Below are 65,059 nucleotides of genomic sequence, written 5' to 3'. Positions count from 1 at the left end.
GCTTTTCTTTCCGATCAAGGATCTGAATCGGTCGCTCAAAATAGCTCAGGGTCTCGTCTAACTCGGCTTCGTCAGGCTGAAGGATATGAGAAATATCTGGTTGGTACTTTCGCAGCATAGAGACGTGAAAAACGTCGTGAATACCAGATAAAGACGGAGGAAGTGCAAGTCTGTAGGCAAGATCGCCTATCTTCTCGAGAATCTCGTACGGACCGATGAATCTCGGAGATAACTTTCCTCTCTTACCGAACCTGACGGTGCCTCTGAACGGAGAAATCTTAAGGAATACACGGTCTCCCTGCTCAAAACTCAGAGGTCGACGTCTGACATTCGCATACTTCGCCTGTCTATCTTGAGCTGACTTCATTCTGGTCTGAATGATCTTAACCTGCTCTGTCATATCTCTAAGCATCTCCGGTCCCAAATCTGGTGACTCGGACAATTCATCCCAAAACAACGGAGATCGGCACTTTCTACCATACAAAGCCTCAAAAGGCGCCATACCGATACTCGCTTGGAAGCTGTTGTTGTAAGAAAACTCGACAAGAGGCAAAGAATCCTGCCAACTAGTGCCAAAGTCTAGCACTACCGCTCGCAGCATATCCTCCAACGTCTGGATAGTCCGCTCTGACTGTCCATCTGTCTGAGGATGATAAGCTGTACTCAGATGCAATCGAGTACCAAGTGCCCCCTGAAGACTGTGCCAGAAGTGAGAAGTGAATCTAGGATCTTTGTCTGAAACGATCGACTTCGGCACACCATGCAATCTCACAACATTGCTAACATATAACTCAGCCATCTGATCATGACGATACGTCATCCTGTACGAAATAAAACACGCAGACTTCGTCAATCGATCGATCACTACCCAAATAGCATCGCATCCTCGAACGGATCGTGGTAGCTTCGTGACAAAATCCATAGAAATGTGATCCCATTTCCATTCAGGAACAGATAGGCTGTGCAAAAGACCACCTGGTCGCTTCCGCTCTGCTTTCACTTGCTGACAATTCAAACACCGGGATACAAATCTCGCAACATCGTCCTTCATTCTCTTCCACCAGAACTGACTCTTCAGATCGTTGTACATCTTACGACCTCCAGGATGAACGCTAAACCGACTGCAATGAGCCTCTCGGAGAATACGCTGTTTCAACTCCGAAATATCAGGCACAACAATACGGTTATTCACAAACAAAACGTCATCTCTAACCTGGAATTCTGACTGATGCCCAGTTCTGACTTTCTCTACTGAAACCTGAATGCTCGGCTCAGACTTCTGTGCTTCTCTGATTGCAACAAACAACTCTGGCTCGGCTTGAATAGCAAACACTCTGATAGTCTCCATATCTGTTTCAAACTCTAAACCAGAAGTGCAACAATCATCGACCAACTGAGAAATACCGATAGTTGAAAGAGATAAAGAACAAAGCTTTCGGCTCAAGGCATCTGCAACTGCATTCGACTTCCCTGGATAATACTTGATCTCACAGTCGAAATCCTTCAACAGATCTAACCATCTTCTCTGTCTCATATTCAACTCTGCCTGTGAAAACAAATACTTAAGACTCTTATGATCAGAAAAGATCTCGAAAGACTCACCATAAAGATAGTGATGCCAGATCTTCAAAGCAAAAACAATTGCTGCAAGTTCAAGATCATGAACTGGATAACGAGTCTCGTGCGGTTTCAGCTGCATCGATGCATACGCTATCACATGCTTATGCTGCATAAGAACACAACCCAAACCTCGGTTAGAAGCATCACAATACACTGTGAAACCTCTAGTACCCTTCGGAATAGAAAGAATTGGAGCACTGGTCAGTCTCCTCTTTAGATCAACAAAGCTAGCCTCACAATCTGGAGTCCAGACAAAAGGCGCATTCTTTTGAGTCAGCTGGGTAATAGGCTTGGCAATAGACAAGAAACCCTCGATGAAACGACGGTAATAACCAGCTAAACCCATGAAGCTTCGGATCTCAGGTACTGATGTCGGTCTAGGCCAATTCATAACCGCTTCGATTTTGCTGGGATCGACAGAAATCCCATCTTCGGAAATAATATGACCGAGAAAGACAACTCGATCTAACCAGAATTCGCATTTCGATAGCTTGGCAAACAACTGCTCAACTCGTAAAATCTGCAAGACGATTCTCAAGTGCTCTGCATGGTCAGTACGGTTCTTCGAGTAGATAAGAATATCATCGATGAAAATAATGACGAACTCATCTAAATAACGCTGAAAGATACGGTTCATCAAACCCATAAAAACAGCTGGAGCGTTAGTCAAACCGAACGACATGACTATAAACTCAAAGTGACCATACCTCGTTCTGAATGCGGTCTTAGGAACATCTTCCTCTCGCACTCTCAGCTGATGGTAGCCTGACCTCAGATCAATCTTAGAGTAGACAGAAGAACCCTGCAGTTGATCAAACAAGTCATCTATTCGGGGTAAAGGATACCTGTTCTTAACTGTAGCCTGATTCAATTGGCGGTAGTCGATACAGAGCCGCATAGAACCATCCTTCTTCCGAACGAATAGAACAGGAGCACCCCAAGGCGATACACTAGGTCTGATGTATCCCTTGGCAATCAAATCCTCAAGCTGCTCCTTCAACTCTCTCAATTCAACAAGTGCCATACGATAAGGAGCTTTTGAAATAGGTTGAGTACCTGGCACTAAGTCAATGCTGAATTCAACCTCTCGAATGGGTGGCAATCCAGGAACATCTTCCGGAAACACATCAGCAAAATCTCTAACTACTGGTAAGTCAACCAAAGCTGGGCTAGATTTCAGTACATCAACCGCATAAACCAAAAATCCTTCTGCACCTCTCTGTAACAAATGAGTCATAGATAACACTGAAATCAAAGGAATTCTAGATCGAGAACCCTTACCAAAGAATTTCCACTCGTCTGCCATTTCAGGTCTGAACCTGACAACCTTCAGAAAACAATCAACTGTCGCCCTGTACTTGGTTAAAGCATCTATCCCGACAATACAATCAAAATCTGACAGCCCAAGTACAATACAGTCGAGTTCTAACAAATTCCCCTCAAAACAAAGTTCACAGTTCCTGACTAGTCGGACAGAAACAATTCCTCCACCCAAAGGTGAAGTAACAGCTACTACTGTAGGCAACAATTCAGTTGGCAAAGCATGCAATAACACATATTTCTCAGAGATAAAGGAATGGGAAGCACCTGTATCTATCAAGACATGAGCAGAATGACCGAAAATCGAACAGTTACCTGCTATGACATCGTCAGGTGCTGCCTGAGCCTGATCCTCTGTCAATGCAAAGACTTGTGCTTGCTGTCTCGGAGGCTGATTTGCACTAGAGCTACCTCCCTGTCTGTTCTGCTGTTGCTGGGGTTGGAAAGAGTGCACTGCAGACGACTGCCTCTCCGGCTGAGCTGCAGGTCTAGACGAACTCCCACTCTGAGCTCTATCTCTATTACGTTGAGGGCACACTTTAGAGAAGTGTCCCGGTTGCTGACATGTGTTACAATTGCCGAAGACTCCCACACACTGATCCGGTGAGTGTCTTCCTCCACACTTGCTGCAGTACAAGGATGATGACCCAGAACTCGGTCCTGAACCGAATTGCTTCGAACCACTGGAACTGGACGAACTGTTCCCCTGTCTCTTGAACTGTTTACCTCTTGCCTTGTACTGATCCTTTCTGTTTCCCCCACTGTTTCCACCTTCATACCTCTGCTGCTGGTTCTGATGTTGAGGTGGCTGATTCTGGTACTGAGATGGTTGGTTCTGATACTGCCTCTGTTGCTGAGGTGCCCCCTGATTACCTCTTTGCCTCCACAAGCCTGCTTCTGCTCCCTTTGCGTAATTCATGGCATCCGCAAAGTTGCTAGGCCTGTTGGTGTTAACCAACGTGAAGACATCGGGGTTCAACCCGTTGATGAACTGATCTGCCTTAGCTTCTTCATCTCCAGCAATTAGCGGTGCAAAACGCAACAGACTATCGAACTTAGCCACGTACTCTTCAATGTTCAGATTTCCTTGCTTCAGATTTGCAAACTCTGCTCCCTTATCCTTACGATACGAGATAGGGAAAAACCGCTTATAAAACTCAGATTTAAAAAGAGTCCAAGTAACCTCTGTACCTCTACTCTCAAATGCTTTCTTTGTCATGATCCACCAGCTCTTAGCACCACCACGCAGCTGATGAATTACTAACCTGATTCGGCGGTCATCTGTGTAGTCAATGGAATCAAACAACTGATCCATATCATCCAACCAACTCTCACAGTCAACTGGATTTTCTGAACCCATCAACAATGGCGGATTGAACGACTGAAACCTCTTCAGCAAGGTTTCCATAGGAGTTGCTGAAGCATCCAACTGATCAACCTCAGTGCTAGCTTGTTCAGTCGCAGGGATAACTGGTGGTGTGTTTCTGTTTATCACTCGACGAGGACCCATCTGATAATCAAAGGTTAGCACACGAGATATCTCAATCGCTACCATCAGTGCCCTTACAACCGCTTGGAATACCGAATACCAGTCGAGAACAGAAACAGTTATATCTCAAGTAGATCATGCTTTATTAATTTAAATCACACAACCATGTAATTCAAATAATGCTCCAACAATAAAGCATGCTCGCATGGAATTAAGTACACCATTAAATAATTCAAACACATGCGAGGAGTCATTACACACAGACTCGATCTACCCCGCTCACTCTAGTTCGACCAAGAATCTTAATGCTTTGATACCACTTAATGTGAGACCTCGATTCTAAACCACTAATCTCGGATTAAACAACAAGTAAGCGAACAAGAATCCAAGAATAAAACAATTCAAAAGTTTTTTTTTTTTTTTTTTTAAAAGACCCGCGCCCGCGCGAGGTACCAAGCTCGCGCGCGCGCGGTCAAACGATTCCGAGACCAACCAAAGGCTCGTGCCCGCGCGAGGCACCAAGCTCGCGCGCGCGCGGGCAAACCCTTCAGAGGCCCAACGGAGGCCTCGCGCGCGCGCGAGGAACGCCTCGCCCGCGCGCGGAAGGCCTGGGCAGAAATGCTCAGGCTTCAGAAAAAGAAAAGGGAATTCCGCGCTTGGTCCGACATGCCTTCAAATATAATTACAATAACAGGGTGTAGGGAAACATGCCATAACAAGTCATGCTTTCAGAAGGCCTAAAAACAACCAGAAGTCTAAATCGATACAACAACAACATACTTCGATTTTAGATTACAATCCGAATACAAACTAATTCGAATAACAAAACATATATCAAGTTCGAGTTCTAACATGCTTCATTCTTAAACTAGATAAACATGCTAATTCGACTTCTAAACCGAGTCTCACTTCTACTACTTGCCCTCGAAGCTAACCATGCCTCTTCTGACTTGTTCCTGCCCCACCTGTTGCCAAGTACACATACAAAACAAAGCAACAACCGGATAACCGGTGAGAATGATAATCTCAGTAAAAGCAACATATCAAGTAATGGATATACAACATGCTATCAAACCACATATTCAAGTCGAAGTTAATGATATGCATGTCTTTAAAACCAGGATATCGATTCTGATAAACACGGGAGTATTGCTCTGCTTTTGGGATCCCGAGGATGAGATCACGTAACGACTCACCGACTCTCCCAATCGAGGTGGTGCCACGTATCCCACTCCTCTAGACTTTGAGCAACCATAACGAGTATGCTAGCACTAGGCGAAATACTACGACATAGGCCACTCAATCATAGTTCCCAAACGTCTAACAAAAAGGGCGGTTCTGCCCGCTGAAATCAAAGTAGGCTCAAGATGAATGCATAACAGAAACATAAACATAAGCCACAAAACAAAACCCAATCAATCAACAATTACGAGTTCCACGTGCTAGAACAAGTATCAATGCAATATGTGATTTAAAAAGGGAAACTCGAGAACCAACAGTCCCGAGTATGCTATCCCGCTACGATGACTGCTTTTACCTCTCAATGCAGTAGCTCCAACTCTGGATAAGCTACAAAAGAGATTGTATCAACAACTAGACAACCTCAACAACAAACAACGGTTCAAGGAAATCTCTTTACCGTTCTTCGTCCAACTCTCGACGAACAATGCTGCTAACACAGGGCTCGAAACACTCCAACGAATCTGTTCAGATACAAGAGATTGATCAACAACAAAGACCAACTTACAAGCCACGTTTAACAACTCAAAAACGGTTCGAAACCCTCAAAACTCAAACCAACGGCATAACGGCTATAAACTGAACAAACCAGCAACGCAGACAGCAGTTCAATACTGATATCTACTCAATTCAATGCTAAAACCACAACAACAAGACAAACCCAACAAATCTCAAAACCCACATTTTCGAATAATACTTCCAAAAATCATAACAATTCCGAACGTCGCTCTAATTCAAAACCGACAGATAATAAACTATCAGAACTCTGTAGAGAACAACATACTCGAATCTAGAACGATTCTAACAACATCCAAAAACTAGAATGTATCGGATCGGAGAAGAACTTACGATAGAACGAAGCTCTCGCAGCAGTGATCGCTAATCTGCCTTCAGAATTAATTTCTAACGGACGGATCGAGCTCGGACTGGATTTTGAAAGCTCAAAAGCTCCAAGAGGCGTCTTCAATGGAGGCTCACGGTTGGGAGGAGGAAGGAGGTGACTTGTGAAATAAAAAATCAAGTGTAGATAATATATTAAATCCCCTATTTGCATTTTAGTTCCTGAAATTTCCAAAATTTGCAAAAAGAACCCTGATCAAAATCAAACCGGCTCGAGAACTCTGTAATCTCTGATTAACTCAAATAAACTCATTTAAGATAAAAACGGGGCGTTACAGCATGCATCATATAGACCTGTATATTCAATACTTTACGTACTGAGCGTTAGCGCTCACGTCCTTGCTTTTATCTCGGACACCCCATTCGACGAGGCAGGTTTGCAGGTGGATCAGGAGCAAGAATTGTAGTTGGTCGGTGACCAGGGCTTGATAACAGGAGTCTTCAGAAGAGTTTTAGATTAAGATTTTAATTGGTATTTATTCGATTTGGTTGTATTTAAGATTTAATTATCTTGGGGCTATATATCTTTAAGATTTTCCGCTGTCATTTCTCTTATTATGTTTATTTAAGTTAAATACATGCTTAAACTTCTGATTAGTAGGTGATCACGACGCGGGTCACTACAATCTTTAAATCATGTTTCCAGTTAGGGAATATGTTTAATGCTTAAGCAAAATTTTGTTATATTCCATCTCGGGAATATGTTTAGTACTTTGAAAAATTTTGTCATATTTCAGCCTCGGAAATATGACCCATACTTGTTAATTCCAGCTTGGGAACACGATTTATAGAAAACTCACAGTTATACTCCTATTCGAGATATGATCTGTGCGGAGAAAATTTTTCCTACTCGGTTCGGGATCCAACCAGATCACTTGGTATAAACTTGATACTTCTTTTAGACCATAAAGGGAGGTACTATTGATACCTCCATAAATAATTGGGTATGGTCCGACCCGAATCCGACAACCCATAATCAGGGAACATGGGTAAAAAATCATCAACTATTGTTATGAGACAGGATTTAAGACAATACAAAGCTCATTCGATAATGCGCTATGTACCAATTCAAGTTAGATAGACCTATTCAAGACAAAGGGAAGAGCCCTTGACTCAAGCCCTAGCTGCTGAACTCACTGGGCCGAACCCTATCTAGACATGGTAAAAGACCGAACCCGGAGGAAAATTTCGACATCATCACAGTTGTAACAAAATCCAACTTCATCACAATTCACAAATACAAGACTAGTTTGTCTTTTTCACATATATCAAAAAAATTGTTGGGGAAGGAAATTTACAATCAAATTTCTTGTTTTCTAGTTATTTTATTAGAATTAGAAATTTGTTAAAATTAGTTTAATTTGTATAAAATAGATGGAATATTAAAATGGCAATTACGTTGAATGATATGATACCGTGAGCGAAAGGTACCTACCCGTCTTCTCTAATCCGCCTCGGCCTCAGATTTCTCCGCAGAGTCTCTTTTCCAAAATCATCCAAGAATTGGGATTCGATAAATAAAGGAGAAATGGGAAGCGGTTCGGAGACGAAATTGGTGCAACAATTGATTCTATACGCCGCGAGCGCCGCGCTTAGCTGTTTGGTGTTGGTCGTGGGACTCAAACATCTCGACCCCAATTACGAAGCCTCCAAGAAAGCTCTGGAGCAGAAGAAGGAACTCGCGAAGCGTTTGGGCCGACCTCTTCTGCCTACAAATCCATATGAGGTTACAATGGGTTTTTTTTTCTTTCGAGATTTGGGGAAAGTTTTTTTTTTAAATTGCTTTAGAATTGTGTACTCTCTGTTGAAGATTTTCTGCTGTTTTTCTTTGCGTACCATGTATTAGATTTAGGAAGAATATAGTACAACGACGACCATATAATTTGGTGGTAATAATTTCGGTTTGTCTGAAGCGTAATTGATGTGGAAACTTGATTATGTATCTGAAAGTGTAGTTATTGTCTCGGTTGGAGCTTTTGAGTTTGTGAAAAGTGTTGTTGTTATCTTGCTTGGTGCCTGAGCAGATTTTTTCCAAGAGCTAGATAAAGAGGATAGCAAGTAGGTTATGTAAATAAATGGTAAAGTTATGTTGTTTGGAATTTGCATTGCATTTGGGCTTGTGATTCAATATTCTGTACTGGCATGTCCTTGTACCGTTACGATATTTCATGTTATTCGATGGTTCTTCATTTAGCATCCTGATACCTTTGGCACCATTTATTTTCTCATTTTTAAGTTTAGTTTTGAATTCAACCGCAAGGTTTCTACAGTTTAGGTGGCATGTGTTTGTTTGAAGTTGGATTCTGAAGGTCATAATTAGAAAACTTACAGATGACAAGGTCCTACCTTCTCAAATTATAGAAATTTTTGGTGGAATATGTTTGTTTGAAGTTGGGATTCCAAAGTTCATTTTTGTAGAACTTTTACATTACGAGATCCTATCTTTCCAAATTGTGTTTCAAAATCTCCATATAAATGTGAGTTTGATGACATTTTTTTTAATCATTTGGAGCAGAGATACTGAAATTCTTTATTAAATATATAGACTAGAGAACTTTCCCATGACAAAAATATCATCTTGCGAAATTACAAGTTTCAAAATCACTTTATATGGATGTGATTCAGATAAATCTATTGCCTCGATAAATTCTATGCAAGCAGCAGACATTAACAATTGTTGAAGATATTTAACGCATCTAGTGTTACAGATGTCACAAGGAGAAAATATTGTGATTGAGAATCCTTTGATGTGGGTTTACTTTCTTGATACGACTTTTAACATGGATAAGTTGAGTAGGTGATGATTTAAGTGTGGATTTCCATGCGGATTTGAAGTGCTGACTTTATAAATGTTATGAGAATTCCCCCATCTGGTCTTGGCTTCAACTTACCTTCCTACTGTTGATGATGCATTGTTGTAGTCTTGGAGAAAATATTCCATGATTTATTTTTATTTGAAATAGCCATTATGAACTGATTTTCTAATTACAACTATCATTTTGTGTAGACTTTCTTTGCTAGGCAGAACTATAATTTTCATCCTAGTTATTATTTTGCCTATTGTGCAAATTTGATTAATATTGCCTGAACCTTATAATAGATTTATGGTCAGATGATTCAGACTACCTTGATTTCCATCTGTTGAGATTAGTTACAGGCTATGTATGTCTTAAGTATACATGCTTTTTGCTTATTGATTATTGTTTTCTTGTTTCAATGAAATACAGGATGTTGTGGCCTGTGATGTGGTCAACCCTGACCATATTGATGTGAAATTTGGCTCGATTGGGGGATTGGATGCCATTAAGCAGTCATTATATGAACTAGTTATTCTTCCTCTGCGAAGACCTGAGCTGTTTTCTCGTGGGAAACTTCTTTGCCCACAGAAAGGTGTTTTGCTGTATGGACCGCCAGGCACTGGGAAGACAATGCTTGCCAAAGCGATTGCAAAAGAGTCTGGAGCTGCTTTTATCAATGTGAGAATATCAAATCTAATGAGCAAATGGTTTGGTGATGCACAGAAACTAGGTGTGTACATAGGAAATAACATCTATTAAGGTTCTTTTTCTCATCTGCTTATATTCCCTGCATCAGTATGTTTTATTGTGTGACATATTCTGATTAGCGTGTAATACCTTGAAGTCGTGCCTATAAGCAGCTAACGTATCAAACATAATATAATGCAATTTAATGCTTGGTTGCTCTTTGCGACTTCGAGGCAATTGTGAAAGATGAGTTTTCATGTTCCAGTTCAGCTATATATTTGTCATGGTAATGAATGATGGATAGTGTATCTTCTGTAGGACTCAGGACCATTTGAATCATTTTGAAATTTTTACCCCATTTATTTGAACGGATGAAAGAAATAATTGGTGGCATGGCATGGGGTTTGTGGGTCAGAGGATGTTTTTGTTATCCATTTCGAGGATTTTTTTACTTTATAAAATTGAGTCGTGTTTCTTTATTTATCATAACAGAAGTTTTTTTATTTATTTTATTTCAAGTCTTGCAAAATTTTCGACACTGAAATTACAAATTATGTTTCATGATAATTGGAATTTGGATTTGAACTGGTTTTTATCTGCAGTGTCTGCAGTATTCACCTTGGCATACAAGCTCCAGCCAGCTATTATTTTCATTGATGAAGTGGATAGTTTCTTGGGCCAGCGCAAAACTACTGATCATGAAGCGCTAACAAACATGAAGACCGAGTTTATGGCTTTGTGGGATGGTTTCACCACTGATCGTAAGTTCTTCCATAATTTCATAAAAATATGGAGTCTCCCACTTTATTCTTTGAGTTTTTTCTAGTCAGAACGATGTTACGAGCTAGATAAGGTGATACCAATGTGTTAATATTAGTTGTTTAAGGAGTTGAATGGTTCTCAGTTGACATGACATGTTTTTGTTAATTCAGGGAATGCACAGGTGATGGTACTAGCTGCTACCAATCGTCCATCGGAACTCGATGAAGCAATTCTTAGAAGACTTCCTCAAGCATTTGAAATTGGGATTCCTGATCGTCGGGAAAGAGCTGCAATATTGAAGGTTATATTGAAGAATGAGAAAATAGAAGATGGCATTGATTATGATCGCATAGCCTCTCTCTGTGATGGATACACGGGTTCAGATCTTCTTGAGCTCTGTAAAAAAGCCGCCTATTTGCCTATCCGAGAACTACTTGATGATGAGAAGAGTGGAAAACCATCTTCGGTCAGTTATTTATTCTATTGCTTTCTTTCTTGCTTACTTATTTCCCTTCAGCATCACTCTGAGCTCTTCTTTTCAAGTTCCACTGGAAGATGCAAGTTTAGGGTTTTTTCCAAGGTTTCCCTTATAATTTTGATGCAGATAGAACTAGTAACTTAATAACTGCTTTGTCAATTTCTTCTTTATGCATAGCTAGCCCATAGTGTGGCATGTTCGACTTGATAAATTAAAATGCTACGTAACATTTGAGTTCTTGTAAATTAGCCTGTTGCCTGAGATCCATGTTATTTTGAGCTTCATGTCAAACATTTTTCTCTCATCTTGGCGCTGTTATTCTTTTCAGGAGCCAAGGCCATTATCAACAGTAGACTTGGAGAGGGTCATTGCTACAACCACAAAAACAAAAATTGCTGCAAGTGAATATAGCCGATTTAACTCACAATCATCAGGATGGTCACCACTAAGAGAATCAGACGATTATCAGGTCCAAGCCGCCATTAATGAGCTTTCTAAGCTTGTGGTTTCTCAAATTTTGAACCTAGAGACAGATGCTCAAGATCCTTAATTTCCATTTCCTACCCCCCATAACTTTACAGTAGGTTAATAACTTGTACAATCCTGCCTACACAATTAACTTTTGGATATCGTTTTTAAATATGTTCACATGTGAATATTGTCATTCAGTTTCTGAGATTTTTGACACACATGGGCTTCACTTCTCAACAATCTTGATCTTTTTTCGGTTACTCCTTATTCTCGTGTTAATTCTACTGAAATACCTTTTTTCTTTTTTTAAAATTTTTTTTTTTCTTTTTTGGGTTTCCCCCCGATTCTTCTTCTTTTCTTTTTTTTCACTGCCAGGATTAACTGGACTGCAGGGAGGATTTTTAAACTTACAGTTCGAGTTCTTATCCTTGGGTTGCTTCTGAGTGCTGGTAGCCGAGGCTAGTTATGTTAAAATCACGAGGTAATTGTAAGCTCGATCCATATCCAGTCCAGATATGTAAAATTTTAGTTTTGTTTTTCAAATGATGTACCTGTATAGCCATGGCTTGTGGTGCTATGATGACGGTGATCTTAGTTTCTTGTGAAGGCGCCTACATGTTACTTGTTATTCAGTTGCTTTCCCACTGCTCTAGGGACACCCTCATTCATCCTTACTATACTGATATACCATTGATTTACGAACAACAAAAGTTCATTTCAAGGCAAGTTTATATTGTCTCCTTTTTCAGTCTTGTCTCTTGTGGGATTTTTATAGCTTCATTCGCATTTTTTATTCCACCGTTTTTGTTCACCTTATCTGCAGATGAATTACACTGGTAATCATATGTAATTTTGTTTCTTGAAAGCGTGCATCATAATCATGAAGTTAACTAGGATCTCGGTGTATTTACTATTTTGGATGCGAAATTTGTTTATTTGAAAAATATTTGTATTTGCGTGAGATGACTGTAACTTCTTGCATCCCGTTCTTGTACACAGTTTGATTCTTCTTACTTCACCCATATATCTTCATTCTTTAGACTTGCATGTTGGCTGCGCGTCGGATTGGCATCACTCGTGCTAAACTAGTTGAGTCGCTCATTTGAGCTAGGCCACCGTTGATCTACTTTGAGCTTGAAAACAAATAATGCATCATCTATTGTGTTACGAAAGCTAGATAGTTTTTTTTCAAAATTATTGTCAAGAAGAAATTAGTTTTTGTACCATTGTAAAATAGTGGTTTAAAATTCCCACCTCTAACTCATGGTTCCTTTCTATCTTATCGTGTGTACAAATATACCGTTGAGAATCGTTGATAGTGGGATGTGATAGGCAACCAAAACATAAAGCCATGTCCATTATTAATATTTCTTGACTTTTTGATCCATTTCAACGTCACATATTTTGACATTTCCTTGGTCTCTTGTGTCATCTAATTAATGGGCTAATGCAAACAACTTTTTCAAGTGTATATGACTTTAAAGAATGGGATGTTGACATAAAAAATTTTATAATTAGAACAATTTCCAAAAAGTGAAAAACTCCTGTAAGATAAATTGCATTAAAACTTCATATATTCGAGAATCAGTCAAATAAAACCCTTTAAAAATATAGTAAATGTGTTCGATCTTTTTTTTTTATATCACATGAGTTAGATATGCTTTTTTTTTTTTTTTTTTAAGTGGAAGATATCTTAGGTCTATTATTAATAATTTTTTACGAAATTTTATATGTTTACGACTTTTTACATGGGTGCGGTGCATTTTGGTCGAGAAAAGTACGATAATTTGTTGACATTCGTGTTTAACGTTTAATTTGGCGACATTCAAATGTTTGACGAGACACCTTGATTATGTACGACTTCGATCAAAGCTTACGGCCTAACGCTCAATTTTGCGGGCGTTCAAATTTCATCTACTCCGGCCATTGTTCATTATTCTCACATAAGATTTTATTTTTTTGACGTTTGGTCGGTATTTTATGGTGTGTACTGGGTAAACCCCAAAACTAACGTAATAGCATGCAAATTAATCTAGTCGGGTAAATCACACTAGGTTTTATTTAAATCTCGTTTCTAAAATTTAAAAATTAAAATGGCATTTTAAAAAATATGTTACATATATTAAAGTTAGAAGAGGATAGTCTCATAGAAAGGATATAAATGCGTACAATGAAATATACTTTTTCCGTAAAAAGTACATGAATTATTTGTCCTATTGGGCCTATTATCGGATTGTTTGGGTTTACCGTTCGAATCGAGTCGAAATTAAAAATTTATTTGAATCGAAAATTGAATCATAAATTCGGTGTGATTTTCGGTTGTTTTGGCTCGATTAACCAAATAAAACCAAAAACCGTTTTTTTTAAAATAATCATTTTTTCATTTATTTTTATTAATATTAAATAAATAGAAATTTAAAAAACGAAAATTCGGTCAAACTAAAAATTAAACCGAATTTGAATTGAACTGTGAAATTCGGTTCGATTTTATATTTCGGGTGAATTACGGCTTAGTTAACCGCAGTTTCGGTTTGGATTAAGGGAGTGTTTACAATCACTAAAAAAAGTGATTATTAGCTTTTGGCTTAAAAAATCATTTTTGTATGTTTCTTAAACTTAGATTATGTATTAGTTTATGCTTAACTTAATTGAAATTCAAAAGCTAGTCATGTGATGATTATGATTCTCCAAAAGTGATTAAGAAGGTCATTGCTAAAATCATTCTAATCACTTATTTATCAAACACTATCCAACTTTGATTTTTAGATTTTCACATTTGTTTCCAAATACTACCAACTTTTGATTTTTCTTAATTTTTTTATAATCTATAAATTAATCACTTCTACAAAATCATAATCTATTGCAAACACTTCTTAAATGAATCACAATCTATTGCAAACACTTTCTAAATGAATCTCCCTATCTACTATTGGCCTTTGGAATAGCTGAAAAACGAAAAGACAGAAATGATTTTTAAGTTTTAATTGCTTTTGCTTCAAAAAAAAAAAATTTAATTGCTTTTATGGACTTGAAACATTGACTTGAAGCCTAGGTTTGGCAGTCCAATAATGTGAGCTCTCGGACTTTTGTTTGGTTTGAGTGAATGTCCATCTGCATAATTTTTTTTTATTGTTAAAAGGTGTTTTATTTATTTATTAGACACATAAAATTTTAATATATGAAAACACTCTCTGAAAAAGGCCATTGGCTACTGGCCTAAGATAGTATTTGAAAAATTTTTTAGAAATTACTTTTCAATTTTTTCTTAACAAAATATTGAAATTTTGTTAAAAAAAAAACTGAGAAGTACTTCCTAGAAGCTCTTTCAAACAATACCTAAATACGTGAGGAATAGGTCTCTTGTGAGAAGGTTGATTTCATAAATTTTTATCCGTGAGATGTGTGAACTCTATCCATTTTACGATAAAAAATAATATTTTTAGAATGTAAGACCGTCTCACTGGAGCTTTGGTGTTATATTCTCACATGAGTTTTTTGTAATACTTAAATAAGTCAAACCTCAGTTAGCCCTTTTTGGTTGTGTTTAGACGAAAAATTTTGGATTTATGACATAATATAAAAGTCTATGCTATCCCAAGGGCATTGTCCTAGGGGTGACGTGACAATCCGTGATTGGTTAAATTTAGTGGGCCCCACGTATTTTAACCAATCATACTCTGCCACGTCATCCCAAGGGCAATGCCCTTGGGGTAGCATAGGCTTTCCCATAATATCATATCAAGTGTATGAATTTCAAACGACTAAATTGATAATATATTTGAAATTGAGGCAAATTTTTACTCGAGCAACCTCTAATTTTATATTCTAATTTTTGAACAAAATTAAATGGATTTAAGCCGTAAATTTGAAATCAAATCCAGCCAAATTCTTCAATTAAAATGCAACTTAAAAGTTTTCAAGCTTAAATTATAGTTGGGGAAAATTGATTTTTTGATCCGATATGTTTGCCAATTTGCGATTTCGATCATTTATATTTTCATATTTCAGTTTAGTTCGCTATTTTTATTTTTTTGGTAATTTTAGTATTTTTTTTCTGATGTGGCGCTGATGTGGCATCGATGCAGTGTTGATGTGGAGCTGACGTGTACAATTACACATAAGCATTTTCGAAAAAAAGACGAAAATCGCCAAAAATCAAAACATGTAAGACTAAAACTGAAATATGAAAACATGGAGGACCAAAATCGCAAAATGACAAACATACAAGACCAAAATTACAGTTTTCCATATAGTTGATTAAATTTGTATACGGCTATTGTATATTAATTTTGACTGACAAAGATAATAAAAACAATTTAAATAATTTTTACTGTTAAGCCTATATATATATATATATATATATATATATATATATAGTCGACCTTGTGAACTTTCGGACTATCATAAATAATAGCTTAAATCCGATAGTATTAAAGGTCAAGTTGAATGATTCACCGTACGCGCATAATTGGGCAAATTTTGTCTACTTACCTTAAATAAATATAAATATAAAAATTAAAACCTTATTATGGTATCATACAAATTATACGCAGAAAATATCTAACTGGTGACTTACAGTCATATGTAAGTTATGGTCATATTTTGTACAAATTCAAATACGCTACATAATAAATAATAAATATACAAATGCAATAAAATATAGACCAATTGTCTTCGAAAAAAATACATATAGAGAGAACAACTTGGTCCATAATGGCACAAGCTATTAGCTATATATTAGGCCAGTGACCACAGGAAATTCAACCAACATACCATTAAATTACGACCACTTGAAACCTCAAAGGTCAATTCTTCTTGTCTATTTTGACTCTACGAGCATATATTATGCAATAAATAATAATCTAGAAGTTGATGAATATTTTAGTACATTGATAAATATTTTCTTAAATGCATTCATAATTAATCATATAGATATTAATTAATTCACAAAATTTTTATGAGACCGTTATTTTTTTATGAGACAAATCTTCAATCCTACCAAATCCATAAAAAAATTTATTTTTATATCAACGTTGTTACTTTTCAGTTTATATATGAATCAAATCGATCCGATATAATATATATCATCTTATAAGAGATTTACTCTAATTGATTTATCAGTATATGAAAAATCCACGAAATTGAAATAAGCAAAAAATCTCTTGCTTTGGATAGATGATCTCTCCCATGTACATAAAAAAAAATGATTAAAAAAAGAAGAAAGAAAAAAAAAAGTAGTTCCGCAAGATCGTTGATACCACCGATTAGGGACGTAAACGAGCCGAGCCGAGCTTTTGAATGTTCAAGCTCGGTTCATTTATAAACGAGCCGAGCCCGAGCTTATTTAACGAATATATTCATGGCTCACGAGCTTATTCGAGCTTTTATCGAGCCTAAACGAGCTTAATATATTTAAACTATAAATTTAAATATTCATTAAATTAATTAAAAACTAAATTATATATTTGAAAAAAGTATAATATTATTATTAAAATTTGAAATTTTATTCTAATAAATTAATTTTTATAGATTTTTCAATAATTTTCATAAGTAAGTATAAATTTATAAATTAAATATCAATACTATTATTTTTTCGTCTAAGAGATGACTTACGAGCTTGTTAACGAGCCTATTAACGAGCATGTTCACGAGCTAACGAGCCGAATATTGTAAAGCTCGAGCTTGGTTCGTTTGCCTTAACGAGCCTCATTAAACGAGCCCGAACGAGCTTTTAACGAGCCGAGACCCAAACTGTTCGCGAACTATTCGTCTCATTTACATCCCTACCACCGATGTAGAACAAAACAAATTATTATTAGAGTTAGTCTATCATCAAACTCATCCAAGAGAAGTAATTCTCCACATTTCTCAACATCATTAAATTATATGTACCATTTACATCTTATTATTTAATTAAAAATATTTCATTTATTAACTAGTTTGTAATCAATTTGGTGAAATCTTAATTAATTTTAGAGAAGTACATCTTATTTTTATGTATATGTTAAATCCAATCATATGTTTATTTATATTTTAAAATATTTAGATAGTTCTGCTAGTACAAAAAATGAAAGAAAAAAAAAATCATTAATTTGAAAATAATAAGTATTTCAAACACTTATAGCATGCATGAGGATATTAGCCTAATGAAAATTGATATCATGTAATATTAAATGACTGAAATTACACCAAATGAAAAGATATACTCTAGATTTAGGAAATAAAAACATGTAATATTAAATATCAGTTTTATCCATAATCCAATTAACCCTTTGGAGACATCAATAGTTGCAAAAACCGTTCTCCGAGTGCAAGTTTTTCTTCACCGTTGCTTACATGTAAGGGGTTATTTGACCATCATCCCATTATTATAATTATGCATTATCAAATCCGTGTCTGGTCTTGTTGGAAATTGTATTATTAAATGAATTACAATTAAAATGGGCTTGAAAGGGTTTGAATTGATTAACCCAAATTGTTTGTAAAAGCCTTGTCCAAAGTATTACAAAATTCAAAATTTTGGTGAAATAAATTGGAGGGAAATGGGGAAATGGTAGTCCCACATTGGAACAACTCTAATTTGTTGTTCACCTTAATTAGTCCAACATTGGACTATGGGATTGGGCCCTTAGGGCACCGGATGTTTTGTAAAGGGGCAAGACGCTAGTCGATGCAACAAACACACACGCGCGCGGCCGGCTCGGCTCGGCGTGGTGAGGTCTGGTCTTCTGATCTGATTATTCTTTTTGAATAAAATTTATTTAAAATAATATTTTATTATTTTATGGAGTAGGCCCGAGCGGTAAAATATTACCGCGCGGGCGCAGCATCGCACATGCGAGATAGTGAGTTCAAAACGGCTTGCGCCCGAGCGGTAAAAAATTGCCGCGCGGGCGCGGTACCAAAATGGCGAGGCAATGTGTTGGCTTAAAGTTGGGCGCTCGCGCGGTAGAAAATTACCGCCCGAGCGCACCTTCTGCAGAATGAACAGTCACGACTGTTTCTGGCATTTTTCTGTCATGGGTTGCATCCTTACGCCTTCAGACGTGTTGTTTCGTGTATAAGACTATATGTATGGTGGTTATAACACAGAAAACAAACACAGAAACATCTGATAACGTAGATTTCAGATTTCTCAAAATCTCTCCCTTACTTTCTCAAAAGAAAAGTTAAAGCATATTTTCGTTCGTTGAAGTTCGTGATATTTGCAGTGCTGCTATATCACGATCGAAAGTCGTTGTATCTTAGAGACGATTGCCGCTAACGTTTAGCACTTGAAACGGGCAATTTCGTCTTGCGGATAGAGAGTTTCTCTCGCCTCGACTGTGTTGATCATTTTCGTTGCTGTTGATTGCTTCCGACATTGAAGTTTTCAGAATTCAGAATACAACCTACTAACAATCGCAAGACGAAATTCTTTGTATTTCCCGGATTCTGAAGATGTCTACCGTTTCATTCACTCCGCTCGCTTCCGTCCCCGCTCATGGAGAAAAGCCGCCAAAGTTTTCTGGTGCCAACTTCAAACGTTGGCAGCAGAAGATGCTGTTCTATCTGACCACCCTTAATCTGTCTAGATTTCTCAAGGAGGATCCCCCCGTCGTCGTTGAAGGCGATTCTGACACACAAATAAGGACAACAATAGATGCATGGAACCACAGCGATTTTCTCTGCATGAATTATATTCTGAATGGCCTCGACGACACTCTCTATAGTGTCTACTCCTCTGTGAAGACGGCCAAGAAATTATGAGATTCTTTGGAAAAGAAGTACAAAACTGAAGATGCCGACATAAAGAAGTTTGTAGTTGGCAAATTTCTGGACTTCAAGATGGTAGACTCAAAAACTGTAATGAGTCAAATGCAAGAGATACAAATCATCTTGCATGACTTATTGGCCGAAGGAATGGAAATCAATGAACCATTCCAAGTCGCGTCTATCATTGAGAAATTGTCTCCACTGTGGAAAGACTTCAAAAACTACCTTAAGCACAAACGTAAGGAGTTGAAACTTGAAGATCTCATTGTGAGGCTTCGCATCGAGGAGGACAACAGAAATACCGAGGCCAAGTCACATAAAAAGCTGATGGAAACCGAGGCCAAAGCAAATCTGGCGGAGTCTAGTACCAGTCAAAAGAGGAAGCGCCCCCATGATGAAAAGCAAAAGGGAAAAGCGAAGAAATTCCAAGGAAGTTGCTACAACTGTGGCAAACCGAATCATATGGCAAGGGACTGCCAACTTCCAAAGAAAAATAACAAAAATAAAAAACCAAGGCAAGTGAACATGGTTCAAGAAAGGTATGTACCTTTAGCACTTTCTGATATTGATCTTAGTGCTGTTATATGTGAGACCAACATGGTGGATGATCCAAGAGGATGGTGGATCGATACCGGCTCTACGAGTCACGTGTGTGCCGAGAAAGACATGTATTCCACCTATGCCATCGTTGGGGATCAAAAGTTGTTCATGGGAAACTCCGCAACGTCTGAAGTTGTGGGAGTGGGAAATGTGGTGTTGAAGATGACCTCTGGCAAAGAGGTGACGCTCAAAAATGTGCTGCATGTGCCAGACATTCGGAAGAACTTAGTTTCTGGTTCACTCTTGAGCAAGACTGGATTTAGAATGGTATTTGAATCTGATAAATTTGTGTTAACTAAATCTGGTGTATTTGTTGGGAAAGGGTACCAAGATAGTGGTCTCTTTAAGTTAAATGTAATGAATGTTTCCCGCCTTGAGGCGAAGAATAAAGTTATTGGTTCTGCTTAATTGACTGAAAGTTATGATATATGGCATGAACGATTAGGACATGTTAACTTCAACACGTTGCAAAGACTTGCAAATTTAAATGTAATACCTATGTTTAAAAGAAATCCACAAAACAAGTGTGAGATATGTGTTGAAGCGAAAATGGTTAAAGCTCCATTTCATAATGTCACGAGAAGTACTACGCCACTTGAATTAATACATACTGATGTATGTGATTTAAAAATGGTACAAACACGAGGTGGAAATAAGTACTTTATAACATTCATTGATGATTGCACCAGATTTTGTTATGTATATTTATTGAAAAGCAAAGATGAAGCGATCGACGCTTTCAAGAAATATAAAACTGAGATTGAAAATCAACGAAGTTCAAAAATTAAAATGATTCGAAGTGATCGAGGTGGAGAGTATGTGGCTCCTTTTGAAGAATTTTGCTCAACTTCGGGCATCATTCATCAAACGACGGCCCCTTACTCACCTCAATCCAATGGCGTTGCAGAACGCAAAAATCGAACATTAAAGGAAATGATGAACGCGTTGCTAATAAATTCTGGCTTACCTCAAAATATGTGGGGTGAAGCGATTCTCTCAGCAACACACATTCTAAACCGGATTCCAATCAAAGGAAAAGACGAAACACCATATGAACAGTGGAAAGGTCGTAAACCTTCTTACCAATACCTCAAAGTGTGGGGGTGTTTGGCGAAAGTAGAAGTACCTAAGCCAAAAAAAATAAAAATTGGGTCTAAAATGGTTGACTGCATATTTATTGGTTATGCATACAATAGTAGTGCATACCGATTCTTAGTGCATAAGTCAACGAATCCTGATATACATGAAGGCACAATTATGGAGTCAAGGAATGTTGTATTCTTTGAAAATATCTTTCCATGTAAAGACAAGAAAGAAATAAGTTCGAACAAGCGAACTCATGAAAACACAATTGAAACTTCACAAAACAACGTGGAACCACGACGCAGCAAGCGTGCAAGAGTTGAAAAATCGTTTGGTCCTGATTTTCTAACATACATGTTAGATAATGAACCAAGAACTCTTCAAGAGGCTTTATCAAATCCTGAGGCTCCTTTTTGAAAGGAAGCCATACAAAATGAAATAGATTCCATAATGCATAATCATACATGGGAGTTGGTTGATCTCCCTCCGGGATGTAAACCTTTAGGATCCAAGTGGATTCTTAAAAGGAAATACAAAAAAGATGGATCTATAGATAAATATAAAGCTCGACTCGTGGTTCAAGGTTTTAGACAAAAAGAGGGATATGATTTCTTCGATACCTACTCTCCGGTTTCTAGAATAACATCCATTCGTGTTCTCATAGCTATTGCAGCATTGCATGATCTTGAGATTCATCAAATGGATGTTAAAACTGCGTTTTTGAACGGAGAATTGGATGAAGAAATATATATAAAACAACCAGAAAGGTTTGTTGTACCCGGGAAAGAACAAAAGGTGTGTAAACTTGTCAAGTCATTGTATGGACTTAAACAAGCACCTAAACAGTGGCATCAAAAGTTTGACACTGCAATGTTGTCAAATGGTTTCATAATAAATGAATGTGATAAATGTGTCTACATTAAAGGTACTACAAATGCATATGTAATTGTTTGTCTTTATGTAGATGACATGTTAATCATGGGTAGCAACCATGAATTGATTGTGAAAACCAAGAAAATGTTGAGACAACATTTTGATATGAAGGATTTGGGATTGTGTGATATAATTCTAGGGATTAAAGTTTCTAGACTTCCTGCTGGAATTATGTTATCCCAAACTCATTATGTAGAAAAGGTTCTTGAACGATTTAATGCCACAAATCATCCTACGGCTAGAACACCTATGGAATTGGATACACATTTAGCCAAAAATAGAGGAGAACCTGTTTCACAAGTGGAATATGCAAGGGTGATAGGAAGTTTGATGTATTTAACTAACTGTACCCGTCCTGATCTTGCATATACCGTAAATAAGCTAAGTCGATTCACAAGTAATCCAAGTAAGGATCATTGGAAAGCACTAATGAGAGTGCTTGGATATTTGAAATACACTTTGAGTTATGGACTCGTGTATACAAAATATCCTGCGGTCCTAGAAGGATATTGTGATGCAAATTGGATTTCTGACACAAAAGACTCCAAGTCTACGAGTGGATATGTGTTCACTATCGGTGGAGGAGCGGTGTCATGGAGATCCTCTAAACAAACTTGTATAGCTCGGTCGACTATAGAGTCCGAGTTTATTGCTCTAGATAAAGCTGGAGAAGAAGCCGAGTGGCTTCGAAACTTTCTCGAAGATATTCCATGTTGGAATAAACCGGTGTCTTCCATTACGATTCATTGTGACAGTCAATCAGCAATGGGAAGAGCACAAAGTAGTATGTACAATGGTAAATCTCGACATATTCGTCGGAGACATAATACCATAAGACAATTGATCTCGAATGGGGTTATTTCGGTTGACTATGTGAAGTCAAAGGAAAACCTTGCGGATCCGCTTACAAAAAGTATAAATAGAGATCAAATGTACAAACTACTTGGAGGAATGGGTTTAAAATCCACAAAATAAAATATTTATAGCGGTAACCCAACCTTGAGAATTGGAGATCCCAAAACCTTGGTTCAATGGGACAACTAAGTTATAAATATTAGTTTGAGTACTTGGAAAAATTACTTACTCATTCCTGGAACATCCAAGTTGACATAACCTGCAAAATGTGATGAGGTTAAGTTTTTCTTTTAATGATTCCTATACCTATAAGGTGGAGTAATGCAGGATACTCTTGATAGGAGATCACCTATATAAGTGCAAAGTATTGGCTGCTTTGATTGCAACACTTATGAATCTAAGATATGGTCCAGGGCCAAAATGGACACAACGTGAGAACAAAATATGTAAGAGTATTGTTATGTAAGTACTATTGTCTTGGTTTATATAAACGGTTGACTAGTTCAAAACATCGCGTTACTATGTAACTAGTAAATCCGATAGTATTTTACTACGGTAGGTTCAAAGCCACAAGCTACCTATCCTGATGTAACAATAACTCAAAATGATTTTCTAGTGAGAATGTTATTATACGTGAAATTCATTCATGTGGGGGATTGTTGGAAATTGTATTATTGAATGAATTACAATTGAAATGGGCTTGAAAGGGTTTGAATTGATTAACCCAAATTGTTTGTAAAAGCCTTGTCCAAAGTATTACAAAATTCAAAATTTTGGTGAAATAAATTGGAAGGAAATGGGGAAATGGTAGTCCCACATTGGAACAACTCCAATTTGTTGTTCACCTTAATTAGTCCAACATTGGACTATGGGATTGGGCCCTTAGGGCACCGGATGTTTTGTAAAGGGGCAAGACGCTAGTCGATGCAACAAACACACACGCGCGCGGCCGGCTCGGCTCGGCGTGGTGAGGTCTGGTCTTCTGATCTGATTATTCTTTTTGAATAAAATTTATTTAAAATAATATTTTATTATTTTATGGAGTAGGCCCGAGCGGTAAAATATTACCGCGCGGGCGCAGCACCGCACATGCGAGACAGTGAGTTCAAAACGGCTTGCGCCCGAGCGGTAAAAAATTGCCGCGCGGGCGCGGTACCAAAATGGCGAGGCAATGTGTTGGCTTAAAGTTGGGCGCTCGCGCGGTAGAAAATTACCGCCCGAGCGCACCTTCTGCAGAATGAACAGTCACAACTGTTTCTGGCATTTTTCTGTCATGGGTTGCATCCTTACGCCTTCAGACGTGTTGTTTCGTGTATAAGACTATATATATGGTGGTTATAACACAGAAAACAAACACAGAAACATCTGATAACGTAGATTTCAGATTTCAGATTTCTCAAAATCTCTCCCTCACTTTCTCAAAAGAAAAATTAAAGCATATTTTCGTTCGTTGAAGTTCGTGATATTTGCAGTGCTGCTATATCACGATCGAAAGTCGTTGTATCTTAGAGACGATTGCCGCTAACGTTTAGCACTTGGAACAGGCAATTTCGTCTTGCGAATAGAGAGTTTCTTTCGCCTCGACTGTGTTGATCATTTTCATTGCTGTTGATTGCTTCCGACATTGAAGTTTTCAGAATTCAGAATACAACCTACTAACAGGTCTTCTATCACTAAATTATTTATGAAATGATTATGAGAAATTCATGTAAAACAATTATAAATTATTCACAAAAGTCTTTTCTATATTTGATAATTAAATGATGATTATTTCCTGGCATAAATGAATTCGTGTGGATTCATGAATCCAAATGCACTCGACCGTTGGATTTAGCATAAAGACATTTTATTTACGACCGATATGGATTTTCCCGGTATTTGATCACGTAAGATTGCGTCATTTCATGCATCATCATTGATAAAAAGTAAGAACAAAATTTAAGCAACGGTCCCGACCCTTGATAGCAAAACGTCAAGGAAAGTGAACAATTAAATACTAATGATACACTATAAAGTATAAAGTGATATTGGATATCTTATTTTATAAAATTTTCCAATTCCTCCAAATATATAAACTATTTATCAATCAATAACTTGGAATATACAGAAACCATAATCTTAGAATAATATTTGTGAGACCCATGTGGGTGCCATTTGTAGACAAGAATCATCATGATACAATTGCTCATTAATTGCCCATATATATCATATCATCTTAATTTTCTTCACGAGGCAGAAAAATTGAAGCCATGAATTAACTTTTTGTGTAAAAGTACCGTGGGATGTCATGAGTACTCATTTTGTTTCCACTTAACACAACATGGTGACACTTGATTAAGCTTTTCATCTAACCCAGCCAAAAATGGCTTATGTTGTCCCCATAGTTTTTATCGTTTAATGTTCGTGCCCTTGGATCGAGCCAAAACTTCCATTTAAGGGAGTTAAATTAAGTTGACAAATGTTCGATAGTACTTCGTATTATCGACCCATTACAAGATTTTAAATGGATGAACAAAAATATTCTTATTATTTTTTTAAAAAAATTAAGATAAATATCTATCACCATAAATTATTCACACTTATCTACTAATCGACCAAATCCCATATTCATTTACTTGTCAATATCTTAATCTCATTATCTCGTATTACACTCAAGTTTTATTGTAAATGATTTTTTTTTTTAAAAAGTTATCCTTATCTTTCATTTCATTATCTCATCTAAAGAGTCAAGCGATACCTTCACAAGCCAAACGATACCCAAAATTGAACCGAAAAGAATGTTATAGTTCAATTCTGACATATGAGCAGTGACCTAACATTTAATCTAATGACTAAAAGAGAAGTTTTGTTAATTTGTTCACGTGATGCAATGCATTAAAAAACGTGAAAAGATATTAGTGATTTTTTTTTTTTTACCATCATTGGATGATTTGTTTGGGGAGTGAGGTGGTATAAATGGACAAAAGATATAAGGGTAGTTTTTTTTTTGAAACGATCACACGAATTTTTGTTTTTTAATGAATCAATTATGTTTATATTTAAAATTTTAAAAATATAAAAATAAGATATTGATATCACAAAATTGATTCGTAAAATCGTTTAATTTTATTTTTTTTTTGGTAGAAATGGACTGGTTGTATCTAGGGGTACAAACGAACCGAATCGAACCGAATAATGATAAAATTTTAAGGCTCGAATTCGGCTCGATAAGAGTATATTCGAGTTCGAGCTCGATTCGAAGTTCGATAATTTCAAATATTTTGGCTCGAGCTCGGCTCGAAATTAAGTTCGAGTTCGGTTCGAAATATTTGAACCTATTCGTGAACTATTCGGATATTATGGTTCGAAAAGCTCGAAAAGTTCGAAAAAGTTCGAAATGTATATATATTTATTATATAATTATATTATATTAACTAAATATTAAGGTTCGCGAACTATTCGCGAACGATCGAACAGAGTAATTTCGGCTCGAGCTCGGCTCGAAAAAAAGTTCGAACATGTTCGAATTCGGCTCGAATTCGATAAGCTCGAATACGAATCAAATATTTATTGAACGAACTCGTAAAACTCACAAACATATTCGATTCGTTTGCACCCCTAATTATCCTACAAAATTCCTCAACCTAGTCATATAAAAACAGCTGCAAAGCCCCAGTCGCATTTTCACATATATTGACCAATCCAGTTATACCACAGCAACTGCCTGCCGGCTATATTGATTTCTCCAGAATTTTCAAACCTAATTTCTTTCCATTATATATTTATAATCTTGAAACAATTCTCGTCATAATCAAATTTTGGATTCGGATGATTCTCCCCAGTTTCTTGGTTTAACCCAAAATCTGGGCTTTTTTTTTCTTCCATTTTTGTTCATTCAAATTCTGCAATCATGATGTTACTTGCAAATCTTGGAATTTTGTTGATTTCGATGGTTTTACTGGGTGTGGGACTCAGATTCTTGTCCAAAACAAGCTTAATCTATGGCCTGAAGAAAGTATGGAGAATTTTGGAAGATAATTGCTATGCTTACCAGTTCTACAGGGTGCCCAAATTCAACGAAAACATGCAGGAAAATCAGCTGTACAGGAAGGTTTACACGTACCTGAATTCTCTCCCCGCCGTTGAAGATTCCGATTTCGCCAACCTTTTTTCCAGTTCCAAATCCACCGAAATCAGTGTGATTCTCGACGATAATCAAACAATCACCGACAACTTCCTCGGCGCCAGAGTGTACTGGAAAGTGGAGAATTCCGATAAAGGTGGGTCGAAATCGCTCGATTTGAAGATGCGGAGGAACGATAAGCGCCGGATTTTGGTCCCTTACTTCCAGCATATTCATCAAGTGTTCGATGAGATCGAGCAGAAGAGGAAAGAGGTGAGGCTGTTCGTGAACGTGGATACCCAATTTCACCGGAACGGACGGTGGAGATCAACCTCGTTCACGCATCCCGCCACCATGGAGACGATCGTGATGGATTCGGATCTGAAAACCAGAATCAAATCCGATTTGGATAATTTCCTGAAATCCAAGCAGCATTACCATCGATTGGGCAAAGTATGGAAGCGAAGCTACCTCCTCTACGGGCCAGCGGGCACGGGTAAATCCACCTTCGTCGCCGCCATGGCCAAATTCTTGGGCTACGATATCTACGAAATCAATCTGCACAGAATCACCAGCGATTCGGATCTAAAATACCTCTTGCTGCAAACGACGAACAAGTCCCTGCTCGTGGTAGAGGATCTGGACCGTTATTTGGCCGAGAAATCGACGGCCGTGAGCCTTTCTGGGATCCTCAACTTCATGGATGGAATAATTTCTTCCTGTGGGGAAGAAAGGGTCATGATTTTCACGATGAACAGCAAAGAAAACATCGAAGCCAGCTTCCTCCGGCCCGGCAGAATCGACGTTCACATTCACTTCCCACTCTGCGATTTCACTGCTTTCAAATCCTTGGCTAGCAGCCATTTAGGCCTCAAAGATCACAAATTGTTCTCACAAGTGGAGGAAAATTTCCAAATCGGGGCGACATTGAGCCCGGCCGAGATAGGAGAGATCATGGTCTCGAACCGAGGCTCACCCACCCGTGCTTTGAAAACCGTTATCACGGCTTTGCAGGGTAACTTGGCGAGCCGGGTCGGGAGGCGATTGAGCGGGTCGGCCTCGGGTAGGGACTCGGAGGAGTCGTTGGATTCCGGCTTGGTCCCGAAAGACGGTCAAAATGGAATACATCCGATGAAGGAGATCAAGAACTTGTATGGACTATTGAGGGCAAGGAGTAGTAGGAAGGCTTCTATGGAGAAATTGGATATGTATATGAATGAGAGGGAGAACTCGGATTTGAATACAACATAGATATGTAGTCGGGTTTTCGGGTTCATAATTGGATTTTTTTTTTTTTTTTGTTAATCTTGGGATGGGATTTATTCATTGATTGGCATGTACAAGAACAAAACTTGTATTACGAGTTTTATTAGATGTAATTTTAGGTGCATTCGTTGGTTCCATTTAAAACTAATTGATGTCTCATCATTGTAGATTATGTATGTGAGACCATACAAGTAATGGTTGTGATGTTATAAAATATGTGATCATAGTGTTGCTTTGGCTGTAATGTTAACAAATATGTGATCATAGTGTTAACAAAAACGCTATCATAATGTTTTTGACATAAAAAATAATTTTTTTTATAAATTATTTCACAAAATTGACGAATGAAATGATTAAAAGTGAGTGTCATTGTTGCTCTCAAAAGTTCAATCTTATCTTCTTATGCATGGCAGCTCTGATTTGACAAAATACTTATTGTGTTTGTCTTGTGGGTTTTGCTGTAAGTTGGTGGATGGTCTTGTCTTGGTAATTCTATGAAATTTTTCATCAATATATATATATATATATTTTAAAAAAATCATTCATACCACTTTGAATGTAGTGTTTCAGATTTATACACATGTTGGAGTACTAAATCTCGGGAGATTCTATGATCTATCAGGTTTAATCAACACACACGGTGTATCATCGTCCTTCATTTATTGTGTGGCTCACGCTTTTCACCTTATTAGCATAGAATTTCCCATGAATCTCTTCAAATTCCTCAAAAGTACCCTTGTGATAAAAATTTAAAAAAGAAAAAGAAAAACCCCCATAATAATCCAAGTGATATGGTCACTGGGTCTGGGGCATTGAAGTCCCACAACTAACGCAAAAATCCCGTTGAAGTCCCACAACTAAAGCAAAAATCCAAGTACTTTGTCAAATCCCTCTATCCAAATGCACCATAATATTATACCAAAACAATCACGCTAGCTTAAAATACAGATTGGGGTATCAACAATTTGTAAAAAATTCCACAAATTCAACAAATACAAGAATTGATCATTACAGTAGTAAAAAGAGTACTTAAGTTGTGATTTAGGGATGAATTTTACAAAAGTTTATGTATTATACAGATAACCAATACAAATTTGAACAAAAGAATCATACCAAATTCAGCAATTTCTATATCAACCGGCTTCTTTTTAAACCAACTGAAGCAGATTCCAAGTCCCCGATGAAAAAAAGGATCCTGTCCAAGATACTTGAACATGGTTCCTCCTCTTGTCCTCCATAGCCATCATCCAGACCGAACGATTCAAGTTCTCGTGACTCTTTTCGTCTAGAACCCAAATGTCGTTGAATTTCACCTCGATGAACTAAAAGATAATCGTTTCCTTCCCTTATAATTTTCAATCCCCTGAAAAAAAGAAGATATTTTTATTCCCGTGATGCAAATACGATTCAATGCAAACTAAATGAGCCAATCAAACTTATACTCTTTGCTTACAATCCTATTCGGTCGCAACGATCTTGGACAATGAAGACATCTTTCCACGACTTCGAAATCTATGGGCTCATAAAATGTGGCACGATCAATCCCCCATCTTTCCTTAAAGAGGTTATACCATAGTGTGTCGTCAATTGACAAGTCTCTCCATTTCCTACACACTTAGACCACAAACCAAACTTCTACCTTGAATCAGTAATACTGATAGAAAATTAAACTATAGGTATCAAGAATCAAATGATTCTGACAAACTTAGGAGATGATATTTCAAGTTTCATGAGTTTGATCATAAATGATAAAGAGTGAAATAAGGTTAGAACATGTAAGCAACCGTCCACGGCTAAATACGTACATTACAAACAGGAAGAAATCATCAAATTCATCACATAAATTGGTGTTAATCTTCGCACTGATGCACGCACTGATGCATGTGTAAAACTTTTATTACTCAATTAGTTGGATTTCACCATCTCTCCGAGGAGTTAATTTTCGAATTGATATACACGAGTCAGGTTGATGCGTGGAGCAAATCCACAAAATTGGGAAACTGATCTTAATTTATCCTTAAAAGCCATGAATTGCGAGCTCAAAAGTACAGAAACCACCAGTTCATTGGATCTGTTTTTCCACATAAATCAATAGAGTTTTATCCATTTTTGAGTTTTATTAAAAAATCTAAGCTCTGTGAACTGGATCAAATGATTCGGTTACTCCAATTCATGAAAACAAACGCAACCATCAAAATGATCAACTGTAACAAAATAAGCATGAAACAAGAAACACAGATCAGATCTTAACAAGAATTCGAGCAAAAAAAGTTTCCCCAAATCCAGAAGAACAAGGAAAAGTTGACAGTTGAAGAAAGAAGAGAGAATTGTAACACTAACCCAATTGAGCAGTTGCGAGATTTTGATGATCCAACAAACTTAAAATCTTGATACAAATATCTGCGGGCAGCCTCTCCATTTCTTGATCATGTTACGTTGATTTCTGAAAGAATTAGCAGGCAGTTGTAGAGGGATGAAGCAATCTATTTGCGGTGGTTAGTTTCTGGCTCTTGGATCAGGTGCTGTGTTATAATTTTTGTAAATGAAAATATAAACTATGAGCATACTCGCCATCTTAGCCCTTTATTACCAATGTATGCATCGTTGGATAAAATGTTTTTTTTAACAAAAAAAATATATCGAAAATAAATAAACTCTTTTTTTTTATCCCCTTCTTTTCAAATAAAACTAGACAAAATCAACCTCATAATAGTTTGAAAAATAACTTTGGTCAAACAAATATTTTGATGATATTTTTTCAAAAATTTTTTGCAAAATGACCTTCAATCACAAAATAAATATAAAGATCAAACAAAAGAAAACAAATGAGAAGGTTATATTTCCAAATCATGGTCAAATAAAAGTTATTTAGTGAAATTAACATATTCTCTTTAGCTAGATGATGTTTGAAAATCAATAAATTATTAATTTTTCAAGCTATTCGCCGGTTTTTAAAAACACCATTTTATAAAACGATTTATCAAGTTAATTTTACGAGACAAATTTTTTATCTACCTGGCTCATGAAAAAATATTAACTCCGATTGTCTTGAAATTTTCACGGTAAAATCGTCTCGAAAATGTGAATCCAACGATATATCATATGACAAAAAGTTCAACCCCAATGTTCGAAAATAAGATGACCGAAAATTGCATATTTCACCTAATTTCTGGTCATCTTTACAAATATAAATCATCTCACAAAAAATATGTTCTTTAAGAAAAATACTTTTACAAAAATATTATTTTTCATTACATGTGTAGATCATATCGACATATCTAAAGTATCACAATCTACAAAACCTACTTACAAAAGACCTAAAGCAATAATTAATATTGGGTAAAACACGAAATTAATAAAATAATCTACGAAAAAAGGTAAAAAGGTATTAATCATGTAAATTCTTAACAGTCACTTTGAATCACACTCGCTTTTTTTTTTTCCAAAATATTATTTTCAACGCACAAAAAAATTACAGCTCTGTTACTGAATGTATCTTAAATAACTACACTAAATAAAATAAATATAAATATAAATATAAATATAAATATAAATATAAATACTATCTTAAATTTCCGAATTAACCACCAAATTTTTACCCCTCCAGTTCGATGAAAATATACAAACTCATCTTTGTACAAGACCCATGGTCTATACACCAGAAGTAAATAAATAGCGACGTTTCCCCTGACGCAACTTTGTCAAAAAATGTGACATGCACAAAGACTATCTAGATCTAGTCTAAGTTGGAAGTAAAGAAAGTGCAGATTGGACCAAATTCCCTAAGTTGCTTCTCAAACTGGCAATAGTATTCGATAACTGCTCACCTAAGCTCGTTTGCTCCCCCGTCGATTCCCTTTCTTGCAGTTCTTGGAGTTTTCTTCCCAAATATGTTATAAGACAGGCATCCGAAACGTTGATTAAACTGAGGGAAGCATTCATGTTCATGAATCGTGTGATGATCACTCCAGCTAGAAACGACTGATCCGCCTTCACAAGCTCGGATAAAAACCATGGGAAGAGAATTTTCACGAAGAGAGAATCGAGATTTTCTTCATCTTTCTCACCTCCGATGATGCCATCGTGTCTTGTACTTGATGATCGAGCCTCCTGATACTGATGACAAAAGTTGCCAACCATGTAGCATAGGAAAGAGAAGGTGGTACCGTACGAGGTTTTGGTGATTATAGTGGATAAAATTCCTGAAGATAATACGAGAACAAAGAAGAAATGATCCCGAGTGAGGTTATCTGGTATGCCTCCTTTTAGCTTGTCTTCGACGACATCCAAGCACTGCAGCTGTATTGCTTTGTATGGAAGCATTAACGCCAATTTAAGAGCCAGAAAGCAATCCACCTCTCTTGCAGATTCGGTCAGCTTACGAGCATCGTCTTCATCCAGTAATATGACATTTCTTGTTGACTTTTGATCGAGCAATCTCAATAAGTCCTTATGGCTGGACAATGTTATCATTTTCCTGGTAATCGTCAACCAACAAGTATGCAGGAAATGGATCGAAAAAGTGTCGCTTCTCTCTCTCTCTTTCTCTGTCGACTCATCTCGAAAGCTTTCCCAGCCTTCGTCCCAGTCATCATTGCTCCAGTTATTTGCAGCATCAGACATCTCAGCAGAAGCACCCTCGTCAATTCGAGTCGTAAAGTGCCCATCCAACTCAGCCAACACATCCAGCAATGCGTTTACATGCAATGCAGTAGTGGCTGATTCTGACACTCTTACGAAGCAGGAAACAGCAGAGTCCACAGAAAGGATATCTTCTGGAACAATTTCCAGGTTAGGCGAGATCGTTGCAACCAACTGTGAAGATTTAAGGGCCACCAGGGTAATTGAAACGTCTTTCGCGTTTGGTTCGTCAGCAGAATTCTCAGGATATGCAGTTCGATCCTGCATATCATCCCATCCTTCCCATGGCAAAAGATACGCTGGCCATTCGAAAGACCGCAATTCCAGATTTTTCTTTCTACCAGAGATAAATTGCATGAGTACCAAGGCATGCACTCGAAGATGACTTGGCAGCTGCAAGTTGTCGGAGAAAATCGACAATCTATCCCAAACAGCAAGCCTAACGTTCCTAAGGTTACCCAAGTCTCCTTTGAATTTACTCAGAGACGATAGCAAGTAATGTAGACTTCGATTTTCGCTGGACCCAACGGTTAATTCTTGCAAAATGGTTTCCAATATACTCAGATACAGGTTTGGAAGATCTTGAACATTAATAAAACTTTTGGGAGCTGTTTCTGTCAACTCTGATCCAGGTGGGAGTTGTGATACAACTTCGGTGAACAATCGAGCGATAGATTCAAATTCGCAGCCTCCAAAAATCATTGCTCGGCAGAAGTTAAAGATTTCAACAGCAACATTACATATAACACCATAACCCACATAGTTAAGCACACTGGCCCAACCAATATTAGGGGATACCATCTCCTCGACCAGCAAACTCAAGAAAACTTCAAGACACATTGCTGAACATTTAGAGCAAAACCTTTGGCATGAAATATCCGATGGTGCCAACTTCTCCACATCATTCATCAATCTGAGCCAGAAATTTACAAGTTTAATAAGACACTCTTTCCCAGTTGAGTCAAAAGGAAAGTTCCATGATTTTTTATGGGCCGGGAAGATGACAGTGAAAAAGCGCTTCACTATGTCCAAGACACCTGGATGATCAACAAATCTAATATGCTTTCCACAAGCATCATATGTCAGCTCAATTTCATTTATGAAGATGAGCAAATCTTCAGACGTCTGAAAATGAGTTTCCCTCTCTGCTATAGCTTCTAGAGTTGACAAAGAGCTCGATATATAATGCACGTAGACATATTTCCATGATAAAAGACCCTCAGGTGCAGTGTCACCATATATATGAGCAAGGTTCTGAACCATTGTAGCTAATACATCCACGTTATTTTCATCAATTTGAGCACAAACTTCACTATTTAAGCAACCCAAGTTCAGATCTTGCAATCCAGCAATGTTTTTAAAATTTAGGTCCTTGATAAAAGAGACCTTAGTGCATTCCTGCTCAACACTTCTACAAAACTGCGCAAGCCAAAGGGCACTTGGTTGATTTCGCTCAATTGCAGGAGGTAATTCTTTCGACTCTTGAAGCCGCAAATAGCAGTCAGCGAGGAGACTGTAAATAAATGCAAGCCTCTGCTTGTCGCGCCCATCCAATGCAGGGTAGATAGATAACGTAATAACTTTAATGGCCTCTCCAGCAGAAGCAAGTATTTCTTCCCTAAAATGTGAAACTTCCTCCATGATGTTATCAACACTCCAAACCTCAGAAACAAGTATAGTCCCCAGGTAATACAGAAGCATCTGAATCAACAATGACATATAGAACATATTACAACATGTCAAAATATTAAAGTTTTCAACTGCTTATAATGACTACACAGCAAATAAGCATACCTTGTTGTGATCCAAGCCATAGGTATTAGCTAGAATTAAGGCCTCTTTCAATATATGCTTCTTCTCCAGTTTAACCGAGTCAATAAGTGAGAACACAGAACGCTGTATATAATCCATGTCTCCAGAAAAAAATCTGGAAGTTTCCACACCAGGAATTATTTTCTCCAGGACTCTCGATTGATCTGCTAGATGCTTCTGCTGTTCTAATTTGACTCTCCACTCATTCCAAAATGTTGATTGTGCTTCATGCACATTATTCCATTCATCTGTATTTTATTAAAAGAGAGGTTAATCATAATAAATTTCAAACAAAAAGCATGTAGAAGATAATTGAAAAACTAATCACCAACAACATTTGGACCAACAAAATTCTTCTACAATCACCTGAATTGAGTGATTTGTGTTTCTCTTTGAACTTACTCAGCAGCAGCTCTCTCCTCTGAGAAGGATTCTCACATTCTATGCCGTAATTGTGCAACAAGCTATATATCATCCCCATGTTCATTAGGCTGGAAAACTCATAATAGCTTCCCCTAAAACTCAGTTGTTCCTCAATTATTTCAACTCCACGGACAGCATCTATAAGATTTAAGAGAATAGAACACCCTACAACATCATCCACATCAGAAACAGGTGGTTCCATGATTGATTTAGCCAGTGAGGCAATCAAATCATCTCTGGGGATAAAACCATTCCTTGTCAACCACGATAAAATAGTCGCCACTGCTCTTGTCCTTGTGCTAACATTTTGGTATGACGAAGCTGAATCTGAAGCAATTTTTTTCCCAAATTCTGCCTCCTCACTCAGCTCATGCAAAAATGGGAGCCATGATGCAGCAAAAGATACAAGTTTCCCTTTCTCTCTAAAAAAAGACTCCCAATCAAATCCATTTTCTGAGAACATATTTTCAGCCACCATTGAGATAAAATTCTTCACCTTAGCAAACTGTGATTCCTGATCCTCAAAACTGACATCAACCATCTCCGAACTACCTCTATAGGATGAAAACTGTTCCAAAAATTCCGAAGGTTCTCTTCCAGTTAACGTAACCAGAGTTTCGCAGCAATCCCGCATGTCGAGATCTTTCCACTCATGGAGTAGCTCCCCAATCGATTCTTCATCACAATGGCTCAAAGCAAAACCTAATAGCAATTTTTGGGATTTTGAATCCATACTCTCAAGGACTTGACTTCTGGCAATTGCAGCACACAAGTCCCAAACGGAGCCATGACCCTTTTTGGCCAGCACAAGGCATAGATCAAAAGCCAGCTGTACATCTCCAGCAAATGCTGCTTCTCTTGCAATCAATTCTTGAACATTTGAAATATCTTCCTGTGCGCTCAGTCCAAGAAGTTTCGCAATTTCAATAAGGTCATCAACATTTAGATAAGCTCCACTTTTACCTGGGAGTGCCAACTTAATGATTTCCATAGGGTCTTTGATTTGCCTAAATGCCATTGGGAGAAGGTTGACTCCGAGATTCGGAAGTCTAACAGTAACAGCATCAATGACATCAGCCTCTACCCTGACAATTCTGCTGCCAGGAAAAATATTAAGGCACTCCTTGGCCTTCCAGATCTGGATATAACTTCCATAAGATTCAGTCAATTATTTAAGCAGCAGGTGTCGGAATAGACAATAGAGGTAATTTTAACTCTCAAAGCTTGCAACGGCAGAGGCTTAAAGGAAGTGTTGTAAAATGGAATAAATGGTAAAAATTAAAATTCAAAGCTACTAAGTAATGCATGACAGCAGCCAGAAGAGTAGCAAATAGCAGCACTAGCAAGAACACATTGGTTTAAGTTGGATTTTCGTGCTAATTAGCTCTATAGGAAAGCCAGAACGGCAAGACTATTGCAAAAATTTTCATGAAGTTTTACAATAAACAGTTGAAGGTGCTAAAAAAGATGCCACCGCGAAACACTATAAAATGTGCTGCTTTTACGCCTCATGCAAGCATTTCATTCCACATAAGACTAATTAAACTAATTTACACAACAATGTTAAATTGTTTAGCAAATAACCTGCAAGTATATCCATCTCATGGTACTTTCCAGTTAATAGGAAGCAATGTTAAGACTTACCTCGGGACAAGTAAGGCTTGGCGCTGAATAAAAATACTCTCTCGCTGCTTGGATAACTAGATTTTCTCCCTTCTCTGTTCCCAAGGCAACAGAACTGGTGCCTTTCAAATAATTCCTTGCTAGTGAAAATTTTCCAGCTTTAAGCAAAGCCCTGCAGAACTCGATCAACATGTATTCCAAGTCTAGAAAAGGAAATGCCTTTTCTTGAAGGGATTGTAAATCACGCCACATGCTTGCCCAATCATGGTCCATTCGGCCTGGCTGTGAACGAGTAAATTTGGAAAGTGCAAGGCGAATAATTTGTTTTGAACTCTTTTCATCTGCGCATGCATCCAGGAAAAAACTTATGGGCTTTGGAACCTGATCAAAAATTTAAAAAAAATTCTTTAAAAACATGCACTTGGTATATTGACAAGTAAACATGACAAAACTGATTGTTCCCAGGCATGCACATCGACAAAGGTATTCTCTCTATAAAGGTCACCATTGCAGAATTTTTCTGAAAGAGCAGGTCTCAAAAACCAAGTGAGGCATAAAACTGACTTCATAGTCTAAGGTAGTGTTTGGAAGAGTTTTAGGAAGTACTTTTTAGCTTTTCCTACACAAAATGTCAAAATTTTGTGAAGGAGAAGCTGAGAAGTGCTTCCTAGAAGCTCTCCCAAACACTACCTAATTTTCTTGTATTAAGATAAGTGATAAACATGCACCACAATCAAGACAAGACTTGCATATTCTGCTTTTCACTTCAAACTTTCCTCGATGTTGAAGAAAAGGCCATCTAAGACATTACATCCCTTCAATACCATTACATGTCAATATTTTTCTTTGGTGATATTCTTATGAAGCAGAACAATTTATTTCATGTTGGAAAGAAGAGAATCCATTTAAGGCATCACCAAATCAGAGTGCAGACAATATAAGACACGTAGATGAGATTGGTCTTTTTCAGTATCCACACAAATAAAAGAATATCAAAAAGAGAGAGGAAACATAATCAACACCGAAAGACAAAAAACACCCAGGAAAAGTAATCAACATCAAGCAACAGAAACAACTTGATAGTATGCCAAAAGTCTTCCGGCTTCAACATGGCCTTCCGCAAGTTTGAACCTTTGCTTGATTTCTTCACCTGAAAGATCTGTCAATCCAAAACATATTCAGTGATATTCAGCACTTCCAACTTTTAATCAAAACATAGATATTATAGTCACTTTTAAAAAAAAACATAGATATTATCGCACTATATTAAGACAGCCCAAAACTACGGATTCAGAATTTTTTGCAAACAATTGAATAGCTATATTTCACATATATTTTCACAGTTCAAACTAAAATTTTTTACTTTCATCACACCTTAATTTCTCATTATCATTGTAATCAACTAGAGGATTAAACTAAGCCTTTTACTTTCATCTTTTGGTAAACTTCAATTTTAACTATCTTTTTTTTTTATATAAGAAACGATAATATATTATATTATATACGAGAAAGATATAATTACAAAAGGCGAACAAGAAATCCACGAATGATGACAAAAGAAAAACCGAATCCCTAATCATATCAACAGTAAACAAAAGTCCAATCTCTTAATAATCTGATTTTAACTATTTTTAGTTTTACTCGATTTTCTCCATAAAATCATCCGGATTAATTCAGTTAAAGAAATAAAACAAAAACAAAAAACCAGGAAAGTCACAGCTCATCCTGTCAGAAATTGTTTCACTATTTTTAAGTTAAATCAAGTCTCAAGCTATAGTCCAGAATAACTTATTCTAGAAGAGGGTCGAGTAATTGACCACAATACCTGCCTAGGGTCATTTTTAAGTACTTGGTAATTCCCACTGAAGTTTTCAAATGCATACACTGAAGGCACATACATTTGAGATTGACATGCATACAGCCGGTCAAGACTATAAGTAAAATGTTATACTCGATTAACCATTAAAGAGTGTCGTCCTCAGAAATTTACCTCGCATCTGTGGAAGTTTAGACAGAATGGCAGACATGGTGCTCCATTGATTTACATCAGTGCATAAATATATACATTCAAGAGAGCAATCCACCAATTGCGTCTCATTTTTGAAAAATTGATTGTTTACAAAGCCCCTCCATGCTTCTTCAACTATTGTTAAGCACAATTCTAATTTATTTTGTGCTGCAATTTCCTTCAGCCATCTGTCCAAAAATGAATCTACATCCCTATCTAGCACCAGATAACCTTCATTTTCAGAAAATGTGTTCAATGAGAGAACCTTGTGCACAAAGGGAAGGGCCATTTTGTTTAATCTAGAAATTACATTATCTTCTCTGACACCCATTAGCATCAACTTGAATTTTTCATAATCTGGTAATTGTTCCCAAGCGGCAAGGCTCATAGAAAAGTGTCTTTCGTCTTCAATTTCATCAGCGTATATAAGTTGCTGCAAGTAAAAGATATCCCCACGAAACTGCTGCAATTCAGGGATCCCCTTATCAATCGCTGAATCAACCAAGTGCATACAACTGTCTATCTGACCACTGAGCTCGTCAATTTCTCTAGCTCTTTTCTTGTACCAAGAAGAAAGCTCAGCAATGGAAGGCCACTGAAATGCTGTGTATTTCATAAGGATGGGTTCAGTCATGATCTGGATAGTCTCATGCTTACTATGGGAACTGTTGATAAACGATACCATCTTCTCACATTCAACCCAATCCTCATCACGGAGGACAATAGTTGAAGGAGCAGAAATTCCTGGAAGCAGTTGTGCGTATGATTGAATTGGAATTGTTTCAGGTATAGCAGCTAAAACTTCCAATGTGGAGGGAATCAAAGAATATGGATGTCGTTTAAATAAAAGATTCAAGGCACCAATCTTCCCACTTTCTGCAAGTACTAAAGCAACCTTACTAATAGGCAAATCACGGAATCTGCCATACTCCTGCATAGAGAACCTGCAAAGCTAAGTCATTAAGCTGCAAGTCAGTGAAAACCACAATACTACTGTAAACCATAAACGGTGGATGAAAAACAGCAATTGTTTATCTTTATTCTTGTTGTAATCGTCGAAATGAAAACTTCAAAGATGCGAAACCTAGTTCTTTCATTTCATAACCAAGCCGATTGACAAGTAAAAAGGATGAAAAGGACAAGTAGCCCAAGAATTAAATGCTACTCCATGACAAAGAAACACACATTAAGGGAAAATTATCAGAGGGTCTTATGGAGGACTGTGCCAGACTCCCAAAATTCTCAAGATTTATCCATATGTTTCAGTTGACGGCGTCTGAAGAATTAGATCCCATTCACTAATGATATGATGAAATCCTAACAACATGATTTTGAATACATTTGCATACATGAAAACAGATTCTGTAAGCCCTGTTTCAAGCAAAACAAATTCCTGCTTGAGAAAACTAAACCTTAACACAGGTAATGAAGTTTCTCGCACCACAGATGGAAAATTATACAAATGAATTATAAAACAACAGATAAAGGTAATCTGTGACCACTTGTTATCACCTGCCCATGTTTATCCCAAGAAATGTCTCTAGCCTGTCTCTCAACCGTAATAACTTGAGTCTTACAAGACGAAACTCCCAAGTTTGCTTACACTCATTATCTTCTGACTCAGAAAATCTGTAGAAGTCTGTTATGCGGAGTCCAAAGGAAAGTAAAGTCCTCACTGCATCTTCTGTTGGTCCTGCTTTGTCTACACATTGAGAAAGTATGAAAACTTGGTCCTTGATCGTGGACAATATAGTATTTATCTCATGCACTCCTTGGATAGAAGATAACCATTGTGACTTTAGCACTTTATCTTTGTCCAGTCCATGACTATCAGCAAAATCAACAGCAGACTGATACTTATGGTCATTAATCATTTTATCATAGATTTCGGAAACAGATCTTTTTACCAATGACACTAAGCTCCATTCCAGCTTGGAAACATCAAATCGATTAGGCCCCACAAGCGTGACATTCTCAATAAGGCTAGCACCTTTTGCATCAGATGATCTATAGCTCTCTTCTCGCGAGGTAATATCTAAAAGAAAAACAAGCCCAGGGTATTGCTTTGTTCTTTCTAAAATGGGCATTGAATATACAACATCCTCTTTTGATGCAGTTACACAACTGAGAATGCCAACCATGGCAATGGTGCCATTTCTTTTTGCAACCATAACTATATCATCAGACCACCAGGTAAAATCCGCAACATCGGGAAAAAATTCTGCCCCGCTGCTTGATGTTTCATTCATCACATTTAAGTTGTGACTCTCACCAACAAAAAGTTTTGACAGAGAACAGCTTTTTTCGTCAAATTTAAAAGCAAACAAGCATCCTTCTGTGTCCAGGGTAGCAACAAATTTTCTGTGCGGTGAAAATAATATCTTTGGATAAGTTAGTTGACCGTGGCATCCTTCAGGTATGGCATATGATCCTTCAAAATTCGAAAACACTAATGGCTCCATTTGTGAATTTTTTTCCCTTCGCCAAAGAGAAACAATGCAAGATCCTAAAAGAAGATTTGACATAAAGTTAAAATATATATATTTTTTATGTCATTGTTTTTTTTCTCCGGAGAAAGAGTATATTATATGGGAGGGGAATGGTACCTAAGTTCCACAAGGACTTTAACTAAGAATTTCCGAGGGTTAAAAAAATGTTAAACCTAGTTCCAGACAAACATAACTAGTGACTGTCACTTTTTACCAGTCTTCTAAAAAGTGCGATTAAGCGTGAAGAGTGAGGAAAAAGCTTCACTTAGGGCAAAAGTAGTCAACCCTTTGTTTGACCATATTAATTAAGTTAAGCATATAAAAATGGTGAAAAAGCACACAAAATGCGAAAAAGAGTTAAAAACCAATTTTTTACAAAAAAAATTAGGATATTTATTTATTTTATCGCTTTTAACTTTTAAACTTTCTTTTAAATAATAAATATTTAATAACATTGAATTTTTAAACAAAAAACCCTTAAAAGCATCGAAATAAGTGTCTTGAACCCCTCCTTACTTTGTGACTAAGAGACAATACTTAACGTAACAGCGATCAGAAAAAGTTTAACTCCACACAATTTGTGATTTTTAAAACTTATGGTTTTGAACTTTTGATTAACTTGAAAATTTATTCTTGAAGTTTATATGTTATTTAATCTATTTATTGACTTGATCTCTCACTAAACCCGCTTAAACTTTTCAAGCTTGAATGTTGATCGTAATGCTTCGTTGCGCTTCACGCTTTTTATAATCTTGTTTTTTACCATGTCAAAGCCATTAATGGTACATAAACTATGAGAAAATCTTTCTGTTGGTTCAAAGTTCCTCCACAGCTACGTGTCTATTATTAGAAACAATCAGAAAAAATGATGCCATGATAAACAAATGAAAATAAAAGTTTTTAGATGTCATATGGACTATGGAGTGGAGAAAAGGAGTGAAAATAATACCAGAGCTCTTGTAAGATGTAGATTGCATATCTCCAGTGTTGCTGACTACTACAAGCAAAGACAGTTTTGGGCAATAATCGCAGCAGTACACATCCTGAAGACGCTGTCTTAGCATCGATGTGTTGTTCAAGGCCTGTGCTGAGAAAATGGATGCACTTGGATCCTTCGAGATCTCAATATCATGAAATGAACCATCCAAAAGAAAAATAGTGAAGGAACACCTGAAAAAATCATATTTTGGCTCAAATGCTAGAACTCGTGGAAAAGCTATCAATTGCAAGTAGCAACTTTGAATGTAATGAATGATATGAGAAGAAATCAAATGAAATAAGCTTACAAAGGAGACGATTTCTCATAAGTATTATCCTTCGCTATCAAACCAACGATAGGCAAGGTGATATTTAAATGCTTCTTGGCAATTCTAGTTATTTCCTCTCCATTTGGTTTGATAATGTAGATTGTATTCATATCATCCACAACACCTAGTAATTCATGAGATTCGGACCAAGTTCCGCATGTAAATGTGTCAGCATTCCCACCTGCATAAGGTAAACCAGAACAAATGAGAAATATTTTCCAGACAAATAAATGTTCTACAAATCAAATGGCATTGGAGATCTGCAAAGATCATCCTACAATGATGGAGCCAGTCTATCGCGTGGTGTACAAATGCCCACCTCGAATTTTGATTTTTTGTTTCATTACCTATAATGTATTATTTACACACCCTAGAAAGTTGTACGGATGTAAAATGTGATTGAAATAATAACACAATGTTATATTACTTTGATATATAAAAAAATACTACAAATCTATCTAAATTATTACATAAATTATCTCAGAATGTAAATAAAACTTAATGTGCAACAATGGAAGATTTTTAAATGATTAACAAGCATACATCTTTTATCAAATCATATGCATAATTACAAACAACTTCATTATGACTAAACAGATATCCTCCACACAATAATGTGTTTTATGTTTATTTATAAAATATACTTTTATTTTGTGTATGAATACTATGGTTACTGGGAAGAAAGGGGAGAATTCTGTGGGCAGCTATTACCCACTGCGTTTGTTGGTCAGCTTGGATGGAAAGAAATAGCAGGATCTTCGAAGACAAAGAAGTTTCGTTTGGAGAAATTTGGGATAAGATTAAGTTAACAGTTGCAGCTTGGATACATAATTTAACAGAATTCCGATCGTTTGCGCTTTCAGATTTGTATAGAGATTGGAGCCTAGTATTGAAGTAGTTTGTTTTTCTCGTAGTAGATTAGTGCTAGTTGTGGACCACTGGTTCACCTTTGTAATCAACCCTATTTTAATTATATAATATTTTACTTTTCTTATAAAAACAAATACTATGGTTACATAAATAAAATTTTATTAAACAATAAGATTTGTTAAAGTATAACAGTATATGAGGAGTTATGTTGTGATTTGTTCCATTGTGTAATTTTTATGAATAAAAAAGGGGCAAAGTAACAGTTTTTAGTTACATGAGTATCCGTCAAAAACTTTTATAAATTTCACAATACGCCATTTTATTTTTATTTTAAAGTCTGGCTCTTCCACTGCGTTGGGAGGCTGATGCAGATTACATGACCAATGAGTTTGATGAGGACTTAGAATTCGAGGAAAATTTTGACCCTTCATAGCCCTCGGTCACAAAAGTGTTGATTATAATCAGATTGAGACGAAGGTTCGTGAAGCACAAATAGATCACCAACTTTCATTATGGAAAAAATATATATTCATCTTAAGTTTCATCGTGATTGAATTTAAGGTATTAAGATTATACAGAAGTATTGATGACCCTAAAAGATTCCTCCCATTGTCCACCTGAAATGATTATGAGTCTGGTCGGGAAAATAAACTTACGATTAAAAGTCTATGGACATTACTTTCCAACACCATAGTACCTTAATGCATAAGAAAAAAGAGGCAAAATCATTCCAACAGGTGTAACATAGCACAGGATACAAAAGTCACGCTACAGCTTATTATCAATTTGAAGCTTTTGCAAGTACACATCATAAAATTCCATGATTTCACTCACTCTCGCTACTATATATTATGGGTGAGTTTGGATGTAAAGGTATTTAGTTTGAAAAAATACTAAATTAAATAGAATTCCCTTTTTAAAGTTCTTTTCAGATGGAACAAAAGTACTATACTGTTTTGGTATAATAGCTAAAAAAAACACTTGTTTTATATTTTCAAAGGGAAACTGAAGTAAAACTGGCACACATCCAGAACTTCTATAGTTCTATTGTGAGATTACAACCATTCCACATTTAATTAAGAGACCAGTATATCTTACAATGAAAAGTTCCCACTGGCTCCTGGTAATCATCACCCTTCTGCAAAATTGTTATTTGATTTCTGGAAGCTACAGCAACATAAACACCTTCTTCAGATACAAACAAGGATGCTAATCTTCTCAGTCTTCTCGGTTTCTTATAGTCGCTCCATCTCTCTTTAAGCTGTGTAATGCCTTAGTAGAGTATAGGAAATAAATGCATCAGAATAAGGAACAACAAAAGCACCACAAAGACACAAATAACGCAACTTCTATCGCACAATGAAGAATAGACATGATCCAACAGCTGATCAGATAAACACAATGAAACTAATCAATATCTAAAGGATCTCATCACTTTGTATTGTGTACTGGTTAAGGGTAGTGGACAAAACTAATCTTGAGCTACAATTTATGACTTCTCTAGAAGGCAACATTCGTTTACATGATTTTGTTTCAGATTTTCACTCTTCTTCAGGACCTGGCCATACTCAAATAGTTTATTCATTTGAAAGAAAAGACGCCATTAAGAACTCTTTGTTCTGGTAACGAGGACTATGACAATGAAGTCCGATAGAACAACTGCACATTTTGATACCGAGATCTGTACAAGGCAGACATAATTTATATTATATTCATCTCTCCCCCGTAAGCAGTTATTCAAAGAATAACTCACTTATAATTCATCCTTGTGTCGTCAATAGCAACTCACTCGAGTATTTTCCAACTTCTTTTCACGCTGAAGCACAAATCTTCCATCCGATTAACATTCAGAAGCGGAGTTCAAACAACTTCATTACGGGAAGCAACTTCTTATGACTTAACACATCCCCTCAATAACATTCTTTAATAGAGGATCAAAATGGTAAAAGAAATAAAATCATACGCCAGTTATTAAACTCCACGGACATGCATTTTCACTAAGCCTGAAAATTTTCAACATGATGAGCACTGGCGAGGTGTTGGATTTGATTCTTGCTGCTGGGATGTTTAAATTGACATTTTAATGACCCTTTTCTGCTGATCGCAAACTGGCTGTATTTAAATGATTGTTCTATGATATGTCAAAACGCTATGCACATGCCAATCTTCCAAAATTCAATTCAGGCACAGAATCTTTTCTTAAACCGATCAAATAACAAAATCATAATAGATCAAATCAATAAATTCTTAAATCCAGAGAAAATGAAATTCACCTCGAAATGGGAGAAACGAAAGTATACTTCCTCCGCCACCATCTTCATTTAGCTTGAGCAATCAAATTTCAACCGATTACATTGGCATATAATATATCCGAATAAGATAATCAAGTACTCAAAGCAACTAAAGATAGTACCTGTTGCTGCGGTGGATAATTGGAACAGAACGGTCTCGAAGCGTGGCGGCGCGTCTCGAAGAGCGCTTCCTGCACCGTATCCTCCATGTTCTTACACGAATGCGACGCAAAAAATTTCAACCTACTCGTATATATATGTGCATCAAAGCTACGGCTAAATTTCAGTCGTCTCGCCTCGATCTAAATTCTCATGCCGGAAAATCGCACGGAACTGCAGAACACTGTAGGGAAGATCGATAGTCGTGTGAAGATTAGAACTTAGAAGCGCATGGACCTACACGACTTCAACATCACGGAAATCCTATGCTCGATCGAGATTCCGTACAAGTTCTATGCCATTGGCCCAGAAGTTTCGTATTATGGGCCTTTACAAGCAAGAGCAAGCCCAAGCCTGGTTGATTGCCATCTGGAATTTGAATCCAATTTTGTTACCATATGATGATAGCAGGATTGCTATATTAATATATATAATATTAAATATTGGGATAATTGCATACACTATTTCTGTTAAATATCGAGATTGCTAAAATTCTCTATGAAAAAAAAATTATCTATTAGTTCCTTGTGTTTTTTTAATCTTGAGCACATACCCCCTATGTTTTCAAATTTTGAGCACACAACTCCTTGTTCATACATATTTTCAGAGGTATTTGTGCTCGAAATTTCAAACACAAGGGGTTAATAGTAATATGAGTTTTTCAGCAATCTCATGCAGTGTTCTAAAAAGCGCGCTTAAGCGCCAATTAAGCGCGATTAAGCGTGGAGCGTGAAGAAAAAGCTCCGCTTTGAAGCAAAGCGAGGAAAAAGCAGTGAAATCATAGTTTGACTGGATTAAGCGTAATTAAGCGAGCTTAAGCATGATTAAGCGTATTTTTTTTATTTTTTATTAATTTTGAAGGTATGTATGGTTTTTTAAATAATAAATTAGTTTTAGAATTTAGATGTTTATTTTTTAAATTTTAATTATGATTAAGCGTATCTGACAATGATTTGGTCAATATTTAACATTTTTATACGGTCTAATTGCAAAAACAACTAAAGATTGTAATTTTGATATTTTTTATTATTTTATAAATATGAGAATAAATGCATTAGACTTAAATTTATCATATTTATGAATTATTTTATCTATTTATTAGTTTGAGATAATTAAAATTACACTAAAAATCAAAAACGCTTTTTCACGCTTAAACCCGTATTAATCCAGCTTAAGCCTGAAAAGCTTGGAACTTGCCATTCACGCTTCGAACCGCTTCACGTTTTTTAGAACCTTGATCTCATGATATCACAGAGGTAATATATGCAATTATCCCTTAGATATTTGATGTGAAAGGGATGAAATACAATTTTCACAAAAAATCATGCGCTGCCGTTTCATGGGTCAGTTTTATGAGAAATATTTTCTATTTTAGTTATAAAGAAAACATATTATTTTTTATTTTTTTATTATAAAATATAAATATAGGTAGGTTGACATGTCTTACGATTAAAGATTCGTACGATAGTCTCACAAGAGCATTACTCTTATATTTTTTTTTATATTTTAACCTTATATGATTTCATGTTTTTGTATTTTTTTGTTAATTCATGGTATGAGTTCACTAGTTTCTATTCTTAATCATTTCTCACCGATAATAATTTTCGTTTACGTACCATCATTTTTAGAGTTGTCACAATGGGTTGGGTTCACTTGATTGGTTTCCTTGCCTAACTAAATAGGTAGGTTGATGATTTGACAATTTTTTAACCCACTCAGATGGTGTGCTAGCCCGTCAAGTGATGGGTTGTCCCAACCCGCCCCAACCTACTAAATACAACTAAAAATTTGTGGGTCGGCTTGCCTGCCATCTTGTTTAGACAGCTCTATTAGCACTCCATTTAAAAAAACAACTATAAAATTTAAAAAACACAAATTAGCGGATTAATTTACAACAAGATTGGAAATGAATACATGTCATTCACGTTACCAAACATTCAACTTTTCCAAATTAATACAAGTGAAATTGGTCATAGGTTTTCAAATATATTTATTGGTTAAAGCAACATTTATTATTCGTTTAGATATTATAATTTATTGAGAATTGTGGCTATAATTTGGCCGGATGGGTTGGAAATTGTCAACTAACTATTTATTTTATTTGTGGGATGAGTACAACTCATTTTAGCGTATCTATATCTATATTTATATTTATATATATATCTATATCTATTACAAGAACGTATCTATCTTTTGAATGCATATTGGATAAACACACTGCATACATGTCAGCTAAAAAAATTTATTATCAAATCATTTACGAGATGTTCAATCGAAAAAGTATTGGTAGAAAAATTCAAATTCGTGATTTAATTCTCTCTCCTTTTTAATTTTTTGTACATAAAGTTTATATATATAAATTAAATATAACAAAAAATAATAATCCACCTTCCCACCCACCCCAATTATATTATTTGACCACAATTTCCACTTCTTTTGTCTTCTAATATCAAATTACGATATTTCGATTGTTTTACTCACGTAATTTAAGCGCTCTTTCAGTAATATATATATATATCACCTGTGTCGATTATTAAACTTTGATTTCAAAATTCTATAATAGATTGTTGGACTTCGATTTCCAGCATGCTTGTAGGAATGTTTTTTTTATAAATTGGGTTTTTCCGATTTTGTTGTGTGATCAAAATTAGCGTGATGCTTATTTAACTAGACTCATGATGCATGTTAGCTCTTCTAGTGTCCACAGCTTCAACAGAACATGCATTTTTACCAATAAATATCAAAATGAATGGAATTAAAAAAATAAATAAATAGAGAGAGAGAGATAATGAAAGATGAATTTTCATCTAGTTCATTACTAACTTTTGGTACTAACTCAAGGATCGATAAATTTGAAGTATTATCTTGTATAACTTAAAATATCTAAGTTGTGATTCGTTTCCATACCTACAAAGAAAAGTATATGGGGCATGCGAACTATTACTTTGTTATTGCAATTGATGTTCGAGTTGGTACACGATGCGTCAAATATATATATTGTAATATTAAGTTTAGTCGTCAAATACACGAGACATTTTTTGTGATCCATTCACGAAGAAGTTGGTTAGGTCCCCTCTTGAATGGATCTATCACCAATGAATTAATGAACCAATCATCTCGGGAAAGAATATATTAAAAAAAATTCTGGTGTGAATTGATGAAGACACAAGAAACACCAATAAACATGACATATATTCTGATCTCCATCAAATTATGCGGAATATTTATCACATCTCCCCTCCTACTTGTAAGTTGTATGTGAGTGGATCACGTTTCAAATCGGATCGCGGATAAAAACAGGGATTGTTGCGTCTATATCAGATTTTTCATAAAATTGTTCCCCTTTAATTTTAAATATATATACTATTTACATTGTATTACATAACATGAGAGCTTTAGAGTAATTATTTTTTGTGTTTAGATCTAACGTGAAAAAAAAGTATTAACATTCATTAATTTGAAAAGAAAAAAAATCATGTTTAAATAATTGTTCAAACACACAACTCGTACATACGGACATTAGTTTCTAAATAATAAATAAAACATCTGGCGTTATTAATTAATTTATTAGCACTTTTTTCATATCCGCAAGGACCGCAACAATATTGATTTAAAGCAGAAACAAATAAAATGAATTAAACCACTTCCAACTAATACTTTTATGTCCAAAATGTTATTTTTCCATTACAAAAATATTATTTTTATCAGTTATGCTATGAAAAACTATTTTGTAATATATGTTGATTCGAGTGAAGAGTATTATACATTTATGTCAAAAATATATATTGTAATATACGTCGATCTAAGTGAAAAATATTAATTTTTATATAAAAGTATTATTTTTCACTACATATATATAAATCATATGAACTACTATCATAAATATAGATATGACGTTGACACGACAAAAAATGGAGAAGCGACACAAAAAATAGCTAGAAACCAAATATCAGTAAACATATTGTGGGTGGAAGTTATAAAATATATAAATAAAATTACAATTTTTATTTTTTTAGTTGTAATTTGAATTCTAGTTTCCGAATCGAATTAATAAACAAATTATCTTAATCTTATTAACTTATTTACTGTACCCAAAAAAAAATTCATGACCAAAAAAGGATAAAATGGACCCTTTGTAGTGTACTTGGGATCGATAGAGAAAATTATTTAAACAAGAAATGAAATTTATGTTTGAGGAATAAGATTGGCCGGGGGTTTTAAAATTATTATTATAGATTTTATAAAAAATTAAACAAATATAATTTTTTTAAATAAACATAACGATTGTTTAAAATTATTATTATAGATTTTATAAAAAATTAAACAAATATAATTTTTTTAAATAAACATAACGATTTAAATAATTTGAGCTTATTTTGATTTATATATATATATATATATATATATATATATATTTAAAAATATAGTTATATTTGATATTTTGATTATATGTATATATGTTGTTGTTTAGATTTTAAACTTTGTTAAATATATAATTTTATTATTTATAAACATATGTAATATATTTAAAATTTTAAATATATTGTCTAATATATTATATGATTATTTTATATAAGTTATTATCGATATAATTATAAAAACAATAATTATTACTTGACTAATTCTTATTTTAAAATTAAACATCATTACTCCTATTTAAATTGATTATATATATATATTTAATTATTTTTTCATCAATATTAGTAAAATTTTTTATTTTAATTGTGCTTTAAAATTTAAAGTTGCATTCAACTAAACAAATGTTTTTTTTTTTTTGACGGGTAAAAACTTGTAATATTATTAATCACGATGAAGTTGTTTAATTACAAGATCTACCAACCAAACCGGAAAAGTTCCATACTCCCAAATCGTAAGATTTTGGGAAGGAAAAGAAAAATGCGCAATAGAATGAGCAACCATGTTCAATGATGGACGAACATGAAAAACTTTCGCATCTTGAAAACACCCGAGCAAAGAAGAAATATCTGTAGCGATAGCTCCAATATAGCTACGATCATCCTTCGGACAAGTGACTGCTCGCACCGCTAGAAGAAAATCAGAATAAACTTGAAGAAGCCCATATCTTCGATCCTTAGCCAGAAGCAACCCCTCCCTTATTGCAATCAATTCAGCATACACCACTGATTGGGGTTTTTTAATTTTCTTTCCAAAAGCAACAACAATCTTACCCTCAGTATCACGAAACAGCCCACCAATTGCAAAGTTATTTGAATCAATATTATAAACCGCATCCACATCGAGTCTTAGCCATAGGGGAGGTGGCGCAGTCCAGCGAGAATTATTACCCAGTACACTATCATTGCGGAAATTGAGCATTGCCGTAGATGCTTTACGATGTTCTTCAAGTAAGATCCCTCCCTTATAAGCCGAAACAATATCATTCAATCTCTCCTTGTCATGAGCGATCCTGTTTCTATCAAGCCAAATAGCCCAAGCTCTCATAATAAATACCTCCAAATCTGCTCTGTCCACTGATTCTTTCAAGCACATAAAAATGTCTATAATCCCTAAATGCCTTATCATCTTCAAAACGGGCCAGAATGGAGTCTCTTTCCAACAACTCTTAATTTTTGAACACCATAGCAACGCGTGTTCAGTAGAATCATTCCCAGATTTACAAAGAGGACAAAATTCAACCATAGGCACATGATGTGATATTAAATTCTTAGAAGTTGGAATAATATTTTGCATTGTTCTCCACCAGAAAATTCTAGCTTTAGGAGGTATAGACAAACTCCAAATGAAATTCCACCACTTTCTCAAGAAATAATCAGAGCAATTTCGTGGGGGTTCATAAGCTTCAATCTCAACTTTGTAACCTTCACGAACCGAGAATTTACCTTTGATATCCGAGTTCCAATACCGCAAATCCACCTGTGAAGAATAAATCAGTGGGATATTGATAATTTCTTGAGCAGTATTAGTATCAAATAAAGATGTTATCAGCGATCTATTCCAATTTCCATCTAACATGAGTTGATTAACAGTGGCAAGACGATCTTGACCACTTGGTTCTGGAATTCGATCTCTCAATCTAGGAACCCAACGATCCTGGTAGATTTTAATACTCTCGCCTTTTTCCAACACGCCATCTAATTCCTTTCTCAAGTAGGGATCGACTCCACATCATTGAGCGCCAAATAAAGGAAGGATTACTACCGAGTTGTGCATCCATTATATCTTGGTGTCTAAAATATCTTTCTTTCAAGACTCGACTTACCAGCGATTGTGGCTCTTCAATAATCCTCCATATCTGCTTGGCTAAAAGAGCTTTATTAAAAGGCACCATTCTACGAAACCCCATTCCACCCAAACATTTTGGTGTGCTTAATTTTTTCCAAGACTGCCAGTGAATTTTCTTTTTTCCATCGTTAGTGCCCCACCAAAAATTAGCACACTCACGTTCAATCTCCTTGCAGACCGAATTCGGAATACGGAAACACGACATAGCATAGTTTGGGATTGATTGCAACACAGACTTGATAAGAATTTCCTTTCCACCCAAAGAATAAGCTTTTGTACCCCACCCTTGCAACTTTTTGATAACCCTCTCCACAAGATATCGAAATTGAAGTTTCTTACCTCTAACCGAGAATGTTGGTAGACCCAAATATACATCATGACCTTGCACAATCTGGATTGAAAGAATTGATTTGATCTGATTCGCAAGATCTGCATTCACTTTAGGACTGAAAGATAGAGAGGATTTAGTGTAGTGACCCGTATCTGTGATTAACGATTAATGAGTAATTAATCATGTAATCATGTTTGGGTTAAGTAAAACATGATTAAGGAAATTTTAGGAGGATTAACGGAGCCCAAAAATGGATCCAGGACACTCGAAATTGGTTTAGAGGGTTCCAAGACTCGAGTGGGATCGGAAGCAACGATCTAGGATCGGAGCGTCCGATCGACGATCGGAACGTCCGATCAAGAACGGAGCTTCCGATGGCTGTCGGTGACAGGTGTGTGGTTGCATGTGGACCGAATTGACACGTGGCGAACGGAGCGTCCGATCGAGGAACAAAGCTTCCGATCTGCCGGAACGGAACGTCCGATCGAGGAACGGAACTTCCGATCGACGTCTATAAATATAGGGTCCGAGCTCCTCATTTCTTGCCAATTCCGAATTCCTCTCCTTCGCCCCAGTAGCTCTATTTAGGGCTTTGGGTACTCTTATTTTAGAGTTGGAGTAGGAAATATATTTTAGTATAGTCAGAAAATGTCTGACATAGTAGCGGGACAATGCTCGTGTAGCGGAGCAGTGCTCGAAGCTGTGGAGCTGCAGCAGGGGTGTGCCCCTAGTTGCGGGATAGTCGCCATCAGTGGGCTGACGACGGACTCAGGTATAGCTATGGTCTCCTTAAATTATTTAGGAGTATGCAATAGCTTAATTAAGGCTTTTAGAGCTTATTGAATGATGCATGGATATTTGCATTGTAGAGTTGATGATAGGCTTGAAACCTAGAGTGGGACTGCTAGGATTTGCCTGTAGTGAGGTACGTTAGTACTGACTGAGATGACCAGCATGATATATATTATATTTGTTGCATGAGTATGTGCTATATGTTTTACCATGTTTTACGGCTTTAGCACATGCATATGTTTTTACGGAGACTGCATCGGGATGATGTGAGTCATGATAGTTTCCATCAGTCGAGGCGATTCTTCCTGAGGATTCGTGTCTTGGGAATATACGAGTACCATGCGGAGTCGCTCTCTAGCCCGGTACTGTGTATTCCAGGCGCCCAGAGAAAGTGATTTAACCCTGATTTTTAAAGTCACTTATGTGTTGCATATAATATATATATATATCATTGCTTTCGTATTGAGCTTAGAGCTCACGTCCAGTGTTTCTGTATGTCTGGACACCCCATTCGACGGGGCAGTTGTAGGTGCATGGTTGGGCACCAGGAGCTTGGAGTAGCCAGTGACCAGTGAAGACAACAGGATTTAGCTGTAGGTTTTGCCTTTAGACTTAGTTATTCGATTGGGTTGTATAATCGAATTTATTTAACCGGTTGTATTCTGTCGGTCTGCTTTTATTTAAGTCTTCCACAGTAATTTCTTTAATGCATGTTCATTTATGCTCCTAACTCTGATTAGGTAGTGGATCCGGGTTGGGTCGCTACATTCATTGGTATCAGAGCATATACATGCAAGAGACTTGGGATATAGTACTGAGACTTTGGATTATCCTTGTAGGATTGGTGAGACCTAAGGATTATTTGGTTCTTCATTGCCAAGGTTTGCGGCATAAGTCTTCGCTATAAGGAAGGCAACAGTGATGAGAACACCGGTAGTAGCATGAATATGCTGACTACAGTTCATCATTTGATGCATTGGGATGCTGATCAAAGAACATATGGATTCCAGCAGGAAAAGACTGGGAGTGAAGAAAGAGAATATCACGTCAGATATCTCTGAGGGCTTTTTGGAACGAATGGTGTGTAATAACCCATGTGGTTCCAGTCCGAAGAGATTCTCCACTCGTAGTTGGAGAGATTGTCATTTAAACTCATGCAGAACATGGTTTTGCCGGTGTGCGTATATCGATGCTTTTGGTACGCGTACGGGAAACTTCATGTTCAAAAGCATGATTTAGTTACAAGAAGAAAGCTGACGGTAGATCGTGAGCATAAGAGGTCAATTGACATGCACTGACGCAGAGCATAGCTGGTTAGCTAACACGTGCCATTTCTCCGGAGTTTTTTGCGGGAGGACATGTAGAGAGACTTGGACGGGAGTATGCTTGTATCGATGCGTATGTTGATTAGAAGCTTCATGCTCAAGGAACGAAGACTAGTACGATGATTTAAATACTGTATTGTTGTAGTTGTAAACAGTGTTTCAGTTGTAATAAATCATCAGATTCGGTTGTATCATTCAAGTTATTGATTGTACATTTTGTATTTTCGGAATACTGTAATTGTATTACATAGGGATTGTAATCAAGAAATTGTACATAACTTGAAGTAATGATACATGTTTTTATTAATCTAGCAATTCGTGGATGATTGCATGTTTTGCTAAGTTTAGCATTGATCCTAGTTGATTAGTGTTCAACTGTGGTGACTCATGGGATTTGAGTAGGGCCAACGGTGATTGTTGACTTGCGGTTAGTCTAGGTGTTTTCCTAGGATTGACCTAGTTAGTCAGTGGACTAAGATAGTGCCAGCGATGGGTGGACTCATCTAGAGGCATGGGAATATTGTTCGTTTTCGGACATTGGATTTTGTTCTAGTTTGTTTTCTTAGGACAGTAGACTGTCTGACCTTTGTTAGGTTGAGACTTGCGATGATGGGATTTCATCAGGATGCCAGGTCGAGTATATACCAAGAGTTGTGGACTATGATCATGACTAGACGTGATGGGGCGCGACCCTATGCCAGTGTTACTCTGGGAGTCTTTGCACTTCAGAGGATTACCTGGGAGCCTTTTGTGCTTCAGGAGATGGCGGTGGGAAGGCTACTCAGTCTAGGGATTTGGCAGTAGTCACAACAGGGTATGACCTTGGATTAGATATCACAGGTTTGATATTGATGGTTCGATATCGTCTGATGTGTCAGAGATATCAGTGATAGTGTTCTGCTATAGGAACTAGTCTTGGAGGGATTTCCTTGACAAGTGTGTGCTCTGAGCAGATAGATTTAATTTTTGACCGATGATTACTGCTAGACGTGGGGATCTAGTAGGTGGATGGAATTCTACCAACAATGACTTGTGGTTGTCATCAGAGTTGTGGATAAAGTTTCCTTGAGATAAGAATTATCCGAGATCCAGGATGGGATGCAGTTTCGAGACTTCGACTCGAATACAAGAATTACTTCATGATGATTGATTTCATCAAGTGTTGGATCATATGATAAGTATTGTACAAAGATTATTGAGATCTGAGGGAAGCATGGCCTATACCCGTGAAGCCTTGGTGGTTGTCCAGGTGGGTTATCGAGGTAAGCTACCCTAAGTCTTGAATTGTCGTACAGTCTTAGCAAGGGATCTGAATCCGGAGCATGTTCGAAGATTGTGAAGATATTTGGTATTCATTAGTTATGCTTCTTGGACTTGACGAATCGTGATGTCCATCTTGAAAGAACGAGGCAAGAATAATGAGTCCAGTGATTGCGCCAAGAACTGTATGATATTTCGGAGGTTGAGCGTAGGATTTTTCCTGAGATGGAAATGGTCTAAGTTGATAAGATCGCGAGAAGATCTTGAACTTGGTTTGTCTTGATGATCATCTCGAGTGAACAAGACAAACGAGTAGTAGTGCTGAGACGGCACAAGATTTGTGCTAATGACTACTAGTGGTTAATGATTAACTTTGTCAGAGTTAGATTGATTAAGTCAGTGTACAAGATAGCTGTCAGTAATAAGACACGAGATTGTGTCATTGGATTACTAATAGCTATGTTTCGGTTACCAAGCGCGGGTTTGTTGTAACCAGAGAGTTTTTGTGTAATCCAATGTTTGGAATAGTAGACTTGGATCAGTTGAGTCAAGAGTAATTGATCGAGCCACTTAGGTGTTGACGATCAGTGGTTATCTGATTTGATAAGTGTGAGTATCAATCAGCAAATCGACGAGGTTGATGAGTAAGTCCAATCAGCGATGAATTGGATGTAGCAATCGAGAAATGCTTGGGATAGTACTTTGTCGCTTAAGTGCTTTTATGATGAGGTCTTAAGTGTACCATTGGAGTTTGGGATCCAACTAGGATTGGACACTTATATGGACATCAGTTGTATGATCGTGAGGTGTGACATTAGCTGGGACTTAGTTCTTGAGATCCAGCAGGGGGTGTCACTAATTTTTAGCATATGGTGCGTAAGATCATTGAGACGATCGAAGCAGTCGTTGATCGACTTAGTGGTCAACAAGATTTTTGTGGGAATTGAAGACTTTGCAAGACAGCGATGCAGCGACTTTGTTCTTTCAAGTTAGTAAGTCACATCCGTGCAGACTGCTTGTCGAAGATATTACGTTGCAGCAGTAGACAATAGTTGGAGGTGTTATATGTGACACACTACTCTAAGCACAAGTGTTTCCCAGGATCGGCTAGGGAATCGACAAATTAGTTTTTTCATTGCTGAGGCTGATGAGTTCAGCAAGGGAAGCTGTTTGACTATTGAGAATCCATTGGGATTTAGTCCCAGGATCAGTGTGATTAACCTTGGGAGGTTGGTATGCGATGATGGTATCATCAAAGACTCCAAGTTGAGTTATACCAGGCACTTACAACTGTCGAGTTTTGAGACGGTATAGGAAGCGTTTCCATATGTCTGTGTACTGTGGAATGTCCCACTCGAGCATATTGGTGGGAGCTTGCCTTAGTTTTGATTTGTATACAGTGATTGCGAGTATATATAACTATCGGGGGAGGTCCATCGATGGAATTCATGGGTGAATAACCTATGATTGAGATGATGTTGATCATCAGAGGCTAGAAATGACGTAGCGTCATTATTGGTGAGTGATGATGTTTTCATCATAGCAGGGTGCTGAGGTATACTAAGAAACATGAACGGTGATTGGTATTAGACTGGATAGTTCCCAGTGTTGCCCTTGGGAAGCTGTTTTGCTTCGGTGAGGCATGGGGAGGATAATCAGTCTATGAAATCATGTTAAGTAGTTATATTGCAGTATGACCCTGTGTCAATTAGATTCTCTTGAAGAGAATTAGAGATTTGTTGTGTCAGCACAGTGTTGGGATTAGTGTTTCCTAACTAGAGGTGTTGGGAATTGAGAACTTTTGGGGACCAGTGGATGGTTAGAATTGTTTAGTGATTCGACGAATATCGTAAGCCAGTCAGGTTATGACTTGGTCTTAGTCAATTTTAGATTTTACTTGGGATGATAATCTTGATCAAGTGGAGTGTTGTATCCTTCGTGATCAGTAAGATCATGATTGTGACGAAGGACGTATCAGTGCTGTGGCACGTTAGTGTCAAGCGAGGTTAATTGTCATCAAGTAATGCAGTGGTTTCCAACTCGGAGAATGCTATTGTGATTTAGCATTTATGCAGTTTGCATATAATTCGACAAGAGTCTGAGTATGTCGGAAGCTATTTCGACCAGGCACTCAAGCAAGGGTCTTTTATATGTTCTCGAGGTTTTACCTTAGATTTCGAGGACGAAATCTTTTAAGGGGGGGAGAATGTAGTGACCCGTATCCGTGATTAACGATTAATGAGTAATTAATCATGTAATCATGTTTGGATTAAGTAAAACATGATTAAAGAAATTCTAGGAGGATTAACGGAGCCCAAAAATGGATCCAGGACACTCGAAATTGGTTTAGAGGGTTCCAAGACTCGAGTGGGATCGGAAGCAACGATCTAGGATCGGAGCGTCCGATCGACGATCGGAACGTCCGATCAAGAACGGAGCTTCCGATGGCTGTCGGTGACAGGTGTGTGGTTGCATGTGGACCGAATTGACATGTGGCGAACGGAGCGTCCGATCGAGGAACGGAGCTTTCGATCTGCCGGAACGGAACGTCCGATCGAGGAATGGAACTTCCGATCGACGTCTATAAATATAGGGTCCGAGCTCCTCATTTCTTGCAATTCCGAATTCCTCCCCTTCGCCCCAGTAGCTCTATTTAGGGCTTTGGGTACTCTTATTTTAGAGTTGGAGTAGGAAATATATTTTAGTATAGTCAGACAGTGTCTGACATAGTAGCGGGGCAGTGCTCGTGTAGCGGAGCAGTGCTCGAAGCTGTGGAGCTGCAGCAGGGGTGTGCCCCTAGTTGCGGGATAGTTGCCATCAGTGGATTGACGACGGACGCAGGTATAGCTATGGTCTCCTTAAATTATTTAGAAGTATGCAATAGCTTAGTTAAGGCTTTTAGAGCTTATTGAATGATGCATGGATATTTGCATTGTAGAGTTGATGATAGGCTTGGAACCTAGAGTGGGACTGCTAGGATTTGCCTGTAGTGAGGTACGTTAGTACTGACTGAGATGGCCAGCATGATATATATTATATGTGTTGCATGAGTATGTGCTATATGTTTTACCATGTTTTACGGCTTTAGCACATGCATATGTTTTTACGGAGACTGCATCGGGATGATGTGAGTCATGACAGTTTCCATCAGTCGAGGCGATTCTTCCTGAGGATTCGTGTCTTGGGAATATACGAGTACCACGCGGAGTCGCTCTCTAGCCCGGTACTGTGTATTCCAGGCGCCCAGAGAAAGTGATTTAACCCTGATTTTTAAAGTCACTTATGTGTTGCATATAATATATATATATCATTGCTTTCGTATTGAGCTTAGAGCTCACGTCCAGTGTTTCTGTATGTCTGGACACCCCATTCGACGGGGCAGTTGTAGGTGCATGGTTGGGCACCAGGAGCTTGGAGTAGCCAGTGACCAGTGAAGACAGCAGGATTTAGCTGTAGGTTTTGCCTTTAGACTTAGTTATTCGATTGGGTTGTATAATCGAATTTATTTAACCGGTTGTATTCTGCCGGTCTGCTTTTATTTAAGTCTTCCGCAGTAATTTCTTTAATGCATGTTCATTTATGCTCCTAACTCTGATTAGATAGTAGATCCGGGTTGGGTCGCTATATTTAGCGAAATAAATCAACTGACCAGAAGCTCGTTCATACAATGAAAGACAATTTTGAATGCCTAAACATCCTTCAACCGTGGCATTAAAGAAAACAAGGCTATCATCTGCAAAAAATAGGTGAGAAATTGACGGGCAGGTTCGAGCAATGCGCACACCAGAGAATAGATTTCTAGCTTCGTGTTTGATAAAAAAATTAGAAAGCCCATGAGCGCAGAGAACAAACAAGTACGGGGATAATGGATCTCCCTGTCTCAAACCTCCACTTGGAATCAAATTAACAACTAAATATCCATTTAGAGAAAACACATACTTTACTGATCTCACGCATTGCATAATTTTTTCAACCCAGATATTAGAGAAACCCATTTTAAACATTATTTTCTCAAGGAAATTCCATTCCACTCTGTCATATGCCTTACTCATATCTAGTTTCAAAGCTGCAAAGCTTTTTCTCCCCGTTTTTCTACTTCGAATCCAATGAAGAGTTTCAAAGCCCAAGATAATATTATCAGATATCAATCTTCCTGGGATAAAAGCACTCTGGAATTCATTCATGGTTTTCTTGAGGACATGCCTTAATCGATTAGTCAGAGTTCTTGAGACAATCTTATGACAGACATTGCATAAACTAATAGGCCTGTAATCTTTAATGGTTTGAGGTACTTTGATCTTTGGAATCAAAGTAACAATAGTCTCATTCCAATCTTCAGAAGAAGCTCCTTTATTTAAAATTTTTAGCACAGCTCCAGAAAATATCACGACCAACCACATTCCAGTATTTTTGAAAAAATAAAGCAGACATACCATCTGGGCCAGGAGCTTTGTCCGGATGCATATCAAACAATGCCTTCTTAACTTCATCAGCAGTGAAAGGAGCACAGAGATGGGAATTTAAGGACTGGTCTATAATTGGTTCTACACACTCCAACACCGGTAGCATGTTCTCCTCAGAAGGTTCTTGAGATTTAAAAAGCTCATCAAAATAATCAATAATAATCTCAGTCATACCTATATGGTTTGAACACCAGTCACCATGAGTAGAAACGAGCCCACTAATATGATTTTTTGCCCTCCTGGCCGATGCATGACGATGAAATGCTTTCGAATTACGATCTCCATGAACTAACCAATTGACTCTACTGCGTTGATACCAATACAACTAATCCTTGACTGAGAGATTTTCAATTTCTTTCTCTAAATCCCTGATTTTCTGATCCGACTCCTGCCAAAATGCGCTTGATTTAATATGATTTAACTGCTTTCTCAAGTCTTTAATTCTGCCTGCCAAATTACGGAATCTGACCCCAGCCCAACTACTAAGACCATCCTTACAACTCTTAATTCGGTCAGACACAGAGCAATTACCAAGATCAGGATTCCAGCTTCTCTCCACCACCTCTAAAAAATCTTCTTCTGTAGCCCAGTGATGTTCAAACCGAAATACATGACCCCGACGAACGTGAGTGCTCTGTAAATTCCCCAAAGATAGATCAATCGGACGATGATCTGAATGATAAAACTCCAAGGACATAGCTCGAGCTGTCGGGTATAACATTCTCCAAGCAAATGATGCAACATACCGGTCAAGACGCTCAAAGATAATTTCTGATTGAGAACGTCTATTAACCCAGGTAAAAAGATCCCCAGACCCATGTAGTGAAAGAGTGGGTGCCTGGTTAGCCAACTTGTGGCTAAGGGCTTTTATGACTCTATGTAAAATAATCTTTTGTTTAATATAATTTACACTTTTATAATGGCATTGACTTTATCTTTCTTCATATTGTTATATTATGATATGCTATTGTTGTTTTGATAAAGACCTTGAATATACTATAGTGTATGTAAGATGTGGTAGCACATGGGGATGGCTATCATGAAACACATCTTATAGTCACTGTATATTCTAAACGGTTCCTAGTCAATTGAGCCGTCCGCAAATAGGATAAGGATCGCTCGAGATTGAGACTAGCATTTGCGATGCCGAGTACCACGTTTCATTGGTATGGAACATAGAGATGTTCAAAGCATGCAAATGGATATTCATATGATGAATGATCGAACTACCCTATTCGGACTTTTCAAGTGGTTATCACTTATCGAGTGGATAAAGTCCGCGGTTTTGGTTGTACACCATTAGTCCTTATTACTTGAAACATCATTGAGACTCTATATGCTAGTACTGTACTTTGACTCGTTTACCGACTCTATTGGGGTCATCAGGTGTCGGGATTGGGTACAGTTACGACACATATAGGAGTCGATGCTTTGTTGTCAAGGATTCACCACATACTTGCGAGTGTGGATATCCTATGCGATATGAGGAGATATTAGTGTGACGAATCTCTGGCCAGAGTACATGATGTGTTTTAGGTTAATGGGTTATCCTAGTAACACATGCGATGTCACTATTTGATCTCCAAGATGTTATGCATAGTTATCGAATCTCGAACGACTCTCGATGCACCAATGGTTGTTGATTCGATCGGGATATATGGATGAAGGGACCGTACTGTACGCTAACCAAAATCTACTGGTTTTTGCAGGCACTATCAGTAATACCTAGGGAATCATGGGGCGATGTTGCTAGGCGCTCTTACCATGATTCGATGGGTAAGTAGGAAATTGTTGTTCCGAGTCACAAGGAGTTGTGAGCCCACGGCTAATTGTATTCCTGAACCATTGAGGGTTACACAAGTAATGGATTACTAAAACCCCGTAGAGATAGTTAAATTTAAAGAGTTAAATTTAATGAAAGAGAAGTTGGACTTCTTAACTAAAGGGAGTGAGATTTCCTAAAATGACATAGGGATGGGCATTTTTGGAAATCACTGAATTCGGATTCAGAAAAATTATCTTGACTCTAAAAGATGCACAAATGGTTTCTGTGCACATTGGTGAAATCAGTTTATCAATCAGAGTCACGATGAATTTTATATTAATTTCTATAACAACAGGATTGGCTTGTTGGGCTTAAGTTATGGATTGTGGGCTTTAAGGAGTTAGAGTCCTGATACAATTATAACTAGAAATTATCTATAAATATATGTGCAGGGTTCGAAAATTACGTGCAATTCATTCATCAAATTTTCGAAAACACACATATTATTTTCTAAGGGTTTTTCGAAAATCCTTGTCCCTTTTCGGAGAAAATTCAGTCTTGTGACTTTTGTGAAAAATTACAATTCTGAATTAACAGATCATATCTGTTTATTCTCTACGCAAACTTCTGATTGATTTCTAGTGCAGTCAATCAGAGGGTTTCTGTTTTCCATTCGTGGACCTAATTCCGGAGAAAGATCGTGACGCCATCAGTTCCCGGGATTTACAAGAAGAGCAGATTAAATTCTGTTGGAGTCCACAATCAAGCTTTTGCTTGACAAAGGTAAAATATTTAATAGTGATTATTTGTTTTACTTACACAAATTTAATCGTAAAGTTTTGATACCCAGATATGGAATCGTTCCATATTAATAAAATAAATTTTTTAAACTTTCGCTGCACCGGGTATCAATTCTAATTGATCTGAACATCATTTTCCAACAGTGGTATCAGAGCCAGGTTGCTCAGATCAAACGATTAAATTAATCGATTGTACAAAATTTTTAAGCCTCGGTTTTTGAAACAAAACAAATTTTTTAAAATTAAATTTTTGACGGGCAAAACACGGGCAGCCAAGGGCAGCGATTGTCGCTGCCCAATGGGCAGCGACGGGCTGCCCAGCCCGAGCCCTGGTCGGGGCACGGGCTGCCCGAGATTGTCCCGGGCAGCCCGGAAAATTAAAATTTTAATTTTTGAAAAAATTTTAAATTTTTGAAATTCTAGTGTTTGATCCGATCGAAAATTGTTTTTGATTAGATCATGAGACATCGGATCGAATTGTTCGAGTCCGAAATTTTTAAAATTGATTTTTGGATAAATTTGAATTTTTGGAAAATTTATAAATTTTATCCGTTAAATTAGATTTTATAAAATTAATTATTTTGGTACAATTGATGATAAAATATGATCTTATAGATGGATAAGATAAAATAAGATTTTATCTTTTAATTATGATGTCATTGCATGTTTATCCAATTATTTTAATTATTGAATTAATTATTGGATAAAAGGATGATCGATTGCCATGACCAATGTTTTAGGTGTATGTTAGGTGATTTACATTTGTCTTATTGTTGTTGGTGTTTATTAATGGGCTTGGTTTATAGCCCAATATGATTGTCATATGTAATAAAAGTGGGCCTGGTTTATGGCCCGTTCCCACCCCTAAAATGTATCCCATATTTGTCATCGAAATTTATTGTAAATTTATTAGACTTAGTGGGAGACAAAGATTTGAAGAAATGGTGGGCCCAGCAGACAATGAAGACCGAAGAAATGTAAATTGAAAGCACAATGTAATAGGATTTCATTGCATACTTACATATCACCTAGGATTGTACTTAGACTCGTGATTGGCAACCACGGGTCGATTAGTTAATGTGATCGATCATCCTTAAATAATATATGATATTACTGATGTATGCATGTTTAGACAAAATTGTATGAATCCCGCAAGCATACATAAATTGCATGATGAGACAAATTTTCAAAATAAAATCCCTTATTTTAAATATGATTTAAAATTGATATCAAGATAAACAAAAGGAATTTTAAATATTGTTTATGAAAGAGTGGGTGCCCGGTGAGCCAACTTGTGGCTAAGGGCTTTGACGACTCTTTGTATAAACAATCTTTTGTTTAATATAATTTACACTTTTATTAATGGCAATGACTTTATCTTTCTTCATATTGTTATATTGTGATATACTATTGTTGTTTTGATAAAGACCTTGAATATACTATAGTGTATGTAAGATGTGGTAGAACATGGGGATGTCTATCATGAAACACATCTTATAGTCACTGTATATTCTAAACTGTTCCTAGTCGATTGAGCCGTCCGAAAATAAGGATAAGGATCGCTCGAGTTTGAGACTAGCATTTGCGATGCAGAGTACCACGTTTCATTGGTAAGGAACATAGAGATGTTCAAAGCATGCAAATGGATATTCATATGATGAATGATCGAACTACCCTATCCGGACTTTCCAAGTGGTTATCACTTATCGAGTGGATATAGTCCGCGGTTTTGGTTGTACACCATTAGTCCTTACTACTTGAAACATCATTGAGACTCTATATGCTAGTACTGTGCTTTGACTCGTTTACCGACTCTATTGGGGTCATCAGGTGTCGGGATTGGGTACAGATACAACACATATAGGAGTCGATGCTTTGTTGTCAAGGATTCACCACATACTTGCGAGTGTGGATATCCTATGTGATCTGAGGAGATATTAGTGTGACGAATCTCTGGCCAGAGTACATGATGTGATTTAAGAAATGGTTTCTTAGTAGCACATGCGATGTCACTATTTGATCTTCAAGATGCATTGCATAGTTATCGAATCTCGAGCGACTCTCGATATACCAATGGT

General features: G+C 36.8%; 3 protein-coding genes and 1 long non-coding RNA gene across 11 annotated transcripts; 2 read left to right on the top strand and 2 right to left on the bottom strand.

The window, feature by feature from the left end:
• Positions 1–7,959: 7,959 nt before the first annotated feature.
• LOC140862801 (uncharacterized) lies at positions 7,960–13,118 on the top strand. 8 transcript variants are annotated; one of them, XM_073265840.1, is made up of 7 exons: positions 7,960–8,294; positions 9,796–10,096; positions 10,656–10,814; positions 10,986–11,281; positions 11,622–11,762; positions 12,157–12,245; positions 12,805–13,115. In XM_073265840.1, exons 1-6 carry the CDS (start codon positions 8,097–8,099, stop codon positions 12,205–12,207), a joined length of 1,146 nt encoding a protein of 381 aa, XP_073121941.1. In that variant the 5' UTR covers positions 7,960–8,096; the 3' UTR covers positions 12,208–12,245; positions 12,805–13,115. The 8 variants fall into 8 exon arrangements, 5 of the variants coding, with proteins under 5 accessions (XP_073121941.1, XP_073121940.1, XP_073121939.1 ...); XR_012143789.1 differs by having other exon boundaries at positions 7,961–8,294; positions 12,140–12,245; positions 12,805–13,114; XM_073265839.1 differs by lacking the exon at positions 12,805–13,115 and having other exon boundaries at positions 12,157–12,512.
• A 13,554-nt stretch (positions 13,119–26,672) lies between these two features.
• Positions 26,673–28,559, top strand: LOC140863562 (AAA-ATPase At2g46620-like). The gene has a single exon (XM_073267082.1). It carries the CDS (start codon positions 26,880–26,882, stop codon positions 28,341–28,343), a length of 1,464 nt encoding a protein of 487 aa, XP_073123183.1. The 5' UTR covers positions 26,673–26,879; the 3' UTR covers positions 28,344–28,559.
• A 735-nt stretch (positions 28,560–29,294) lies between these two features.
• Positions 29,295–30,897, bottom strand: LOC140867008 (uncharacterized). The gene is made up of 3 exons (XR_012145016.1): positions 30,699–30,897; positions 29,812–29,972; positions 29,295–29,721 (listed from the first exon to the last, which is right to left on the bottom strand). It is a non-coding gene; the product is annotated as an uncharacterized lncRNA (long non-coding RNA).
• A 987-nt stretch (positions 30,898–31,884) lies between these two features.
• Positions 31,885–46,392, bottom strand: LOC140863561 (MAG2-interacting protein 2). The gene is made up of 12 exons (XM_073267081.1): positions 45,945–46,392; positions 45,805–45,856; positions 44,630–44,803; positions 42,641–42,842; positions 42,304–42,524; positions 40,378–41,371; positions 38,848–39,809; positions 37,934–38,016; positions 36,879–37,238; positions 35,178–36,372; positions 34,794–35,059; positions 31,885–34,700 (listed from the first exon to the last, which is right to left on the bottom strand). Exons 1-12 carry the CDS (start codon positions 46,029–46,031, stop codon positions 32,100–32,102), a joined length of 7,197 nt encoding a protein of 2,398 aa, XP_073123182.1. The 5' UTR covers positions 46,032–46,392; the 3' UTR covers positions 31,885–32,099.
• Between the last annotated feature and the right edge of the window lie 18,667 nt (positions 46,393–65,059).

This window comes from Henckelia pumila, chromosome 4 (genome assembly GCF_033568475.1).
Source record: "Henckelia pumila isolate YLH828 chromosome 4, ASM3356847v2, whole genome shotgun sequence".
Lineage (NCBI taxonomy): Eukaryota > Viridiplantae > Streptophyta > Magnoliopsida > Lamiales > Gesneriaceae > Henckelia > Henckelia pumila.
The sequence above is the reverse complement of the archived record's forward strand: the minus strand, read 5'-3'. Positions and strand labels throughout refer to the sequence as shown.

What these genes read in the sequence shown, in the direction of transcription:
- LOC140863561 (XM_073267081.1), bottom strand. Translation starts at nt 46,031, where the DNA reads ATGGAGGATACGGTGCAGGAAGCGCTCTTCGAGACGCGCCGCCACGCT. An exon ending in CTTGGGATAAACATGGGCAG is followed by an intron (nt 39,810 to 40,377) that starts GTGATAACAAGT and finishes TTAGCTTTGCAG; the next exon opens with GTTCTCTATGCAGGAGTATG. An exon ending in CAAGCCTTACTTGTCCCGAG is followed by an intron (nt 36,373 to 36,878) that starts GTAAGTCTTAAC and finishes AGTTATATCCAG; the next exon opens with ATCTGGAAGGCCAAGGAGTG.
- LOC140863562 (XM_073267082.1), top strand. Translation starts at nt 26,880, where the DNA reads ATGATGTTACTTGCAAATCTTGGAATTTTGTTGATTTCGATGGTTTTA.
- LOC140862801 (XM_073265838.1), top strand. Translation starts at nt 8,097, where the DNA reads ATGGGAAGCGGTTCGGAGACGAAATTGGTGCAACAATTGATTCTATAC. An exon ending in TGGTGATGCACAGAAACTAG is followed by an intron (nt 10,097 to 10,655) that starts GTGTGTACATAG and finishes TTTTATCTGCAG; the next exon opens with TGTCTGCAGTATTCACCTTG. An exon ending in GGATGGTTTCACCACTGATC is followed by an intron (nt 10,815 to 10,985) that starts GTAAGTTCTTCC and finishes TTGTTAATTCAG; the next exon opens with GGAATGCACAGGTGATGGTA.